This window comes from Actinia tenebrosa, unplaced genomic scaffold, assembly GCF_029948245.1.
Source record: "Actinia tenebrosa isolate PJP-AT-01 unplaced genomic scaffold, QUT_ActTen_1.0 PGA_scaffold4__44_contigs__length_22323623, whole genome shotgun sequence".
Taxonomy (NCBI): Eukaryota; Metazoa; Cnidaria; class Anthozoa; order Actiniaria; family Actiniidae; genus Actinia; species Actinia tenebrosa.
The window spans coordinates 10,929,730-11,000,636 of record NW_028292581.1 but is presented as its reverse complement, the minus strand read 5'-3'; the positions used below and the strand labels follow the sequence as shown (position 1 = coordinate 11,000,636).

The window sequence follows — 70,907 nt, the reverse complement described above, 5'->3', positions numbered from 1 at the left end:
AGATGTGATGAAGTTCTGAACAAATGTGTGTGTGACCTTGGACGCAGAGACTATAAGTTGTGTCTAGAAAGAAGAGGTGAGTCTTTGCTTCAGTTCTAGAACAAAATGAAAACAAGGAAGGAAACGATGAATTAAGAAATGGAAAGCCACATGCATGAACCAACCAAACAGCCAACTACACCACAAAGAAAGAGATATTTCAACCAACACAACCAAATCACACACTAATCCCCCCGGGCCCCGGCCGGGAGGGGGGTGGGGGGGTACTCCGCCAGAATTTGGGTAGGGGTGTTCCGCTGGGATTCTGAAAGGGGTACCCTGTTTATGACAACAACAAAAAAAACCTCTTCAGCGGATCATCCCCGTATAGTCCATATATTGAAGACCTCAAACCCCCCCCCCCCCCCCCCGAGCGCTATAAAACAACCACTAACCACAACCACTAACCATCCAGCCAACCCATTGAAACCAATTCTTAACAGGTTAACCAGCAAGACACCAATAGAACACCTACAATGCAAACAACAAACCAAAAAAAACATTACCAGACCTTGAATTTCCAGAGCCATCCCAGCAACTCAACCAACCATATAGCACCAACCAAGCAGCTATAACCAACGAATCCAATTATTCTCAAGCCAACTAACTAAATAAATCATCAACCATTCAACCAAGCAATATAACCAACCAAACAGACCACCGACAAACCTGCAAACCAACAACCCAAGGCACAAAACCAACCACCAACCAACCAACCAACCAACCAACCACCAACCAACCCACCAACCAACCCACCCACCAACCAACCCACCAACCAACCCACCAACCACCCACCAACCAACCCACCAACCAACCCACCAACCAACCCACCAACCAACCCACCAACCAACCCACCAACCAACCCACCAACCAACCCACCAACCAACCCACCAACCAACCCACCAACCAACCCACCAACCAACCCACCAACCAACCCACCAACCAACCCACCAACCAACCCACCAACCAACCCACCAACCAACCACCACCAACAAACCCACCAACCAACCCACCAACCAACCCACCAACCAACCCACCCAACCAACCCCACCCAACGCACCCAACCAACCCCCAACCAACCCTACCACCACCCACCAACCTAACCCCACCAACCAACCACACCAACCAATCCCGCCCACCAACCAACCCAGCCAACCAACCATCACCAACCAACCCACCAACCAACCCCACCAACAACCCCCAACCAAACTCACCAACCAACCCACCACCAAACCCACCAACCAACCAACAACCAAGGGCCCACCAAACACTACCCAACCAACCCACCAACCAACCAACCAAACCAACCAACCAACCAACATACCAACCAACCAACCCAACCAACCAACCCTACAACCAACCAACCGACCAACCAACCAACCAACCTACCAACCAACCCACCAACCACCCCCAACCAACCACCAACCCAACCACCAACCAACCCACCAACCAACCACCAACCAACCAACCAACCAACTACCAACCAACCCACCAACCAACCCACCAACCAACCAACCATATTGACTGCAACCAAGCGAGGTCAAGACTCTTATCGTTTCCGTTCAGTCATTTTTAATTAGGGAAGGTTATTTGAAAATGTCTAGGAAATAAGGCGGTTAATGATAATAAAATGTGTATAGTACATGAAATGGACTCAGGAGCAGCTCAGAAACAGAAAGAACATGAAATAAATGCTAGTTAATTTTAATTTAATGCTAGGAAATTATCTTGTACTTTCAGATCTCCAAGATAAGCGAGACAAATTCTGCAGGGTTCTGAAGAAGTCCGAATACTACGCACGGTATGATCTAAAAGAAAATATATCGGTTGGCAAACGATGGAGATGTTACGGAAAATATGCTTTGACAGACGATAGACTACGATACAATACCACTAAACTTTCCATGGATTACGAAACTAGACACGATGAACTCATGGCCATCGAAGCTGGTACGTTTGATCTTTTAATAAAGACGTAACATAAGAGATCGGTCGTTGTTTAGTGGTGGAAGAGGCTGGTGCAAAATTAGGTATTCCATTTACCTTTTTCCTGGCTCCTCCCCCCCTTTTGTGATGCGCGTTATCTTTTACCCCCCGCCCTCCTCCACCCTCCTCCACCCGCTGGATTAACAAGCCTACATACGCACACACTTCGAGTTGCATAAATATATATGGGCCCCTTATTCTTCTTGAAATTGTTGGCCCCTCCACTTACTCTCTCAATAATGACCGGTCCTTACGAAAGAGGTGAATTCCATGAGAATCTGCACATAAAAATCAATGAATAAATAATATTTGATTAACAAAGTGGCAAAATTAGATTGTTTTGTATGGATTTGCAATAAGATTGTTTTCATAGAGTGCAAACAATATAACCGTGAAACTTTAGTAATACTAAATAGCACAATTTCATGCAAATTCCATTGTTCTCTGTTGTTTAATTAGCACTATTTTGTACTATTTAGTAATAAATGTTTCACGGATTAATTGTTTGCACTCTATGTTCTCAAGTTATAAACGTCTTGTGATTCTTAATTAAGGGATACATCTTTCTTGTATTTTTTAAACAATCGCATTTTAAGCAAATTTTAACACGATAACATGTACAGAAGACCTTGTCGAAGGTGAATGGTGTCATAAAACTCCTTGTATAAATATAGAGATTTCATAAAGTTCTGCCCTGTGCAAAAAATTATTAGAAATTATAACCCAACTGATAAATTTTCGCGCGCCGTCATTGGTCAGACGATATCCCCCTGAATTTAAATTCATCCAGTTAAAAATAAATGACGTAAAAACGAAGAGAAAAAACATGAAAAACAAAAAAAAACCGAATTTTGTTTATACAAACGAGTGAGAGCAGAAACGTAAAAGGGGGTTGAACACGATTGATTTTTCAGTTTCGAAAATGTTAATTTTAGCTGTTTAAATAGCAAAACGTTAGATCTCACTCGCAATGCATTGTGGGATAGTAGTGGATCCTCCTCTGGACTGAGGTCGCTTTTTGAAAATAAACTTTTTTATCTATCTAAACACACAGAATTTCCCAAACTGATTTACGATAGAATAGTGGAGTATTTATCAATCATCTACTGGCCATTGGATCATCCGAACGACTTGAAAGACTTGAACAATGACCAGTGGAGTTCAAACGTATACAACGGACAACCTGTGAGAGGAGTTATAGATGGTGCATTATTGCTTAACGGAACGGGAGACGCCATAAAATTTCCTCTCAGTTCGACTATAAACGACAGCTGTTTTTTTCATCCCAGAGGGGAATGCCCCAACGGCCTCGCCATTTCGTTATGGATAAAATACTACTTTTCCCCTCGAAACGGTGGAAATCAAGTATTTTTCTCGACATCTGTCGACGGGCAAGACAGAGGTTTTGTGATTTACCAAATCAATTCGTCATTTCCTCATGTTGCGGTTAGTGTCATTCATTCCAAAAATCGCTGCACAAAAGTGGTAGAGGTTGCTAGAGGAATATGGACACACTTGGCCGTTGTTTACCACAACAGAAACAACGTTGACATCCCCGAAGTTTACATCAATAGTACGAAGAATGCGACTGTCATCTGGAAAGGGTGTGAGAAACAAAGCTACAAGAGTGTTTCGAATGATTACTTCACTATTGGTCAAAGTGATGTTGGTGCACCTTATGCCTCGATAGACGACATCGTTATTGTCTTGAATGCGGAAACTTACTTGAACAGCTTATCCAACGTGTACAACTACTATAAAGGTAATTTGGAATTTTTGTTATAAAGAGCGTTCATAATCTATTTGTGAGGGTGGGTTTTGGAGGGTTTGGAGAAGGGGGCAATCCATTGTCTCCGGTAACATTGAGGTGGTGGGGGGGGGGGGGGGGGGGGGTTGATTTCAAACTTTTTTTGTTATTTATGATATTATTAGCATCTAATGAAAGACTAAAGATTGGAGGCGAGGGAGTTACTGAAAAATATGTAATGTTTGAGTGGGGTCACCCCAAAATGAAAATATTTCAAAATAAATCCCCTTAGCCTCCCTTCCCATCATTTATTAATTTTGAATACTCCCTTGCTCGTTTGGCAGCAAAAAGCCTTCTATAGAAGTATGTATTTAAATGTAGTCAAACTTTACCGGGAATAAAGCGTGGCTATGATGATTTATTATAAGTTATCTATGCAACTACTCCCACTGCCTACCAGAACCCTTATCCACTTAGACTAGAGAATCCTATTAAAATGTAAAATGTAAAAGGAAAACAATACATTCCAAATTTGGATAGTGGAGCTAATCAGAAAGCAGCAGAAAGCACGAGAATTGTAATTTGACACTGATAACGTCTAGATATCTAGCCATCGTCATTTTCTCGTGCGAATAAAAAGATATGTTGAAGAGCTATTATTTTCTGCTGCTTTCTGATTGTCTCCACTACCCAAAGTTGTAATGTATTGTTTTTATTCTACAATTTGATTGGTTCTCGATGTGTAAGTGGCCCCGATTATAGTAGTCGCACTGTAAACAACATGTACATTTAATCGACAAAACTTCGTAACAAAACTTTTTTCGCGCCAAACTCAACTGAGAAAGGTATTAATCTTGTGAGTAAGATAACTGAACAAAAGAAAGTGTACTAGGGTTCTGGTAGCCAGTTGGAGTCAAATGACACAATCAAGCTAATTGATGCTGGTTGCAAGTGCATAAAGCTAATTTTGGTTTTGTGTTTCCAGGAGGTGAGAATCTTCATTTGAATGCAAGTTTCGTACTGACGAGTGAAAGCTGGAATGACAATCTACTAAACAGGGAAAGCGATATTTATCGAAGAATAACAACAAGCTTGTTGAAAAATGTAAGGAAAAATAATATAGCTTTAGAGTATGAAAACTATAAAGCGTGCAACCTGCAGAAACTTATAAGGGAGATGAAACGTATAAAACTACAATCATAGTCCAGAGTGTTCAGATATCCAAACTAGGAATTTTGCTACCACATTTGAAGATACAAGAATTTGGCCCTCCTCTCACATATCAAACTTCTCTTTTCTGACTTTTAGAGAAGATTTACTTCATCTTTTACTCAAACATTTGTGATATATTCCTTTAATTTAGTTTTGGGAAGTTTTGAAGCAAGAAGACAAGATTTAATGGGGAAAAATACGAAGAATAAAAATGTGAACATTCTGGTGCGTCGTACAAAAAAAAAATGTATGGCTGTTACACGTTTCTACCTACTTATGAGTTTCTGGTGCAGCATAAATAGTACTATCGTTTTCTATTGTTAAATCAGTGCTACATATCAGTGCTAAATGGTTCAAAGTATTACACGCTTTTGGGTAGTGTTTGTACTCTAATTTGTTGTGTGAAATGACGTAAACCAAGAGTGCATGAATGAGAGAGGTAAAATTCTTATTTGTGGTGCGCGCCATGTAAATTCCCGGTTGGGCTATTTTTAGTAACCGGTTGCAGCTTAAATTTCGCCTTACACTACTCCCGTGCATCATCAACTTGCGCGCCCGTGCTCTTTCCGTTTATTGTTTTGATTGTTTTGATTACTACAAACGAAACGGAAAGAGCGCGCGCGCTTGAGAGTTGATGACTCACAGGGGTAGGGTAAGGCGAAATTTAAACTGCATCCGGTTACTAAAAATAGCCCAACCGGGAATTTACATGCCACGCGCTACAATAAGAAGTTTCCCTCTCTTATTTATGCGCAAACGGGTGACGAAAAATATATCTTTAAATTGTTTTATAAAATAAAAAATATGAATAATACATATAAAATATCCTGCGCGTAGCCCGCGATTGGCACAGTTTACGGGCCATGATAATAAAACAGACATTAGTTTAGATGACCAGAAACAACATTTCAAGACAAATTGAATTTAAGCGGTGGGATTCGAACCCACGCCTCTGACGAAACTGGTGCCTTAAAACCAGTGCCTTAGACCGCTCGGCCACGCTAGTTTAGATAAGCAGGAACAGCACTTGAAGATAATAGAGATTGGCAGCGGTGGGATTCAAACCCACGCCTTAGACCACTCGGCCACGCTAACAGATGAAGGATAACTTATAAAGACAGTAATTTCAGTGCGCAGAAACAGCAATTGAATATGAAAAAAAAATTGCAGCGGTGGGATTCGAACCCACGCCTCTGAACAGACTAGTGCCTTAAACCAGTGCCTTAGACCGCTCGGCCAAGCTACCATATGGATTATATTTTTTGAAGACGATAGTTTAGATGACCAATCCAAGCACTTGAAGATAAAAGAGATTGGCAGCGGTGGGAATCGAACCCACGCCTCTGGCGACACTGGTGCCTTAAACCAGCGCCTTAGACCACTCGGCCACGCTACCAGATGAAGGATAACTTATAAAGACAATAATTTCAATGCGCAGAAACAGCAATTGAAGATAAAAAAGATTGGCAGCGGTGTGATTCGAACCCACGCCTCTGAACAGACTGCTGCCTTAAACCAGCGCCTTAGACCGCTCGGCCAAGCTACCATATGGATTATGTTTTTTGAAGACGGTAGTTTAGATGACCAAACCAAGCACTTGAAGATAAAAGAGATTGGCAGCGGTGGGATTCGAACCCACGCCTCTGACGAGACTGGTGCCTTAAACCAGCGCCTTAGAACACTTGGCAACGCTACCAGATGAAGAATAACTTTTAAAGACAGTACTTTAGGTGAAGAGGAAGAGCACTTGAAGATAAAAGAGATTGGCAGCGGTTGGATTCGAACCCACGCCTCTTACGAGACTAGTGCCTTAAACCAGCGCCTTAGACTGTTCGGCCACGCTACCAGATGAATGTTAACTTTTACAGAAATTATTTCGATGCGCAGATACAGCACGTGAAGATAAAAGAGATTGGCAGCGGTGGGATTCGAACACACGCCTCTTACGAGACTGGTGCCTAAAACCAGCGCCTTAGACCGCTCGGCCACGCTACCAGATGAAGGATAACTTTTACAGCAATTATTTCGATGAGGAGGAAGAGCACTTGAAGATAAAAAAGATTGGCAGCGGTGGGATTCGAACCCACGCCTCTGACGAGAGTAGTACCATAAACCAGCACCTTAGACCACTGGGCCACGCTACCAGATGAATAACATTTGTTGAAGACAGTAATTTCGATGCGCAGAAACAGAACTTGAAGATAAAAGAGATTGACGGCGGTGGGATTCGAACCCACGCCTTTTACGAGACTGGTGCCTAAAACCAGCGCCTTAGACCGCTCGGCCACGCTACCAGATGAATTATATTATTTTGAAGACGGTAGTTTAGATGAGCAGAAACAGCACTTGAAGATAAAAGAGATTAGCAGCGGTGGACTCGAACCCACGCCTTTTACGAGACTGGTGCCTAAAACCAGCGCCTTAGACCGCTCGGCCACGCTACCAGATGAATTATATTATTTTGAAGACGGTAGTTTAGATGAGCAGAAGCAGCACTTGGAAAATAAAAGAGATTCACAGCGGTGGGATTGGAACCCACGCCTCTGACGAGACTGATGCCTTATACCATCGCCTTAGATCGCTCGGCCACGCCACATATGAAATGGAAATCCGTGCTCATGCATATTCCCTATTGTTGTTTTTTCATTGCAGATTTCAGACGCTAACATAAAAAGAACAGCAAAGAGTCAGGAAATACGATTTTGGTAAGTCCAACTAATTGTTTACATTAATTAAACCAATAACAAGACGATGACCTAGTGTTGTTTTCCAAAGTACAACCCCCCTAGCCTATGTGTGTGTTTTAAACGGAATAGAGAAGTAAAATGGAGTTGATTTATAAAAATATAAGACCATTGATGTTAGGTATTTTCTTTTTTTCGCTAACCAAAAGTAACCACCGTTGCACTTGAAATCGGAAATGGTTTATATGACATGAAACAAAAACTACTTTTCTACTTTTTTTATAATTCCAATATGATATTGAGCCTGACTATACTCACAGTGACCATTAAAAAGTACTTGATTCAGCCCAGTTACTGTGTAGGGTGTTCCAAGTTTCCGGTTATGAAGGCCCTGTCTACACTAATGTGCTTTCGTGTGAAAACGCATTTATCGATACCTTTTGGCCCTGTGTTCATTGACTAAAAGTTTGATAACGCTTGCCAATTAAAAACGCTCTCCAGGGTCCATGCATTCTAAAAAGGAGGTCTACCGTATTATCGTGGACAGGTGAAAATGGAGGCGGCTCTGTTTTGGAAACGTTAACGTCAGTTACATGAGCACAGCTGTTTTTGCGCATGCACATATTGTGATATTGCATCATTTCCGATCGTATCTGTCTGTTTAATCCTTTTAGCGTGAAACGGAGTAAACTATGTCAAACGTGAAACTTTTAAAACTTTTTCTGTGAATCGAAAAAAAAAGCGTTTTCAAAAATGCATTAGAATGGACGGAGCCATTGTGCAAAGGGCAGGTAGAATTACAGGAGGCGATTTTCTATAGTCTTATTTGTGTTATGTAGGAAGAAGGAAGGCGAATCAATTGTGGGTTTTACCGGCTGTAACATTCTCATTGGATTTCATGGTCAAGGATATTCTCAGATGGATGATGTCGTATCATATTTGGAACAGGCTACAGATATCATTTCAGATCTGAATTCTTCTTCAAACGAAGGTACTATGTGCTTTAAAATAAGAGACTGATAGGGAAGCAAGCTAGACTAACGCTGAGCAACAGAGAACTCAAAACTGGGGTATTGCACCCAAACTTAGCTGTAACTATTTTGAATGTGACCAGACTACCAACAACATAAAATGAAGAAATCAATTGTTTGTTTTTACTGCACTTCATTTTTATAGCAACTGCGAAGAGTTTTTTTTTTTTTTTTTTTTTTTCACAAGGATGCTTTTCGGTTCAATTTATAAACAAATATCAATACATTAACTATATTTAGAGAGGGTGACACGTCACTGTCGTAAGTGATAAACTTATGGCCCTCTATGTCAACTCTTTGAATCAGACAGGACCGCCATTTTACGTAGTCATCCGAGCCACGGCCAAGGTCTACCTTTGCAGTTAAATTTTAGAGCAAAGAAAACACTTATACTCATCGATATTTTAAGAAGTTTAGTGCCCACCCAACTGAGCCAACACGACTTATCATATATCAACAGTTTACTTAAAAGGACCACAGCCAGTAGAAGTAAGCATATATGGCAACTCAATGAAGATAAACATCCAGTGGAATCCGGGAGACAAGAACCTTACTCACGGAATTCTACAAAAATACGTGTTGTTTTACGTCAACGGTGAGGATCCTTCAGACCAAGGTCATGTTGACGTGGTGCAGGACGAGCTAGGTGATTCTACCAATTATAATATGACAGTAACAAAATATTTCTCTCGGTATGTGGTGTCTGTGAGGGTTGATACACTCGAAGGAGAAGGCAAAGTGTCTAAAGGCGTCAACATCACCACTGGAATTCTCGGTGAGTTGGACTGACATGGTAAACGGCGCCATCATAACTTTTTGGGGTTTCGGGGAGGGGAGGGGGGCTATGGGAAATTAAGAGAGCAAGAGAAGGCTCTTCTTCCATATGCATTTAGATTTTGAGTTATCCTATTGTAATTCTAGCTCCTCTTGGTACTCCTCAAACTGTGCATAGTTGGAATCTCTCATCAGTGTCTATCGCAGTCAGCTGGACCGACATAAATAAGACCTACCTACGGGGACCTATTGCTGGATACAGCATTCGTATTAACTTAGCTGATTCATCAGAGAGAGCATGGGAGTCTTCTAAATTTCAGTCAATACTACGCAACAAATCTGTTATATTTGAAGGCCTTTATAAGTACACCAAGTACAATGTACATGTAGCTGGAGTAGCAAAAGAAAATCAATTTGGTCCTTACATTCAAGGTTCTGTTTGGACTGGAGAGGATGGTGAGTTTTGTTAGTAAATTGGTATTATAGACCTCTCTCTATTTTCCTTGCAAGCTAAAGCGCCAAACAATAGGCAGTTGCAGATATTAAAAAAAGAATGCTCAAAATTAATTAAACCTGAAAAGGATTAGTATAGATATAGTGGTGTATATTCGACTAGAACGTTTGTGAATAGTGAACTGACTAATATTTCTACCAAACATTTCTTATTCAGTATTGTCGAAAGATAAGAACATGGTATACGGTATAGATTACTTTATTCCTACCAAAAGATATATTTGGTGGTGCACGTGTTTTGCCATACATGATGTGCTATTCCACTAAAGCCTCGCGCACAATCAAGTCTGAATTTTAAGAAATCAAACGGACGAGGACTATAATTCCAGTCGAGTGTTTCGATAAAAGATAAAAGTAAATGAGCAAAAAAACATCAATTCCCATTTGATTCACCACTTCCCCATACCCGGTTTCACTTGTTAAACACGAAGTATTCAATCAAGGCTACAATGTTCGCATATTTGAATAATCTCTCTTGAAACTACCTTGAATTCTCGATTTAATAGTTTTTGTGTGACCAGTGAATTCCAAAGGTTTCGAATTCCAATTATCGAATACGTCTTTCAGTTTTGTCATTTCAGTTTCAGTTTCATTAAGTCATTAAGAAACGGCCAACAATCAGTATGCATCCATTGACTTATGGAAGCACTTAGTCGGCTTATAAAGGCTCTAAACGCTTTAATAAGCTTTATCCATTTAATTTATTATATTTCACCTTCTTATTTCAGCATATTTGGGAGAGGGTTGTTGACAAGCTGTAGCATGCCTGCGCTATGTCATCAAAATGCAAAATTGGTATCGAATTTTCCTTGACACGATCTCATCAGTCCAAAACTCTCCTTACCTAGTTGTTTTATGTTAACAATTCATTTCACGTACGTTGCAGCCCCAGAAATGGCTCCATCCCAACTATCTGCGGAAGCAGTCGACTCTACAAGTATCATCGTCAATTGGACAGAAATTCAAGCAAACAAGCGCAATGGGATCATTATTGGGTACAGTGTGAAATGGAAGGAAGTAAATTTTGACAGTGAAGCCGGGAATATCTCTGTTCCAGCGACGCCATTATCCTACACCGTAACAGGGCTAAAAATATTTACATACTACAAAGTATTTGTAGCAGGATTTACTGTTATCGGTATTGGACCCTACAAGGAAACTGTCGACGTCCGAACAGGAGAAGACAGTAAGTTATTTTGAATTAATATCACTATTGCCATATTGAAAAAAAAAAGATAAAACGACTTGGCTATTAGCCATTACAAGCCGGTTGAGCAAAAAAACTGGATCAAATGGGTATTGCAGCGCATTGTGGGGCCCTTTTAAGTGACAAAATAGATGATGTCAATATGTTCCCTAAAACAGTTCCAAAAAAATTGCAATAAAACTTGACCAAGTGTTTTCTTCCACCTCGGAAGTGCAAATAGGTTTTTAACAGTGAATTATATATTTAGAAAAGCAGGCACTAATTGATGCATGAATGACATTGTTCTTCAGTTCCCGATGCATCTCCGAATATAACTAAAGCGTACAATGCAAGCTCCACTAGCCTTTTCGTAATGTGGCAAGCAATTCCTGAGCAAAACAGAAATGGAATATTGCAAGGTTATGTTTTTGAAGTTTGCAAAGAAGACGGAACATTTGAGAAGTTGTTCTACCACAACAGCTCGTCCCTTGAAGCCCGCATCACCGGTTTGTCAAAGTACCAGACCTACCAGATAAAAATTGCTGGCTTTACCTCCAAAGGCAGAGGGAATTTCAGTTTGCCTGTTATTGCCACCACTGACGAAGATGGTAAGTAATAAAACCTGGAGCAGATGGTTATGGGCAGTCTTGGTTCTAGTACGTCGGGCTTTCTTTCTACTATGTTGTATTTCGAGTGCACGCTATATATCCGTCTAGTTGCAGCTTTTTTTGTACAACATAGAGAATACTCACAAGAGCAGGATTTTCGAACATTGGGAACAAAAACATATAATACCTCTACGCGTTTCATGCTTGAGTGAATTCGACAGCTAAATATGATGATACCTAAATTTTATTAACTTGTAGATTCTATCAGTCTTTGGATTCCCAAACATGATAATGAGCAGATAGCAACTTCTAGTCATATAACAAAGGAATTCAAATTGGTGGATACCATCCAGTTATTACATTATTTTCACCATCAAAAATGCCATTCACCTTAAAGCGCGGCTAAGTTTTGGACACACGAATTTTGCCAAGGTTGTAATCAAGCTGCAGTACTGAACTGTTATTCTGGGAGAAACGTCGCCGAAGGGGAGGTGGGTGGGGACAGAAATCTGTCTAGCGTCTAGTACAGTGTAACTTAGCAAATGAGGCCGAAACCATAATATTTTCCGGCCTTTCTCGCTTTTCCTGCGACCTGGGCCGGGATAGTATTGACAAACCTCCTTTCTTTGTTTGTAATAGTACCAGAAAGCCCACCTCGAAACATCTCTAAACAAAAGGAAGAGTCCAACGCAGTTACTCTAGCCTGGCAGCCACCATCAAGTAAACAGGCCAACGGTATAATACTTGGCTACAACATAACACTGAAAGATCTGTTGAGGGACAAGATCTCGTATAAGAGGGTTAACACGTCTACTCATCTACGCATCGATGGGTTGTATCCCTACACTGATTATGAGATCACCATTAGGGCATTCACGAGAAAAGGAGATGGAATCGTTAGTGAGAAAATAGCCATCAAAACTGAACCGAGTGGTAAGTATAACTCTAAGTAAATAGAGTAGATTATATATATTCGTGAAATGTCAGAGCATACGTTATAGTAGGAATGGACTACTTCAACCAAGGGGATGGTACTCCCCTATATTTGCTATACGGGTATGTGCCGCCCTATAAGGCATGGTTTTTCGGCTTTTGGGTCGGGGGTAGGGTATCATTTTTTGACATTTTATCTGGGATAGGGTGTCAATTTAGCCAGGGATAGGGTTAACGATTTGGTCGTTTTTGTCTGGCTAATAGGCTAAGCTTTCTGTCCACACAAAAACAATAAAAATGTTAGTAAATATTGATTGCAATCGATTGTAAAACCGTATTTTCCGTCTTTTAGTCTGGGATAGGGTGTACAATTCTTAGTTGTAGTTCGGGGTAGGGTATGTAAAATCAAAATTTTAGGTCTGTGATAGGGTCAGGGTTTTGAGGTCCTGGCGGCACACCCCTACCCAAGTTGGGGTGGTAGTACACCCCCCCCCCCCCCCGGGTACTTCAATGACAAGACAAGACAAGACAACATATCTTATTGGCTCCGTATAAACCTATTTACATTGAATTCAAACGTCCACAGATTTTCATGGTGTTTTTCTTGATTTTAAGCTCCTACTGGATCACCGACAAACGTGATAGTTCAACCAAATTTATCATCTTCATCGTCAATAACTGTTTCTTGGGGACCTGTAGATAGGTTCAAAGTCAATGGGCAAGTAACTAGCTATGTCTTAATCGCCTTCGAATTAGCAAACCCTGAGAGCACCCGACGAAATGTTACAATAAGGTGAGTGAATGAACTATACTTCGGAGATACGGCGGCCATCTTGCTGGGGGGGATGGGGGGGGGGGGGGGGGGAGTTTCGTGTGTTTGTCTTTCTTTTACGTTTGGTGGTGATCGATGTGTCGTCTTAATTCATCCCTTGTTAAATTCTCTTGTGAAGAGCTTTTTAAAATGTCATTACTGTAAGAAAACTTTATTCGCCCCTTCGCCCCCTGGATACCACATTTTGCCTTGTAATCCAAGATGGACGCCGTATCGTTTATTAAAGATTAAGAAAATTGTGATTCAAGAGCTTCAAATGAGACCGTCTCATAATGAAATGAATGATTTCCATTCGATTTCTATTCAAATTTCCATTCGATGCCCATTTTAAAACGGCATGTGAGTTTATTTGTTATAGCTAGTATTATTTAAAAATCCTGATGACCATTATGCGGCAACAAATTTCCGATAATCGTTTAACCACAAGCATGAGTAAACCTGGTTAGATGCACGAATGCTTGTTTGAATACGAAGTTAATTATTCCTCCACCTCCCCGGCCTCCAAACCCCTCTCCACCAAATCCCCCACCCCCATCCCCCAGCCGCCCACCCGTTCGCTCTTGCTCTTTCCTCAAACAAAACCACCCCACTCCTGTTCCCCAAACATTTAGATACAAAATATTCACTATGATATTCTTTTGTAGTGCACAAAGTAATCCCAGTCGAAAGAAGCGAGCGGTTCCTAGCGGGACAATGTCCACCCAACTGACAGGATTCCAACCCTTTACTCAGTATGGCATACAGATTTTAGCAGTAACTAACGTAAATGGAGTTCCAAGTCCCATCTACAATGTAACTACTGCCGAAGATGGTAAGTAGTCGCGCATTTTCTTTCAAACCTTTGATATTTTAAATAAATTCAAACCTCGTTAATACAGACGCCAAGGGGACGTCACTAGCAAAACCGCCTATATTAACAGGGGCGGTTTATTTTTAAAATAGAGAGTTTAAGATTTACGTTTACGGCGAACGTGAAACGTCAGTTGACCAGTGAAAATTTATTTTAAAATACTAAAAAGGAATCGTAAAAAATCAAAGTAGTAGGAAAACAAAAGAAATTTTGTGTGTGGTGAGAAAGATTGCAAAAGCTTAAGTAAAAAACACAGGAAAACGATTAAAAGTGGTCTCGTTTGTCGTTTGCGGGAAGGAAAAAAAGTCGATATAAAAGCTCTCTATTAATAAAAATGCACGTCACTAGGACAAAAACCTGTGCTCGTAATAATGGGGTGTTCGTATTAACACGGGTGACGAGTTTGCACATCGTAGCTTTTTAATTATTTTAATTATTTATTACATATTTATGCATGACGTACTTTTCCTGACTTTCATGCAGCTCATATGCGCGTAGGTACTAAGAAAGGACCATTCAAAGCGAACTTTTACAACATCGATCAAATGGTAATTTTTGTCATGTTTTATAAAAAAAATAAACGCATGAAAACCGTAAAGTTATGCATCTCCTTTTTGTATTGGTAATTAAAGTTGCAAGTGTTCGATTTGATAGGCCTTCCTTAATAACCACGCAGATAAGAGCTGCATGAAAGCAAGGCTAAGGACGTACATATTAGACCTATAATAGAACGACCTGTACACTGAATTAAGATATAGTAACCAATTCGTATAACCATTGTTCTGGACTGACTAGCCTCTCGTACATGAGAAAACGCTTTTATGTTTCCATGTCAACACGAGGCTAGTCAAGTACAGAACAATAGTTATCCAAATTGGTCGCCATATTTCGATTCGGGTGTGCCTATAATCTACTACCCCATTTACACCAAAGCTTAAACATGTTTTAAAGAGGTTTAACTAAACAGGTTTGAAAAACTATCTACGAACACTGCGCAATATTTGGTGAAATAATGCATTTAAACTATTCTTTGTCTTGCTCTGATAATATTTTAGAAAGTTTCATTATTTTGTAGGTTTCTAGTTTCTCAATTTTTTTTCTAATGAAAACATAGTTTAACTAAACAAGTTTAGGTGTGAATGGGGTATACGAAATTGTCAAACATTCTAAACCAACAAATACGCTCGTTTTTCTACTTGCCATCTGATTTCTTTCAGCTCCAAGTCATCCTCCCTTGAATCTCACAGCACATAATACGAGCTCCACACCTATTAAAGCAACATGGAATGAAATACCCCAAAAACACAAAAATGGCATTATCATAGGATACAAAATACACTATAAAGCCAGCCACACTGGTAACTTCATCAAGACTGTAATAAACGACACGGAACGACACACAGAGCTTACTGGACTTGAAAAATATGAACTTTATTCAATCCAAATACTGGGCTTTACCGTGAAGGGTGATGGTAATCTCTCTGAGCCTGTGATTGTCAGGACAGCAGAAGATGGTAAGTCATTACAATAACGAAAATCATGGTTAGTTTTCTAGTTTAATCTGGTTTTATACATCTGCCTTAGTTTCTATAATTTTACTACAACTTAACTCTAGTGTTAATGAAAAATGAAAAAGAAAAAGGTAAAGAAATACTATATATTTATGGTTAATCATATTAAGATCGATGTCAAAGAAGTATCATAGTTGAATTCAGCATTCATTAATGCTACTTGAAATTTGTTGTTTCTGACTCTAAATTTAACAGGGCTTCCTTTAAACTAGAATCTTGCTCTCAAGAGAATGACACGTGGTCTGAAATGGAAAACAAAAAACAAAAAAAAACAATATATTAAGGTAAAGAGGTCTATCAATGGCTAACTTCATTTATCTCTTTTATATAAATTCAGTTCCAGACGACGGACCCGCCAAAGTATCTTCAGTTAACCCAACACTAACCACCTTAACTATCCAGTGGGAAACAATGCCAGTACGTCTAGAAAATGGTATAATCAGAGGATACGAAGTGGTTCTCTTTGAAATGAATGGGACAACCAAAGCCAATGCCGTCCTCAATGAAGGCAACAATAAATTAAGCACCGTGATCTCAGGGCTGGACGTATGGACTAATTACACTGTCCAGGTTAAAGCTTTTACGAGTGTTGGTCCTGGTCCGTGGTCTCCTAGAGTCAGAGTAACAACAGACGAACAAGGTTTGTTTGTATGGGAAATCGCACGATCTCGAGTACAATTAGGAACTCTATAGTAGGCGAGTCCAATTACAGAACTTCAAACGTACCCTGCTATGGCACTATACACTAGAAATAACTCAAAAAGAAATCAAAATTATAAAATACTTGGTTTGTCATCTCATTCTCACAGCAGATCATTTTTGTTTGTTCTAGCTCCTCAAGATACACCGTTCAACGTGACAGCACATTTTTTGAGTTCCACGTCTATTCGAGTCTCCTGGCAACCGATAGACCCAAGGCTGACAAAGGGCGTGGCCCGAGGCTATCGAGTATATTATCGTGCTCTCGACACTCCTTTCACCAAGCAACTTTTGAACCATACTGTAGGACTAACGGAAACAAGCGCTGACCTAACAAATCTGTACAAGTACGTGGAATATTCTATTTACGTTGTCGCAGTCACTAACAAGGATGGTAACGCAAGTGCTGTGGTCGTAACCCGAACGAACGAAGACAGTAAGTATACTGGAAAATCATATTCTATCCAACCGATTTTAATGTTCTAGCCAAGATGTAAAGTGTGTCAAGGGATACAAAGAAAAGTTTATAAAACTTGAAAATAGCGCCGGTCATTGTTTTCAAAAGCAAATATAAACCAATCAATAATAAGCTTCCGTTCTAAGCTATGAGTAACAGATAAACAACAAACAATGAACAAACATATACTAGTACAAAGGATAGATTAGGACGGTACACCTGCACCACAGCGTTGCACTTCTGGCAGGCAAAAAAAGTTCAGCATCTGAACTTTCCTTTTTCGTAAACCCCTGAATTCATTTTAGGGACGGGGGAAGGGTCACGCGTATATTGTAAGGACAGCAGAGCTAATTAATATCCTACACTTTGCCTTTTCCAGAACCAGATCGTCCTCCACTCACTCTGATATATACTCTCCCAGACCCTACAAGCATTTGGTTAGGCTGGGATGAAGTACGCGAGGGATATAAGAATGGCATCATTCTCGGCTACAAAATGACTTACAGAGATACAACCAAATCAGATCCACCGACTTTGAAGTCCTTTCTACCAGACCAGTTCTCGACCACGCTGCGTGATCTTGATAGCTATATTCACTATGAGATCACTTTGTTGGCCTTTACAATTAAAGGGGATGGACCACCTTTCACACGCGTTATTAGGACTGATCAAAATAGTTAGTATAACGATCCTTGTATTGGCCTGGCGTTTTCTTGTATCACAATGATAAGCACCATTGACAGTTACATACACAGATTCAGTAGTTTGCCGCTCTTTAGCAAAAATATACTATTTCAAGGGTGGCGTAGTGGTAGAGAGCGCTCGCCTCTCAAAAATAAGATCCGGGTTCGAGTCCCGCCGTGCTCGATGTCGTATGTGAGTAGAGTTGTTTTTTGGTTCAATCCTGTGCTTAGAGGGTTTTCTCCCGGTTCTACGGTTTTCCTCCTTCCGCAAAAATCAACTTCTAAATTCGAATTGGAATTTCATTGGATGAAGAGCCATTCTGTGGAAATTCCACTTTAAATCCCATTTATTTATTTTATTTATACTATTGTGCTCGTTTTCCCATTTCAGACCACGTGTAATTCTCTTAAAAATAAGATTCTTTGTTTCAGTTATCCATATTCATATGTTTTCTCATGTGCAACCGCTAAACAAGGAAATGATACTCTAGAAAATGACACGTGGTATTTAATGGGAAAACTTTACACCTAAGTAAAAGGATCTATTGTCTCTCCTCGCAACAGTTAGAGAAACGCTGCACTGAGTCTGTGAATGTTGCTGATGCTTATACTTGTGTTGTAGACTCAGTTGTGCATTGCTCATCCACAGGAGTTGTCTTTTTTCGCACCTGTTAGAGAAGAGCTGCACTGAGTCTGTGAATGTTGCTGATGCTTATACTTGTGTTGTAGACTAAGTTATGCATTGCTCATTATAACAGCAGTTGTCTCTCCTCGCACCTGTTAGAGAAGAGCTGCACTGAGTTCTGCGTTTATTTATGATTATTCAATTGTGTTTGTTTATTGTATTTTAATATCGCATTTATTTTTAGCACCATATATGAGCCCAGGCAATTTCACTGCCGAAAATTACACGACCACAAGCTCCTTGCCAGTCCTTTGGCAGCCAATACCACCACATGGTCTACCGGGGATTTTATTAGGTTATCGATTATACTACACCCCAGTGTCTACCGGAGAATATGACATCGAAGAAGGCGAAACTAAAGAGATCAGAATACCTGCAGATAAAACCCAATTTGTGTTGAGTGGCCTTGATATCTATACGAAATACCGTGTGGAAATATCCGGTTTTACGGTAAAAGGAGACGGTCCTTTATCTATCACCTTTGGAGGTGAGTATATTTGTTATCTGTATATGATATATTAAAATGCCCTGTGGTATACGGCAAAAGAAGATGGTAGAAATATGATAACAGACCTTTTTACCGATACGGTGGCCACAATGCCGAGGGGGCGATCATTAGGAAATTTATAGACCGACTGTACAGCTGTCAGGGTGTCTCGTTATATTTCTTTATGCTTTACACTGACAATCACTTCTAAAAACACTGAATTTGCTTGTAGTTGACACGCAACCCCGCCACTCTATGTTTTATAAATTTTCTACGTTTGCCCCTCAGCATCCCATAGTTCAAAATGCCCGCCGTATTTGTAAAATGGTCTATTAGAATTTTTTTTTTTTCCTTGGACGTTTTATTCCAGACACATGTCGATGTCAAAAACGTTTGTCATCTAGTTGGTTACATTTCCCTCCCTACGTCATCGCCTCAGATAACGACTCAGTCCCCGCGGGTATCATTCCATCGATCGCTCAAGAAATGGTATTGCACTGTTGTCATCATTGTAAAGAATATGGAAAATCCTACCTAGACATGAAACTAAATGGATACAACATGCCTGCACAAGAAAAACATCTGGAAGCTTTAAAGATACACATTGATGGAATGACTGATATAATCTTCCCCGTTGCCGGCTACAGGACACAGGAAGTTTACAAGGTCCCATACGGATTCATAGGTTTGGTTGGAACACCTGGCGTAGCTTTTGTACTCTCCACAACGTCTACCGACGGGCTGATGGTGGGTGAGATAGCGGCTTCTATTTGGAAGAACTGGACTTTGGTGCTTTTGTCGCTGTTGTTTGCTTTCATTACAGGGTGTCTGATCTGGTTTTTGGTAAGTTCTTGAAGGTTGAAGGAAGGAGTAAAGAGAGCGGAAAGGAACGCAGGGAGAAACAGCTAGAATAAAGAGGAAGGAGAGAATTATTATTAACCTTTTTAATCAATATTAATTTTTTTTAGTTTGTTGCGGATGGAGAAATAGTCTCCCTCACAGCCGCTTTCAGTGTCGTCACGCAACGCTTTCTCCCCTGAGCTACTCAGGGGAGAAAGCGTTGCGTGACGACACTGAAAGCAGCTGTGAGGGAGACTATAATAGAGAAACGGATCGATAAAAAGATTAAGGAGGAGGGAGATAAATGGCACTACAAGGAGCTCTAAGTCCTGAATGATAAATTACACAGAAATTACAAAAAAGCTTTTAAATTGATATGGAAGGTTTGGGGAAATAATAAAGGAATTGTATTTGTATTAGAAATCATTCTGATGAAGTACCCCTGGATCAAGCGAAAATCCACAGAGAGGAATACTGGAGAGACAAAAATTCAATTTCCTTTGAATTTATTTTAACAGGAGAACAGAAAGAACGAAGAACATTTTCCGAAACCATTCTCAAAAGGTTCAATGGAAGGGTTTTGGTTCACTTTTATTTCTATGACAACCGTGGGGTAAGATATTTAAACTCCTTTTTTGTTGTTGTTGTTCTGTTGGTCTGTTGGTCTGTTGGTCTGTTGGTCTGTTGGTCTGTTGGTCTGTTGGTCTGTTGGTCTGTTGGTCTGTTGGTCTGTTGGTCTGTTGGTCTGTTGGTCTGTTGGTCTGTTGGTCTGTTGGTCTGTTGGTCTGTTGGTCTGTTGGGTTGTTGGGCTGTTGGGCTGTTGGGCTGTTGGGCTGTTGGGCTGTTGGGCTGTTGGGCTGTTGGCTGTTGGGCTGTTGGGCTGTTGGGCTGTTGGGCTGTTGGGCTGTTGGGCTGTTGGGCTGTTGGGCTGTTGGGCTGTTGGGCTGTTGGGCTGTTGGGCTGTTGGGCTGTTGGGCTGTTGGGCTGTTGGGCTGTTGGGCTGTTGGGCTGTTGGGCTGTTGGGCTGTTGGGCTGTTGGGCTGTTGGGCTGTTGGGCTGTTGGGCTGTTGGGCCGTTGGGCCGTTGGGCCGTTGGGCCGTTGGGCCGTTGGGCGGTTGGGCCGTTGGGCCGTTGGGCCGTTGGGCCGTTGGGCCGTGGGCCGTTGGGACGTTGGGCCGTTGGGCCGTTGGGCCGTTGGGCCGTTGGGCCGTTGGGCCGTTGGGCCGTTGGGCCGTTGGGCCGTTGGGCCGTTGGGCCGTTGGGCCGTTGGGCCGTTGGGCCGTTGGGCCGTTGGGCCGTTGGACCGTTGGGCTGTTGGGCTGTTGGGCTATTGGGTTTGTTGCGCTATTGGGTTTGTTGCGCTATTGGGTTTGTTGCGCTATTGGGTTTGTTGCGCTATTGGGTTTGTTGGGCTATTGGGGGGGAGCAAAATCAGGGGGGGGGTCACATAATTTTGAACTCCTTCAAAGGGGTGGGCTGTTGACAAAATTTGACAACTAAAAAGGGTGGGCCTGCAATTTTGCTTCTAAACTGGGGTTTGGTCATCACATTTTCAACATCATTTTATGATGCCCCCAACCCCCCCCCCCCCTTTCACCCCCCCCCCCCACCCCCCCCTCCCCCCTTACTTTATGACCAGTCCCTAACCTTCATGAGCTTGTCTGATGAATTTAATGAATTGTTCATCATAAATGCGAGCGGTCAATGTATAGTTATTAAACTCGCATTTTTAATGAGGGTTATAACAAAAATATAGCCTTGTGAATAATAAAGAAAACCGCGTCCATTGATAAATAAGAAGTGTTCAAAAAACCAACCACGTCCTATTTCTATTATTTGGTGTTTGAATTTCGATAGAAAACCTGTCCCGGGTTTTGAATCCAGTAAAGTAGGTACTGAGTCAAGGGTGATCACTACCTGCAGGGTATCTCATACGTCCTCCGTGGTTCTTTTACCTCCCTCCATATTGGTTAGTAATGGTGAAGTGTGGAGAGACGGGACTGCCATTTAAAGTGGTCATACAAGCCACCAAAAATCTAGCCATTTGCAAATCAGTGTAATTACAAAGGCAACACCTTCTCCTCAGTTATTTTAAGACGCTGAGTGCTTGAACCACGACCTCCCGCACAACAGACCGACGCTCTTACCAACTGAGCTAACGGAAATTATCGGCGAAAATCAGTGGAAGAACATGTATTGCGATATTAATAGTTATTGTTTAAGTGTTTTATGCGAATTCCATATAGATTTGCGAAGTTATTTTTTTCCTATTAACCAATAGTGGGGCTTTATCTTTAGATATGGTGATCGCTGCCCTTTGTCTGTTGCTGGTCGTATCGTCGCCATTACATGGACGCTGTTTGGTGTTGTTCTGATTAGCATGATTGTTGGGAATATCGCGGCTTCTTTGACCACTGTTGCTGTAAATGAAGGCGGAAGTCTTTACGGAATGAAGGTTTGAAGAAGAAAACTCTTGTCGTACGAAGTAATAAAAGACGCTTTGAGTTTTAATAAACATTCCATGTACCAAGTTGGATTCAATGACTTTGAAAATAGGATAAATGTACTCTCTCGCCTTAACCTATACCGGTCCCACTTGAATCCCAAAATTATCCAGAAAGCAGTACTAGACAGCTGAAAGCAAGTGTTTCCCAAGCAATATCTTTTAGTTTTAAACAAACCTCAGCTCGCAACCTCGTAAAATTCAAACCAGCTTGATTTTTCCGTGGTTGTGATGCTCTTTGGTACCATGTTCTTTAGAGTACATCTAGCATTATGTATTTGCATTTTTTCTCTCTGAATTAGTCGTTGTTTTCATTTCCCAGGCCGGAGCTTTGAAAAACTCTTTTGAATACCGATTTGGAATTCGAAGGAGTGCCAAGATGAATAAAGGTAAGGAGGACACTACGTATACTCGCACCATTTTTAAGCGGATGGTTATACATCAGTGTTGTTACCATGGCGGTAAAGCTGCACCAATCCGTCTAGATTTTGGATCCTTGTTGATCTCTGTGTCGACTCGATATCCCATTTTACCCTATAAGAAGAGGTTTGCTATCCCCTCATCCTTTCAAAATAAACTGATAAGAGGCCTCTTCTCTGGGTCTTCTAATATAGAACTTTCGTAAAGACCAACACACTAAGGACGAAGTTGAGTCGCGAATTACCATGTGTCAGCGGTTTATAACCAAAATGAACGCTGCTCCATAAAGTTTTTCGGTGGAAATCGGACCAACGTTACCATTGGCTACGGACCTGGCAAAGCTCATTCTTTACCTAATACTATTATACGGCCTACCTGAAAATCATATTAATGATTTTTGTAATATCTATGAATGTAGCTACCGTATTCAAATACAGATTGTTGTTGTTGTTCAACAGTGTTGCTGTTGTTGTTGTTGTTGTTGTTGTTGTTGTTGTTGAAACACGTAAACTAAAGAATTTTTGAAGCAAAAATATTTCATGTTATGTATGAAAAAATATATATTTATGTTTATGTTTATTGTTGTTATTCAGAGCGCGAATACGACTCCTATGATGAAATATACGACGACCTTGTAAACCAGCGCATCAAAGGAGCTCTGCTCGATTCTTTTGCTGTAGGAAGCAGGAGAGACCTGTTTGAGAAACCTTTTATCAGAATTAAAAGCATTTACGACTTAAACCTCGCTAGTGGGATCGTCACGGCTCGTAATTCAACCAAACTAAACAGGTGTTTGCGAAGGTTTACGAGAAGCAACGCCAAGGAGATATCAGACACAATCAAAGACAACGCTCGAGCAGTTGAGGTATGTATAGGTCGAAAATATTCAAGGTTCTTAATGCTGTAAAGCTCCTAGAGCTCCTAGAAAAAAAACTATTAAAAAATAAGGGGAACATAACGACTTTTAGGACCCTTTGGACATCTTTCTTTTGTCTAGTGGGCTTAAATCTGGGAGAGACCGCGCTCTTGGTCGAAAAGATCGGGCTGAAGTAGAATGACTTGGAATTGGAATCGACTGAAATTTCCAACCTTTAGATTATATAAAAAATCGCTAAAAACGCTTAAAATAGAAAACTTTAAATATGAAACGGTAAGTACACTTCTAGTTTTTATATAAGCTTTAGTTCCAAAACCTTAGCGAAACGTACGAAATTTTAGCACAATCTATTTACTATGGATAGCCTGTGGCTATTTGGAAAAGGGTATCGTGAATTTAGTTTTCTTGTTCTTTCTGTCTTTTTTTTTTTTTTTTTTTTTTTTTTTTTTGTAGGTCGAGAATGAGCCTTTAGCATCTGAGTTATCTTCTGGTGTCTTTGATGCCAATAACCCAGTCTTCACGAAAGTATTGACGGCTATTTGTGTTTTGCTGGGACTGTTTGGATCGATTGGAATTATTTGGGAAATAATTTATGTTAAGCGATTTTCTGTGTTTTGCAGTGTGGGTCCAGGTAAGAGTTTTGATTTCTAATAATGTCTGTGAGGATTTTTTGTTCATGTGATTGCAATCGTGTTACAGGCTTTATATTAATATATGTGTCTTGATATATACTTGCCTGTGGTCCGCAGATCAAAAAATAGCGATAATTTGCGGACTTCAAGAAGTGTTTTAATGGTTTTATTTTCATTTCTGCTACAGATGATTTAAGACCGCGGTTTTTAAAGGCTGCTAGAAAAGAACTAGGAAAAACAATCGAAAACTTCTTTATGCGTCTCTCTGTTGTCGTGAAACGCCTACAAGAGAAACACAGGCAGGAAAGACAGCAACTAATTGCAGCACAATCGTGCAAAGCAGATGAAACACTTGACCGAAGCTAATCAAGAGGTCTCCAGTTATAGCCCAGTGGCGGATTTAGCTATGGGGTGCAGGGGGTGCACTCCAGCCCCCCCCCCCCCCCCCCCCCCCCCCCCCCCCCCCCCACGAGACAAGCTGACATTTTAAGAATTGTTGCATATTAATCTTAATCGATCCTTTGCTCTACACTTATATTTTTTATATTTTTATTTGTAACTGCTATACAAAATACGCTGTATCTTATCGTGAATTATTTCGATTTAATATCACATATTAAAATGCTGCTTTATCACATATTAAAATCCTGGATCCGCCCAAAAATCATATTACATACAAAGGTTGTTTACCTCGATTATTATGATCATTCAGTTTGTGAGGGCCTCTATATAACATAGGGATAACCCAGAGGAGAATCCAGGGCTATCCCAATTGCCTTTGCGTCCTCATTGTTTTTCTTTGGTTTTAACCGGTCAGTTTATGTGCAGCTTTCATGCGTTTTTATAATTATACTTCTACGAGTAATAATACTGATACTGAGGTATTGCTTTAGCATTTCTTGAAGACATGTTTTCGATAAATTGGCAAATAGAAGCACCCAGTTATCTGTACCACGTACCTTCAATCTGAAAGAACTCCAAAGTACTCCAGTGTTTTGACACTGAGTATCTCTAAATGTCTTGAAAAATTTAGAAAATGATATAACGCTAAAGTAACCCTGGAACTTCCTCTGGGGATATGACCTATAGCCTTTACATTTTTCTCGTAGCGCACGGACCCGGGTTACCCTAGTGGTAGGGTCGGCCCTGTCTGTTTGATTTTGAATTAGTAAACCGTTATAAAATACAATTTAAGTCAAAATTCCTTTTTCAAAATCCTCTTTCTTCAATTTAAAACATTCTTCTCCATGCATAACACAAGAAAACTGGAAAATGAAGCAGCTAGTGATATGATATATTAATTATACATTGCAGGGACCGCGGATACGGGAGCTGGAGGCCGGGCTATAGACCCCCAGCTTTTTCCCTTTTCACATACTAGTTTCTTATATTTTCCAATCTTAGCTCCCTAATTTTGAGGGTGGCCAGCGTATCGATGATATAGTGCTATGGTTTTTCAACAATTAAATATATAATCTTCCTATGGTTTTTTTTTTTTTTTACTGAAAGACGTATAACCAAACACTATTTACTCTGATATTTATCCATTTTTTTCTTTACACACGTCTGAAGAGTATTCCTTTTGTTCTGACCAGTATATAATGTAAAACTGACTTTGTAAGATATATATATATATATATACCTGTCTAGCAAGTGCAGTAAGCAATGATCCTGGGAAAGAGCTCTGCAATGTTTATCACCAGTATATTTAAAACTAATTGAGGGTTTATAGTTAGATAAAGAGTTAATCTCTAACAATAGAGCAATGTATACAGTCAATTCAAAAAATGTTGTCGTCGACCAACTTAAGTCTACGCGACTGGACCGAAAGGAACTCTGGGTAGCAATCATTGAAGCCGAGTTGACTCCATAATTTTATCCGACTAGTTATGCCTTGTTTACAGCACGAACCTTCGTAGGCGAGCGGGAAGTGTTGAAGGAGACTTTTTTTAATGCCTTCATATTTTTCAAAATTGTAAACTGAATCATAACTACTTTGTTTTTCTTTCCCTAAACCCAAAGACATGCATTTGATGGATTGTTTCTCGCCAATATTATCCCTATTACTAGCGGGAACAATTAATTCAGAACGAATATTTAACCGCTTCAGTGATTTTTACCCATATTCCTTTCGGTCCAGTCGCGTAGGCTTGAGCCGGTCGACGACAACGTTTTTTGAATTGACTGTATTACTCCTTACACTTTCTCCGACCAAGGACTAACGTTCGAAACGTCAGTTTCACAAAGCTTTTTACGGTGATCCAATTTATCCACAAGTTTCTACTGTTTTATTCAGAAACACCGACGCAGTCCACGCTAGTTCTACTAGTTATCACCACTAGCAATGTACATGTATTAGCTGTTGAACATCTTAGAGTAATGATACTTTACATTATGACAAGAGAAAATGAACTAAGAGAAGGAATCCCCGTGCCCCATCATGTGCACACTTTGATGCTATTTTTAGAATCATTGATGCTATTTTTAGCTCGTTACCATGCCGCGCGATAATCATGCTTCCCTTTAATGCCTCGTTTTAGGACACGAAAAGCGACAAAAACACAGGCTTTTGTTTACTGCAAGACTAGAAGTTGCCTACCCTCAAGAAATCAACCAATCAGGTTCTTCGCTAAAAAATCTCCAAGCTAAAATTAAAATAGCATCAAACTGTGCACATGATGGTTACAAGGCTATATAGGTAGGATTCCTTCTCTTAGTTCATATTCTCTTGATTTTGATCCATGTAAATGCCTCTTTTGGTTTCAATAAAAAACATGCATGGCAGCTATCACTATTAGAATCCCTCATCAAGAGAGCGAGGGAAAAAATGTAATCAAGGATTTTAAAGTAATTTGGGGTGTAATTATTTTAGGTTACCGTTATATTCATAGTTGTAGATGTATTACCCTTAAATGTAATAACAGCCCATAAATGTAATACCCACCATAAATGTAATAAAAATCAACCATAAATGTAATAATAACCATAAATGTAATACCCACCATAAATGTAATAAAAATCTTCCATAAATGTAATAACACCCATAAATGTAATACCCACCATAAATGTAATAAAAATCTTCCATAAATGTAATAATCGACCCCACCATAAATGTAATAAAATTCAACCATAAATGTAATAATCAAAACCAACCATAAATTATGTAATAACCCTCCAACCATAAATGTAATAACCAAGTAAGTTCCGGAGAGTCAAACAAAGTGTTTAATGAACAAACAACTCTGAAAAGTATTGTTTGAGTGCTTTCACAATACCCTCAATGAAATGAGTCACCAAGTGTCATTTGTTATCATCTTACCAGAAATACCGCAACTGTAGAACCAATAGAGCGTTTTCACGTGACGTCACAGCGGCCATCATGGGTACCAAAACAATACATTTTCTATCCTCCGGGAATTGAACTCTATTTTTATGCAAATACTGTGCAGAAAGTTCCTATTGTTTATGGCTGCCTTCTCACGTGAGTGAAAACGATCTATAGCTACACAGTTGAGCCAGCAATGAGGTATTCATTTGTTTTAAAAATCATATCGGGCTATTGGGTCAGTATAATGCGGCTTGTTGTCTCATTTGCATGCATCCATAATAATTGCTACAGTACTCAGCGTGGGCCAACGAACAATATAAGGGGCAAATTAAAACCGAACATCGCACATGCCAGACCAGAACATCAATTAGCAACTAATCTACACAGCTTATCTAAATCTGAGTTTTGTACAAGTAGCAACGTTATGAGCTTCTATAGCTTTGGATTGAATCAGGGAGGTGTAAATCACACCTTTCTAACCGAATCATAAGGCAGGAATTTTTTACAATAGTTTTGATAATTTTATTTTTTATTAAAGTACTATATTAAAAAACTGAAAGACAAACAGACTGTCAAATGGTCTGAATGTCATTATCTCTATAATAAAAAGAACTTCATGGTTGGACCTTCGAATGGCAGATATCAGATTACACTCCATTGCCTTCAAGTCAAGAAATTTCGGTCAGTATGATGAAACGTATAAAAACCTACCTAAATGCAGCAACAATTGTTTGAACGCTATAAAGTGTAGCTCTGATACCTGGTATTCATTATATTCACGAACTAAAGTAAACATGAGCAATTATCACTCAAATGGAAGAAATTAATTTCACGAAGGAGAACGTATGTTCTAGCTCTTGATCATGCAATAAAAATATAAAACTTCATTTTAGTAAAGAAAACAAGAAAAACTAAAGTAAACAGACCAGATAACAACTGGTCCAAAGATAATACTAACTGTTGATTTTGCAATTTGAAAAAAAAATCATCTTTGTCAGATAAAAGTGCTTTTTTGCCATGATATTTTGTTGTGCTAATTTCTAAAGATCAAAAAATATTGTGTTCTATTAAGGTAGCCAGGGGGCCTCTTAATTCGCGAACTTTATTACTGTACTAAAAGCCTCATTGCACACTCATCTCGATGGCCTATAAAATTAGCATAAATATTCTTGGCGCTGAAGAAACACAGATTTCAACCATGTCGATCATTTTTATACATCTAACCACTTACAAAATCGGGTTTCATAATTTTCTAGTAAGAAATTCCTGGAATTCTGATTTTTTTGCTGAAAACTGCAGATATATATGTCGACCTATACAGTATTTCATCTCAAAAATTTTTGATATCTTCGCTCGTTTTATGATTATCCATTAATGTATGTGCATAATTAAGAGGTACAAATGATGTCAATCACCTTTGGGAACAAATATTTCCGCAACAAATGCGTTTATCGAAAATCTGAGCCATTGATTTGAAGATCAAATGGTGTCATTTACGATAACCTGGTTCCGGGAACTTTTTGAAAAAGAGTGATCAAAAATTATGAAACTCGCACCTTGAAAAGCTGATGGGGCATTAATCCAATGACTATCAACATGCTAAAAATCTGTGTTTATTCAGCGTCATTTAAATATATGCGTATTTACTAGATATACTAGATATAAGATGTTGCGATGGTGACTCAAGGAGTCAGTTGTCGGTAGGAGATAGTTAAAGGCGGAAGGAATTCAGCTCAAACCATGAACGGTTCGACCAACCTAACGCAAAGCACTTTTTCGTGTTTTAGTGTATCTGATCCAGTTCTTGCACGAACTGTAATGGTAATGGCCATCTTGTTAGTAGGTGGATTTGCTGTGTTTGGCAATACTATGATCATCTTCCTCGCTGCCCGATTCACCGTGAAAAAAAACATCCATCATTTGATTATCAACATGGCCGTTTCAGATATTCTCGTAGTCATTATGTTTTCATACGACAACATTCTTTCCCTGCTTAGTGGTCTTCCACATCTTTGGAATCTTTGGGATAATGAAATTTTTGGTAACGTCTTATGTAAGTCCTCTATACTTTTCATGGATGCTTCGAGGTTTGTGACTTTGACTACTCTTTTGATAATAAGTGTGGAAAGATTTAGATCCGCCAAGGTAACTGTACACAGAGTTCGTCCATACACGATGAAAAAACGTCTGGCACTAGTCTTTTGCTCTTGGCTGTTTCCTATGGGACTTTCGATCTACAATGTTTGGTATTACAAAATTTACCAGTGGGGCGATACATATGGATGCTTTCCCGCAAGCTACTCGATAAAATATACTGTTCTTTTTTCTTTTGCACAACTTTGTGTTCTTGTTATGATGTGTTTAGTTGTGTTATTTAATATCATGACTTCATTCAGGCTTTGGAAATCACGTCGAACCTTCCCGCAAGGACTAGGCAGTTTTTCAGACGAACAGAATAGAAGTAGAGGAAAACGAACAGCTAGGGCAGTGAAAATGGTGTTGTGCTCGCTTCTGCTTTACATCTTTTGTTATCTTCCAGTTTTTCTTTACGAGTTCTTACTCGCTTTCCATCTGGCCGGAGTTTTTGTAGTGTTTCAGGCGTCCTATTCCTGGTGCACTTTTGATAATATAACGCTGTTTTTTTCGCTTAGTTTTCCTTTTCTAATCAACTCTTGCTTCAGTCCTTGTATTTATATTTTTTTCCTAGATGAATTCAGGCAAGCAGCCAAAAGACTACTTTACTAGTTATTATTGGCAAAGACAAGAACTCGCGTAGTCCATATTGATCATAGAAACTTTTTTTTTTTTAGCCATATCAATACAATCTCAGCAAAGTGCATAAATAAAATAAAACTTGCTATCACAAATATGTATATGAAAGAAAAAAAAGAAAAGAAAAGAAAACAACAAGGCTGTACTCGATAATTATTCATCATTTTGATAATGTCTGATGTTACAATGTTTCTTTACCGTAATGCCAGGAACTAACCTTATGGGCTTTGCATCTTTATTTACCAACCCAGTTTCAACGAAAGAAAATATGGGAAGATCGCAGCAGCCATATATAAGATTAAAAAAATAAAGGTCGATCGAGGGAGGCCTAAAGGATTGAAAGATAGAGATCCGACAACTGAAAAATATATGTCGAAATATAAGAAATATAATAAATAGGCAGGCAGGCAGGCAGGCAGAAAAGAAAGAACGATCTATAACTATTCGGAAGGAACGAAAGAAACAAACAAAAAAGGAAGCCTAGAAAAAGTTATGTAAAAATTATGTAAGTTATTGAAAAAAAGTCAATTGATGTAGCTTCTCAATTCAAACTCATACGTCCAGTAAATGATACGTGAAGGTTACTTTTTTAATGGTTTATATCATCCGTGCCCCTTATTTACACAGCTGGGATTAGACCTTGTACCAAACCTGGAAAGTTAGGTAATCAAATTATATCAGATCATTCAACTGTCCTTCTGTGTAAAGAGACAATGATATGTCATCCAACATTTTTTATATCTCTTACTCCAAATTTGCAGCATGGCTATTCTCGTTCTGCTATTTCGAATGATCCGCGACTGAACAAGTATATCTCACTTTAGCTCAAATCCTTTTTTTCAGACCGCGAGCGAGGGGATCGGAAGGGGGACTTTACTGCAATAGATTTAAGTATAATTTTTTGTAGCATAATCTGGAAGTGCGCATGCGCTAAATTATTGCTCACATGCATGTATTTTTTACTGGGTTGCCTGTAGAGCCAAGTAATTAAAAAAGTGTCTTTTTTTTCCTGTCTCCTCCCACTGGTAGCCCAAGCTGGCTATTAGTGTTGATTTATTGTCAAGAAATATATATTTAGGCACTGTCTAAAAGCAGAGCTCTCGATACGCAAGTCACAGGGAGCCCAATTTGAATGAATCTGAAAGGTAAAAATAAGATCGGGAAAAAAATCTTCAATTAGTTTTTATTCGAGATATGAAGATAATGTCTTCCATAATAAAAACCATGCAGTAAGATCGAATCGAAATGCATTACATCGTTTTCTTTGCTCGAGTACACTCTCCCACAACTCACCATCAGCCACCCCAGGGACTAGTTTTGTTCTGGACGGGATTTCAAAGTCCACTCAATTAGCTCCAAATCCCGTCCAGTCCGATTTGGAGGCCTTTGAACCGACTTCTCAAACTCATTAATTATTCGGGAGAAATCTTGAAATGAAAGCAAAGAAACTTAAAGCCGGGGAGGGTTTTGAATGTGACAGGGAAAATTTGGGGGTGAAGTTAAAATCATTAGTTTCTGCAGTTAAGAAATGTCAAATATTTTTGTGTTGACAGGATTAATCGTCAAAACATTCCAAGGTATTTACTGAATATTTGCAAAAAGCTAGAGTGGAAGGATTAAAAGGCAGTTTGTTAATCCATTGAAGCTCAATTGTTGATAATAGTTGGAGTTTGGAGTTAAATGAGCTTTCATTGTGTATTGTCCTTTTATAATAATATTCATTGTTCGAGTGTCTCCAATTCTCAAAAGTTTTAGTTATTTTGCAAAAACCCTTGAGAGTAGAAACTTCGCATGACTGCAAACTATATATGAGAATATACTCGATGTTTAGAGTCTGTGCTGTACTCACCATGGCCCAATGCGAGATGGACAGCGAGGAGGACGTTTCCCGTCTATTAAAACACTTTCGCAAAGCTATTTCTTCAAGCGAGGAGGCTAATAAATCTGTTCCATTATCTACTCGCTGCAAAGAATAAATGGGCGGTCAAAATTTTTCAAGACTGGAAACGTGAACGCCTAAATAAAACAGCAAAATTCGAAGACACAAGCTTGGATGTAGACTTGGAGCAAGTCGAGAGTCTTGATTAGGATTAGGAGAAATTCAGCCCCATTTCCTTAAGTTTCTGGATTGGAAAATTCGTGCAGAAGGTTACAGATAAAAACGGCAAGCCCTATCCTGGAGCCACTTTAGATCACATCGTGGCTAGCTTAAAACGTTATTTGGAAGCAAATCATAGAGCGGTCTGTTATCCCCTACCTGCTTACCTACACTCGACGAAATAATGGATTTGGTCATCATATGTCCACTTGGCAAATGTTGGGCAAATATGGTGCTCTATATTTGCCCATACATTTGCCTATGCAGGCAAAGGTCGGGGTAAATTTCTAATAAATTTGCCATTGCTTTGCCATACATCTGAACACATGGGTAAATATGTTATATATTTGCCCTAGTTTAGACGCATTTACCCAGTGGGGATATATGATAACCGTTTTTGCCCTATATTTGCCCTATTGTCAAATGAAGGGCACATATGAAATCAACTTTGCACTAGGCTTTGCCCCATATTTACCTGGGGAGCAAATACGATACCCCGAACTGAGTATATCCGATGTGAGGTTTCCGTTTCAATGCATTGCAATCAAAACATTTCAAAACAAATCGATAATTTTTCAACTGAATTATAATGGATGTTGGCTTGTTTTTACGACTTACAAGGATGGGGGGGGGGGGGGGGGGGTGCATGCAGGTCCATCTCAGTCATATGTGTCAATTTTTTCTCCTAACGCATGACATCAATGTTGCGACCACATTAATTCAATCATTGTTTTGCTTTGATGTCATGAAAGTGAGGTTATATGCGTTGATACACACAGGAAAAAACGCGGACGATGTATTTATAATATGCGTAAGTCGTCCATGCGTTTTTTCCAGTGACAATAAGAAAACTCATTAACCCATTAACCTCAGCTGCATTTCAAACCGCTAACATCTGTAATATTATTTGAAGCATCAATTTTGTTTAGTCTAAACATATGAATTCATCATTTTTATTGGCAATATATGCAATTTCATTCATAATTATTTTAATTCATCTAATTTTAAACTCATCAAACAATTCATTCAATTTTCATTTTGACTATCTAGTTACTGATGCACAGTTCAAACAGTTTATTTTTGATAGCTTTGAATATTTTTCCTGGATGATACTTTACTGTCATCTCCATCATCCGTACAATTTACGTTGTAAAGGACAAACAATTAATACTCTTTCTTTGTCAATAACATCGTAAGCAGCAACAAACTGGCTGTGTATCCTTTGTATGGGAATGAATGTAGAGAGCCCTTCCATTTCAAACAAGTTTCTGCACCAAATTTCATGTGGTCTGCCAATCCTGTGTCTTTCTGGATGTCGCTGATACCATCGAACCTTTGCCATACACAATGATTCCTGCTTGCCATCAATTATAATGGTTTGTTTAAGAAAGAAATCGACAACACCGGGGCGCAAGTCAAATGAATCGGTCTCAGTACTGCCACTATATTGGTCACACCAACTTGCAAGAATGAAGCAAGAACGTTCCAGTCTAGAGTCAGAGGACCCTAGCTTTGTCCCCGAATATCCAATGGTACTAATTCTCTCAAACGTATCGGTAACACATTCAATGACCGAGTGTTGAGGTAAAATTGTTTCATAAGCTTTAAAGAGATATTCTGTATAGTCATCATCAAGAACATCAATGGATCGAGGTGAAAAACATGAGTATGCATTCATATTGCTCCACTCTAAGCAACGTAGTACTTGACCAACTGAAAGATTAAGTGTTGATGGTATTGATGGGATGCTTTCGCCAAGTGTTCCTACTTGTTGTGCCTCCTGAAGAAGTTGAAATACTGGTTGGAAAGTTTCTCGAAATCTCTCTGGTAAAGGGATATCTCTTAGTTCATGCTTTTGGAGAAATTTTCTCATGATTTGTATTTCAACAGATCTATTGTTAGTTCGAAACGCTCCTAAAATCCCATTGAAACGTTCGAAGCTGAAAAGCCAAAATGAATATACAGGCCCGTAATCTAAAATACATTGTTTGAGGTGCAGGTGTAGATGCATGTTTGGCGTAACACGTTCCTTTCCATATCTTTTTTCAAACGATTTACAAAATTCCACTAGGTAATCATGTCCTTCTTGTAGCTCTTCAGTTGTAATAAGTGGAGAGCAAAGGTGAAAGCAGGACAATACGAATAACCTCCACAGCTCCAAATCATCTGTTGGAACGATATTCCAAATGCAGAATACAGAATACAAGAGAGTCCATGTTTTCCACTGATCAGCAGTAAATCCTCCAAACGATGTTGATATCTTTTTCGGGAGACGCCCAATAAATGATGGTGCTTTGACGTCATCTACCTTTTCCTGGATTTTATTCAAATTTTCTTTAGAAATAATTGGCGTTTCAGCGTTTAGCCATACATTTTTCATTAAATGTTTTGCTGTCCCTAAAAACAAATTGTGCATAGGATCAACAACATGGTAACGAGTACAATCGAAGTAAGGCAACTGTAAGAGTTCAGAATATCTTGTTCCAGTGGAAGTTTCAATTTGGTTTCGTTCATCAGCGGTTGTTGCATTGAGTATTTTCTGAGCCTCTCTTCGATGCTCTTCATTTGTCCTTGGTGTATCGTCATCTTCGAAACCTGAAAAATCCATGCTACTAAAATCTCCGGGAAAAAATCTTGTGCACTTTGAGCACCCTCGGTGAGCAGTACATCCTAAGAAACCGCAAACTTTTCTTAGTGCAGGAATGTCACAAGCAATACAAAGGAGGGCAGCTCGAAAACATCTTGCTGTTCTACTCCCATGAGGCCGAACTTGGATGCCTTCGTGCCACAATAAGTTCAATTCGGCTACAAGTGGTTGTAAGTACGTATTGATATTCAATTTGGGCTCGTGTGGACCAGGTATTACCCCAACTATTATTACGTTTTCCTCTTTGTACCTTTCTTTTCTCGGAAGATTTAGGAGGACCATATATATGACTCCAACGCTATAGACACTGTGCTTAAAAGGCTGAAACCAGTCAACATTCAGCATAAAAGCATAATTATTAGGCTGGGCAAGGAAAGGAGTGCCGTTAAAATATTGCCAATCTTTCCACACTTGGCCATCGTAAATATCAACTAAAATATCGTCCGGTACATTTCGATTTCTCCAAATCTCACATTTTTGTACAAAGTCTGGTCGCTTAATAAAGTGAGTTAGAGTCTCTCTGATGCTTTTATAACAATAAACTTTATGTGGGTACAATTTCGTCTGTCCATTTTTCAAGCGAATTTCCTTAAGCAATTCCGCTCCACAAGGTGTGCGGCGAAACAATTGACGGTGATTCGGAAAAGCAATGTGAGAACATGGTTTAGCAATGACACGCCCGTATCTTGTTGTAATGCAGTCTTGAAAACGGTATAGGGTGTCGCATTTCGGACAAACAACATACTTTGAATGCTTATCTTTAAAAGAAAGATAATTTTTCAAGAGTTTGAAGGAGCTCGGAAAAACCAATACTGCGGTTGGGAAAATGATTGGCGAAAGCTCACACAAAACCTGAAAAATCGCTTTAAAAAAGGCGAGGAGAATATCAATGCCTCGATCTGGTACAGAAAAGTATGCAGACCAAAAGCACACAAACAATGCAATCCAGTTAATAAGGGTCACTCGGGAACTTGCTTCGAAGGCAACGCTTATTTCTGCACTAGATTGTTCAAAATCTCTTTCTAGGTCTTCGATATCAATATCCCAAGTTTCAACCAATCTCCTTCTTTCATTTCCTCTTATCTCTTCATGGTCAGATTCACTGTCCGACTTGTCATCCCAAAACACTTGATCTTCTTCCTCAAAGTTACTCATTCCGTCTCCTTTAAACATAAGCAAATACGATGTATTTTATTCATTCGGCATTGTATAACTGCAACATAGTATAAGATAAAGTCTGAAACCATTATAATACTAGAAAAAAAAAATGTCAGTAAAAAAAACCTCATGAGCTAAGGGACCGGTCATTATTTAAGTTGGGGGGGGGGGGGGAGAAATTGGGGGGGGGGGGGCTGAAATTTTTGCTAGTGAAAAATGGGGGGTCTTGAAATTTAAATATGACTTTTAGGGAAAATTTTTAAATTTTTTACTACAATCCATGGGGGGTTTTCGATAAACTTGGATGCCTTCAAAGGGGGGGGGGCCTTGAAATTTTTTTGCGTCACTGACAATTTCTCCTCCCCCCCCCCTCCCCCCCCTCCAACTTAAATAATGACCGGTCCCTAAATGTATAATTTTGACCCAAATTTTGCTCTGAAAATAAATGATTTCCATTGAAAATAAAATATAAATTTCTAAGTCAGCAAAACAACAATTTATAATTCGTGAAAGAAAAATGATAAATCGAAAATAAAAAACCCAAGAGACATATTAAATAAATTACTTATAATTGTACTTCTCGAACTTGACAAACATGTTTTGCCGGATACCATGCTATCTCAGGATGACCACAGTCATGAATTGATTTGGAGACGAAAATGTACAGCAATATCCATTTGAACATAGTAAATTCTTTTTGGCGTTTTAAATGAGTTATCTCTAGCTATGATTTTATAAACTCTTTGAATGAACCTTTCTGAATGAACACTGAGGTTTTAATGGCAACCATAAGCCGATTACTTAATAATGCACCCTTCTTAAAAGTAACGGTGAAAACGAGGCTAAGATAGAAATAGAAAAGAATCATTTGTACCTCTAACTTAATCTCGCTTCAATAACACTAATGCTTGGTAGTAAATCCAATAGGGGAGCTAGATCATGTGCAAATCAGCCGCTTGTTAAAGATTCAGTCTTTTATCTATGCAGTTTGACTTTAACATTTAAAGATTATATAATCTAATCATCAAATAAACGTATAACATCAATACCTTTTTGTGAAGTAGCTGGTAAGAATTCGTCACTTGATGGTTGGTTTGTATTTGGCACATCAGAGGAGTCTTGATCAGTTTGGTCCAAAACGTTTATCTCGCTGTAGTCATTAGAAGAAGTGTCGTTCTGGCCGTCAATCTCGTGAGTGAAAATACTATCATTTGAGTCTTCGTCGTCATTCCGCTGTAATTGCCATTGATTTGTTAAAGGATCATAAAATTCTTCTTTGTGACGGCAAAATACTCTGTAATGTAGATCTTCGTTACAATGAAAGCAATGATAACGCTTTGACATCGCAGAAGACATTTTGTTTTCCAGAACTATATAATTAAAAAGACGGTGTGTATCATTGGGATAATTACTCAAAATCCAAGCATTTTGAATGGCTAACAGCCATATTCCAGCGTAATAAAGTTCCACGTCCATCAACCACATGCCATTGGACAAAAGCACGCCGGATCTTTATTACCGCGCCCTTTTCCTTAGAGCTGTCACTGTTGGCGGCAGATAATGGTACGATGGTTTTAGAGCTAGAAGCTAATCAAGTTTATTGCAATGATATTTCGTGAATCTAGGCTTTAGAAAAAATTTCATAACTTTATAAAATGGAGCAAATAGCTTTAAGATAATAAATATATTACTTAACATGAATCCTGGATACAACTTCAGCATTTTTATAAGACAGTTATTCCTTTTTTTATTATTAGACTTCATTATATGAACGTATATGTCATCACAAGTCACGTGATACGCCGTGATAGATAGGGGGTAGATTTGTTCAGTGGATGTACTTATTCGTTCATTCGCCTTTTGGTCACAAACAGGTAACAAACTCTGTCGGTCATCTAGTTTCCCGCACATTCTATATCTTTGCTTATAAATTGCGTTCATTCGTCGCGATCAAAAAATGGGAAGAACATCTACACCTTTACCAGGACGCCCAATGCCAATCCATTCTGTTACTGCAACTACCAGTACAAGCAGTACGAGTAGACATACTGAAAATGGCGCCAATTCTCAAAGGCTTAATATACTTATTCCCTCTGTCCCTGGTGGTAACGAGGATGTGCTAAGAGAACACAGAAATCGCCTATTGCAAGCAACAAGCGAGAATGAGAACGTTGACCCCGACTGCGAAAAAGAAGAAATTTCTTCAAATTTCGAAACGATTGTAAAACAGTTTAAAGAACTGCAAGAACAAAACCGCCAAATACTAGCGGCCTTAAAAGAAAGCCAGCAGAACAAGGACAACAGCAAGACCAAGATTACTGTCTCAAAGGCTGTTGCAGTAAGTAAAGTGGCAATATTTAAAAAAGCAAGCTATTTTTATTGATAATTTTACTGGGAATTCTTGGCGCGAAGAGTAGTTGGTATAATTATGCAGCGGTATAATTTATGCAATGCTAAAATTGGCGGGAAACCATGGTAGTGGTTAATGCTACCAAACTTTACTATTGATTTCCAATAACAAGACACTGAATGATAATGATAATTTCCTTTTTTGTAAAGGAATTAATTTGATTTCGATTTTTCCCCCAATATTATACAATCACAGCCATAAAAATAATGAAATCATTATTACTATGTCTAAGAATAACTTAAGGTACATCTTATGATTTTAATGAATTATATTATGTTATTACAGTCTGAAGTACGCTTGGTAGCAAAGAAATTACGGGACAGGGAAGAAAACCCTCTTATATGGGATTTTACTAAAGCGTAAGTATGAAAATTTAATAAAAATGATCTTGTCTGAATCATCCATAGTTTCTCCACTTACCACTCAAATATGGCATTTCCTAATTAGTTTCAGAGATGACGTCAACGAACAGATTAATAACGCAATAAGGGATAGAGTTCTGAATGTTCATAAGGATGTCTCTGCCGTCGAGTTAGAAGGTATTTATGTATTTTATATTACGAAGTGCGAAAGGCCTTATGCACCTATCAAAGTTAACCCGGGGGGGAGGGGTGAGGACAAAGGGTGGTGGTGGTCGGGGGGGAGGGGAGGGGGTAACGAAATCCTTTTAGAAATATTCAAATGCCGAAGGAAGGGGAAGCAGTTTGAAATAAAATAACATGGGAAAAAAAAAAAAAAAAAAAAAAAAACGAAACAAAACAAAACAAAGCAAAAACAAATGGATGCTAAAGGAGTAATTGTCGGCCAAATGCCAAAATTTCTAACAAATTTTGTCTTAAGTTTTAATATATGGGTACCTGATATAATTTCAGCTGCCCTTAAAAGTCACTTTCTGACGAGAAGAAAGAGAAACAAAAGAGAGCGTTCAGGGGCCCTTGGAAGGCATCAAAAGATGCAGCGGAAAACGCAAAGAAAACAAAATGTGAGTAAACTGAATTTGCAACGATTATGACTTTGTTTAATAAGAAACTTTGACTGACGGTGTTTTTTTTTTCTTTTTTCTTTTAGCTCCTAAAATCCAGATCCAAGGCAGCGGACTTGTCAACCTCGCTATCACCAGGGGACAAAGAGAAAGTCAAGGCAATTATGAAACTGGAGTATATGTCATCAGAGGAGTCGATGTCAGAGGCGGATGACCAGGCTGATGACGATACAGCGGACAGTGGCTCTGATAACGAAGGGGGCCCTACTAAGCAGAGTAAAGTTTTAATAAAACACCCTCTGCCATGGAGAAGCCCCCTAGCTAACCAGTTCATGGAAAGCATGGACCGAAAGGCAAAAAGGAGGCTGTCAGAGCGCAGTCTCACCATGCTTTTGAAGCGGAAAATCGGGGAGCCGTCAAGACGCCCAAGGCCATCTGGAGGTCCCGAATGGGCATTGAGAGCCTAAAGGTTTTTATCAAATCAAGGGCACTGGGACACCGAACGTGGTTGGAGTTTCTACGAGTTTTATGAATTAAATCTTGTGTCACTTTTCCTCCGTTCCTTTGGCCTGATTTCTAGGGTTTTCGTTCTTCTTTCGATTACTTGAACGTTATACTCGTTTACTTGAAGAAATCCAAAGGTCAAACGGTATAGCAGCGGCTATTTAAGCCTATTGACCTTTGGATTTCTTCAAGTAAACAAGTATAATGTTCAAATAATCGAAAGAAGAAGGAAAACCCTAGAAATCAGGCCAAAGGAACGGAGGAACAGTGACACAAGATTTAATTCATAAAACTCGTAGAAACCCAACCACGTTCGGTGTCCTTAATTAAATTTTTGCAGTTATAAATGAAGTGTACTACTACAGAATATCTAAAAAGAATCGTACATAAGCCACAGATCGATTGACAACTAAATATTATGATCTTCTTTCACAAATTCTGTCACAAGATGAATCAAACACCTATAATTAATTTACAGAACTGAGCATTTTCAATTAGTTGTAGTTAACAAATTGTTCATAGTTAATCAGTCGTCAAGAAAAGGAAATTCACAATAAAAATGTTTCAGTATGATTTATGTCTTTTTTCCTGCTTCTTAGCATAGGTTAGCTATGTTTAAAGTATGAGGTGGTTGTCACGACATATATCGTTTCTATTTTTTTTGGCCTGCCATAAGTGACAATAGCTGAAGACTGATAACATAGTTAAATTTAGCAAATGTGATGAGCATAATTCAACTGAGCAAATATGGCTAAGACGCGCTGGTACATCTAAGGCATTAAGGGGGCATTAATCACATATACGGTCAGAACATATCGCATGGTATATGTAAGGCATTAATCACATATACGGCCTGGAAAAATACAGAGTATATGTAAGGCATTAATCATATATACGACCTGGGCAAAGACAGGGTATACGTAAGGCATTAATCACATATACGGCCTGGGCAAACACAGGTTATATGTAAGGCATAAATCACATATACGACCTTGGAAAATACAGGGTATATGTAAGGCATTAATCACATATACTGCCTGGGGAAACACAGGGTATATGTAAGGCATAAATCACATATACGGCCTGGGAAAATACAGGGTATATGTAAGGCATAAATCACATATACGGCCTGGGCAAACACAGGGTATATGTAAGGCATAAATCACATATACGGCCTGGGCAAAGACAGGGTATATGTAAGGCATAAATCACATATACGGCCTGGGAAAATACAGGGTATATGTAAGGCATTAATCACATATACGGCCTGGGCAAAGACAGGGTATATGTAAGGCATTAATCACATATACGGCCTGGGAAAATACAGGGTATATGTAAGGCATTAATCACATATACGGCCTGGGGAAACACAGGGTATACGTAAGGCATAAAACACATATACGGGCTGGGCAAATACGTGCACATATCAAATGAGCATTCACATTTACTACCGGGTAAATGTATGGATGATATGATATCTGCTATATATTTGCCGTTTGGGATTTTACTGGGCCATACGGACTTTGCCATCTGTGCCCATGGGATAAATGTGTAGGTACATATCATATACAGTCATTGGGTAAATATTGTCTACTATTAGTCAAATATGATATTTGCCCATATATTTGTCTATATGTTTGCCTACATGACAAATCCATTTTTTCGTCGAGTGCTACAGAAAAAAGTCCAAAGAGTACAGTCGACTTCAGCGGCAAGTTTCGTTATCAACCGCTATGCCAGAGAAGAAGATGTTGTGAAGCTTGGCTGGCTACCAGCAAGAGAGCGAACTCAATTTAATCTGATAACAACCGTCCACAATGCAATATACAACCAGCGTTGGCCAGTATACCTCCCATTAGAGCTACACGCACCGAAAATGCAATTACTTTCAAGCAAAGCCCCACAAGTTTGCATTCCACTAGAATCAGGGACGTTTCAAGACTCTGCGTTAAACATATTTAATGAACTACCACCATATGTCAGAACTTGTGCATATTTAAGGACTTTTAATTAACCGTGACGCCAAAAAAGATCCTGTGGGAAAGAGCGAAAAAACGACTTAACTATAGATAACTCTTATTGTACATAAATATGATATTTTATAGATTTATATAGCTTGGGGATTTCATTAGTAATTTAAGGTGGAACCAAACTAATTCAGAGCAAATTTTGGACAATTTTATTCTCGCTCCTATGGCAAAACTATTACGTCAATTTAACTGTATTTTTCATATAATGTGCTTGGATTTTCCTAGATTCTAACAGTGTATTTTATTTTACGTTTTTTTAAATGTTTAGCCTATTACGGGCGAAAATCAAACAGTGCTATATTTAGTTTTTGGCTTTTTTCTCCTTATCCTCAGGTACGATTTTTCTGAAATTTTCAGAATCTTATCATCTAGGACTATTGAAGCCTGTGTATGAATTTGGGTGGAAAGTCTTGGGCAGAAAAAAAGGTATGACGCCGCTTGAAAATTCGATCCAACATTTGAAGCATATGAAACATCGCGCTGCAGAAACATTACCATTGAATGGATTGCCTTGAAGTTTTCACATATCTATTTCCAAATATTGCGGATGAGCCTTACGAAAAATCAGCATCAAATCTTAAAAACTTATTGAATAAATGTTATTTTACTCATTGACCTAATTCACTATGACGTCACTGCTTGTTTATGTGGGGGATAGAATCGCCAAATCCAATAGAAAATTCAACTAAATTTGCTCCTAGCGAAACAGTTTAATCTAAAATGGCCTGGTTTTCAGATATAATATATGTATGATATGTACTAAAAAATATTCTGAGCGTTTGCTGGCTATTCTACTTCTCTTCGTGGAATGATACGGGATTTAGAACAATTTTCGGTTAGTTTGCGCTGATTTGACGCCGTCCGACGACCATGATCCTTTGCGTTTAAACAATAGATTGTTGAATATTGTTTTGATGTGACGTCATAGTGAAGTAGGGCAATTGTCGCTGTAAAACTCAAATATGAGAGTTTTGCTAAAAATCCCATTTTCGCCGTTTTCTTCAAAATGGCTCCAAGTTTTTTCTTCGAACTTCCTACATCAATAGACCAGAGCTTTATCTAGATGGCAGTGAAATTTCTACAGCTCGTCCTCTCCAAATTTTGGAGAAAACTTTTTTTAAAGTGAGGTGTACCTAAAGAGCTCACAGTTAAATTGACGCACTAGTTTTGCGAAGGGAGCGAGAATAAAATTGTCCAAAATTTGCTCTGAATTAGTTTGGTTCTACCTTAAGTCCCACTTATTATCAACTTTAATTCATAAGGTGGGAGAGGGTACATACATAAAGGAGGGACTTATGTCTGGAATTTCAATTGGTAATTCACAGTATACATTTCACTTTTAATTAGATTTATCAAATAGACAGGGGTGGGGCGAACATGTATATATGAAGGATGGAATTTTAATTAGTAATTCATTTATATTTCCCCCGCTTATTATCATGGTTTGGGGCTTGGCTATAGGTTTTATCTCAGTAGGGTTGGGCTTATAATAGTATTTAGGTATTATTAGTCTCTTAGTTTAGTATCCAGGGCCCGTTTATAAGAAGGGTGGATAGCGCTATTCGACGGATAAATCTTATCCAGTGGTATTTCAGCGCCAAGAAATTTCTTTAAACTTGGCCATGTTGTGTGTTAGGTTTATCTAAAAGGATCCCAAAATTTTCAAAATCGCAAAATCGAGTTTTTGTGAAAACAGTGCATTTGCTTAATCGCTTACATCTCACAAATTATTAACCTGAAATGCAATCAGAATATACCATATTATAAGTAAATGATTGTTTTAGATGATGGTAAAGTTTTATGGCAATTGATTAAAGGGCGCAAAAGGTATGAGTCCAAAATCGACATAAGCGATTCTGCCATTTGGAAACACCGAGCCACCTTAATATTATTTGAGGAACGTGATTGCATGACATGACCTTGGATTATTTTTAATTTTGGGGTTTGCCAATTATGCGAGAAATGTGATTGCATGACATGACGTGGGAATTTTTTTAATTTTTTAACATCCTGCGAGACGCTGAGAGCTAAACGTCAGAAGGTTATGGTCGATTTGAAAACTATACAAGATTACTTTACTTTTTAGATATTTTATTTTCGATATTCTTTGAAAGACAGGGAGTTTTCTCGGACCTCGATCTGGTGTGATGTAGAATGATCGAATGTAGAGTATACAGAGTACATGTTTATTGGTCAAAATACTCAAGTCTGGCCGTGGATTTCTAGGAAATAGAAATGGAAACTTTTAGAAGAAAAAAGAAAAACAACAAAAAGCAGGTTTTGTACAAGATAAAATTCTATCAAGAAGCTACATGGAAATCGGAGTAAGCACTGATGCAGATGCCAAAAATAGCGCTGACGTTCACGACGTCATGTCAGTCGTCTGTCACGCTGTCGCTCATGATATATATATGAGCTGTTTCAATAGTTATAGCTCAATCGTACAGTTCGAATTCAGCGAAGTAATTCATACTAAATTTATTCGACCAAAGATTTTATTTCTTTTTATTCCATACTTTTTACTGACATCTAATGACAATGGTGGCTGCGCTTGATTCTCGTAAACTCTATTTTCCCAAGTCCATCAGTTCTAGCTTAAAATGTGAGCTGTGTAAGAATCTTTTAAGAAAACCCAAGCAATCTACCTGTGGACACAGGTTCTGCCAGGACTGCTATGAACGACGGGTAAAGTAAGTATATGCAAAGTTCGTATGTGGTGGTATTCAAGGCGACTCAGATCTAGACCGGGTCACTAAACACGACTAGTTTGAATTAAGTTTACAATTGAAAAAATTGAAATCTCATCCAATTTAAAATGAATCGAACAGTTAAAAGATGGTTTCAAAATCTGCAAGATATATTTTTAAGAAGCTATGGTTGTAGTTAAATGAGTTGAACAAAGTTTCAATTAAAACTTCTAGCTAATTCTGGCATTTGGAAATCGTGACTGCGTTTTCGCAATCTGTTTGCTTCAATATTCTATCAGTCCAGGCGACCAATAAGCATTGAGTCCATACTGAATAATGATAATGCGTGAATGTACATGGGTTGTTTACCATCAGATTGGAAATTCCGGTTTTTCTGTAAATGGTACAAACTTCTCCCATCGGAAAAGTTCGTATGTGGTGGTATAAAAGGTGGCTCGACTGGGTTTTGTTTGTGGCGTACCTTCGAAGTTTGAAGGGGAAATGCGTCGCTGCCAATAAATTAATTTCAAATAAATTATTATGACATGTCTAGAGATAGATTCAAGTTTTAAATGATATACAATTTATCATGATCGGAGTTACCATAGCAATTATTTTCTCTTTTTCTTAATAATAAGGAGTATATTTAAAGACTACGTGACTTAGATTTGTTTTATATATTGCAATTATTAATTAGTTTTATCTTTTAAATATTTACATTTTATTCATAATCAATAGGTAAGCATTTTGTAACTATTGTAAATATTCTATTGTAATTTTTTGTGAAGCGCCTTGGACAATTTTCGAGATGAGCGCTATATAAATAAATTATATTATATTATTATATTAATACAGTGACGTCATGTCATTTTTTTATACATTCCATTTTTGGCGAAATGAGACGTTTGTTTTAAAAATTGTTTAACAGAACTTAAAGTTCATATGTTTGTCTTCAAGTTAACGAAGTTTCGAAGATTTGTATGGAAGCGTTTCGAAATAATTGCCGTCGGAACTTTTGGGCAACAGAAATGTAAACAATCCAAAGCAATTAGTTCATGTGACCGAAACCTTTCCTTTCTGGACTTGGGAAAAGCTTTTTTTGGGGTCATAGTGTTGTGTTACTATTTCAATAGTCCTTCTGAGAAATGGAAAGAAACGCGTCATTCGATTTCGAGAAGTATGAAATATGATTTCAAGCCTAGTTAGTAAAGTTGTGCATGAGCAACAGCGCGACAGACGACTGACATGACGTCATGAACGTCAGAGCTATTTTTGGCTATGATAATTTGTGATTATCTAATTTGTGAATATTCTAGCCAATAGAAAGGCGTAACGATATAAACAAAGTGCGAGTGAAGAAAGCGGTCGCATATTTAGAATTAGGATACAAATGTTTACGGAATTGAGAATATTATTTGACGGTTTTAAATTATTTCAATGAACTTGAAACTTTAGGGTATTTAAATGCGTTATCTAAAGTAACTGACTTGGAAGTTTAAAAAATTCATCATCGGATTATTGAGTTTGACCGTTTTTAGTAATGACAAGTGAAATCTTTGATAAGATATCAAAAGGATATATATATGAGTTGTTTCAGTGGTTATAGCACATTCGTACAGTTCAAATTCAGCGAAGTAATTCATACTAAATTTCTTCGACCAAACATTTTATTTCTTTTTATTTCATACTTTTTACTGACATCTAATGACAATGGTGCCTTCGCTTGATTCTCGTAAACTCTATTTTCCCAAGTCCATCAGTTCTAGCTTAAAATGTAAACTGTGCAAGAATCTTTTAAGAAAACCCAAGCAATCAACCTGTGGACACAGGTTCTGCCAGGACTGCTATGAACGACGGGTAAAGTAAGTATATGCAAAGTTCGTATAGTAATATTCAAGAGACCCAGATCTGGACTGGCCATGCTAAACACGACAGTTTGGATTAACACTTGAAAAAAATCTCATCCAATTTAAAATTGATCGAACAGTTACTGTCTGTAAAAATCAACCAAAATCGGCTTTTCGTGGCACAAGTCAAAAAATCGATTTCGTTCATATTTTGTCCATAGGTAGCCTATAGCGTGAAATGAAACGTGCTGTCGTTAGTTTTTTAAAATATTGCTTATTTTGGCGAGAATTTGAGAAAAACGATTTTTACCGGAAACAATACTGAAGTCGCCTTTCGCAAAGGTCAAAACTATCAGATTCTAATGAGCCTCGCGCTGGAAAACTACGGCTCTGAACATCGTTAAAACACTACATTTTCTTTGTTAGTATATCTCTTCTTAGTTTGCCAGTGAAATACTTCCATAATTTTATTTATTTTCGTCTGGAAAAAATTACAAATTTAAGCTATAATCGCCAAATTGCTCGTAAACAAATCATAGGGTCTGAAAATTTGCTTACGTTTCATATGTACTCTTCATTCAAATTGCTCTTGTAGACTTCATAAGACAATAATCTTCCAAAATATACAGAAAAATCGCTGGGCAAATTATTTTGACTGAGCTGCTGGGGAGCTTTCTGATGGCTATTTAGCAATTTTTTGGCTCATTATATATTGCGTGACATGATAGAAATTCGCTACGACATTTCAAAAATCTCTAAAGATCGTCTTAAAAAATAGTGAAATCGATGAACATTAAGTATTTCTTTCATTTACAGAACTTCGAGTTATTATTTGGAAGATTTCTGAACTGTTTGTTTACCTCCAAGATCATGAAGCTTGAATCTTGCGTTACACTAAATTGTCGTGAAGGCGGCACAGAGTCCCGGTAAACACTGAATTAATTACTCATGCCTAGGCTCCGCCGCACGAGTCTTAAAATGCAACGCGTATAGTTTTTTTTTTTGTTCTTCGTCCAAGTCAAGAGGCTTAGTCCCCCTCACCTTCTCAAAGACCCAGGCTGCACAGGCTAGAAGTTTTCCATCCGGCAAGTTGACAGTAATACTTACGGTCTGAAACTATAAATTACTGAAGAAATGAACCTCATGAGCAATAGCTTATTTTGGTTAACTGTTCAAGATTCATCAACTCCAGCAGTACTTTCTGGACGAACAAGCGAAGATCGACAAGGAGAACAGGGTTTCAAGATAAGCGATAGTAGACATAGTAAACAAATTCATTTAGCGTGACTCGTTGTATTCTATTGAACTTGACAATATAGATATTCTTATAGCCTATATTTATGTATTTATATCAACTGTTTTGGCTTCAAAGTCTACTCACAAAGGAGCACGAGGTACATAGCAATATTCATTTTAAGATTCTATTTGATTTAAGAAGCAAAATAAATAATTTGCTACGCAAATTCCAGGGTTTCATCTTTGCCGTTCGAAGCGTTTTGATCTCCCTTAATGTTTCTTCAAAAAAATGGTGATTCATTAAAAAATATCGATAAATTATAAAATGTAAAGCAATTATGAGAGAGGTTTTGAGCAAATATTAGCCTTTATTTACGTTTTAAATGAAGCATTTTGATCTTAAAGCGAATATGCATGCTTCTGAAATGTGGTTGTACAACAAGCTAATTACGTATGCAAAAATCCGGATTCCGGAACTGGAATTGGAGTTCCAGATAAACGCCTACAAACGGCTTTCCACACTGTCGTTCGAAATTGTGCAACTTATTTTTACTTCTCCTTTAGATTCTTAGAGACTATAATACTAGTAAACCGTCCCAACCAGGGTCTGGACATGTGAAATAGATGCCGACAAAGCCCGGATTGGGTACTGTTATTACTTCATTAGACGACAGGGTGAGCTTCTTCTCGCCAAAGGGCAATTCCTGGATGATATGCTGGCTCGTTATGAAGCAAATAAAATGGTCCAATTTTTCTTGAGGAACACGCATTCTCGTATGACACGGTCTTGGAACAGCCACTCCCTTACCATGAATTAGTGAGTGTTTTTTGGCGATTTGATAGCGATATCGACTCAGATCCGTTCCCGAGTTTGGTTTTCGTCATGACTGCCATTGATAGATGGTTAGCCTGGTTACCAAGCCTTCGAGTGATGTCGGTCGAGTGTCGAAGATCGACCGAAACTGGAAATCCCGAGAGTTCGCACTATTTTGAAATCAGGTGTAATCTTCATCGATTTCACTATTCTTGAAGTCGATTTTTAGAGATTTCTGAAATAGCTTGTCACGTCACGCAATATACCACAAATCAAAAAAAAAAAAAAAAAAAAAAAAAGCTAAATAGCTGATCAAAAAGCTCTCCAGCGGCTCAGTCAAAATTTTTTGCCCAGGGATTTCTCTTTATGTTGTGGAAGATTATTATCTTATAAAGCCTACAAGACAGTTTTTGAGCAATTTAGAGGAAGAGCACATATGAAACGTTAACGATTTTCAGACCCTATGATTTGTTTCCCGGGGGGGGGGGGGGGGGGGGGAGGTACTACCACCCAAACTTGGGTAGGGGTGTGCCGCCAGGACCTCAAAACCCTGACCCTATCCCAGACCTAAACTTTTGATTTTACATACCCTTTCCCAGACTTAAGCTAAGAATTGTACACCCTATCCCAGACTAAAAGACGAAAAATACGGTTTTACAATCGATTGCAATCAATATTTACTAACATTTTTATTGTTTTTGTGTCGGCAGAAAGCGTAGCCTATTCGCCAGACAAAAACGACCAAATCGTTAACCCTATCCCAGACTAAAATGATACCCTATCCCAGACAAAATGTCAAAAAATGATACCCTAACCCGGACCCAAGAGCCGAAAAACCATACCCTATAGGGCGGCACATACCCGTATAGCACATATAGGGGAGTACACCCCCCCCCCCCCCCCCCCCCCGGGATTTGTTTACAAGCAATTTGACGAATATAGCTTAAATTTGTAATTTTCTCCAGACGAAAGTAAATAAAATTATGGAAGTATTTCACTGGCAAACTAAGAGGAGATATACTAACAAAGAAAATAAAGTGTTTCAACGATGTTCAGAGCCGTAGTTTTCCAGCGCGAGGCTCATTAGAATCTGATAGTTTTGACCTTTGCGAAAGGCGACTTCAGTATTGTTTCCGGTAAAAATCGTTTTTCTCAAATTCTCGCCAAAATAAGCAATATTTTAAAAAACTAACGACAGCACGTTTCATTTCACGCTATAGGCTACCTATGGACAAAATATGAGCGAAATCGATTTTTTGACTTGTGCCGCCGTTTGGTGGATTTTTACAGAAAGTCGCTCTTAAAACATGGTTTCAAAATCATCAAGATATATTTTTAAGAAGCTTTTGTTGTTGCTTTAGTAACGAGTTGAACCATAGTCAATAGGGGGGGATGGTTTAAGGAAACCCTTTTGATATAGGTCTTATTAATTGTTCACTTTTTTCAAGCGTGACCCTGCAAAATCCTTTGTTTTACTATTGTTGGCAATGGCTGAGTGAACAGACCAAAATCTTACTTTTGGCTGCTAGTTCAAAATACTTAGAGATTTATAAGAGATATTTGAATACTCCTTACAACAATCCCATGGACAAAGTTTATGTTTACTTGTTTTGCAATTTCGGATGAGCATATCAAACATTGTGCACGGTCAAGACCGGTGCAATATCAAAAGCGAACAACTACCTGATAACAATAGGTTTCCTAACCCCTCTATCAAGGCAAGAGACAAGGTATTCTTCGAGTTACGATTTTCGAGTTACACATTGTTCGAGTTACGCGCTCGGACACACCCATGTTTTGGATGCCACGCCCACTTTGACATCTGTGCGTAACTCGATAACAAACGGCGTTGAAATCAAACTCGAGTCACGTAACTCGAACCCAACAGATTGAACCTTATTTTTCGAGTTACGCGCTATTTCCGTATCTCGATTCTAAAAGTGGAGCAATATTTTTTCGAGTTAATTTAAAAGAGAAAAAGGATTTACTTCTCAATAAATTAACGGAATTAAAATTAAAATTAACACATCAAATCAAATAAAAAAGTCCCTTGCGGGCGGACTAAAAAATGTTACAGGTAGGCCGAACGATCGTACTGTTTATTGACTAGAAATGACCGGACTGTCTTATAGTTTTAATGGTTTTATATTGCAACGGTTTTATTTTGCTCTCTTTTACTCCGACGAAGGACTAGCGTCCGAAACGTCAGAAACAGTTTTTTCATCCTTTTACGGTGTTTTATCTTTACTGTTTCATTAGAAACACCGACGCAGCCCACTCTAGTTTTTAGCTAGTTATATCTTCTGGTTTTATATTGCGGTAGCTATCATTCGAGCTATGTCGAGTAAGAGAAAATGAGAACTGAAATATATAATGATATTCGAGTAATATATATCTGTATGATATATACGGAAAGAACGTATTAAATGCGAGTAAATATAGACAATATAAAATGAAGAAACACGATTAAAAAATATGATATAGTCAAGTAAATCCGCGCGATCTGATTGGTTGAAAAGCATGAATCATTTGCCCATGGGTTACACGCTCACGTCAGCTTTTTTTGCTTCGGCGAAAAAAAACTTTTTGTGTCTTTTTGCAGACAATTTTTCTAGAAAAGACAACTGAAAATGACTAAAAAAACTAGCGAAAATACTCATCAATCTCCGACAATTAGTATAGAGTTGTCATTTGATCAGCCTAGTAATAAAACGTCAAGATTTGCATCACTTTCAAACACTAGTAAGTAAGCTGGACAAGATTGTGTCAGAGCGTCACTTCAAAAAGACAAAGCAAACCACAAATTGGTCGGTGTCTACATTCAAAGGCTTTTAGCAATGATTAAACATATACAAAAATATTGTTATCGTGTATTTATTCAACAAAAGTATTTCCAAAGTAATTAATTATATAAATATCACGTTCAACATCTACTCTTCGCAGCTTCACCGGCAGTGAAGTCCTTCCTGATCATGAAGCTCAACATGGGAGTGAAAGCCGACAAAAAATACCACCCAAAGAAAATTAATCCAGTCAGTTAGTTAGTTTTGATCCGTGTGCAAGATAGGGCTTTCCATTGCTAAGTCATTTTATGATAACTATCTTGAACATCGTCAACAACAACAAAGACAGCCACTGTGTTTTCCAATGATTTTCTTGGCATTACTGTACTAAGATTTGTCAACTTTGAAATGTACTTTTTACAGTTGAAAATCACTTTCTCCGTAGTTTTGAACTTTTTTGGTTTACATGTAAGCTAAATTTTCGCCATTATTTTAGCAGGCCCGTAGCGGGGGAGGGGCCATGGGGGTCTGGGCCCCCCCAATAATTTCACAACTTTTAAGTAAACGTCCAGCTAAATTTCAAACACTATTACCTTAAAATTGATAGAGGCGACTCATTTTTCCAAAAAAAGTTCACATAGTTGGCATTTTTGTAAATGTCGAAAAACTCAAAACAAGACATGCGGAAAAGCACATTCTGGCATTTGGAAATCGTGATTGTTTTGTAATCCGTTTGCGTTAATATTCTGTCAGTCAATGAGGAGTTTTCGACCAATAAGCGTTGAGTAGTTTCCTATCTGATAATGCATGAAGTACCACTATAAAATATTATTTTATAGGAGTTTCCCCCGTGTTCTGAGCTTCCCAAACAACTACAGGAATCCGTTTTACTCTCGAAGGGCTTCACACCTCGTCAATAATAGTTTATTTCAAGAAAGTTCATTTTCTCTTTTTAATTTTCGTTTTTTTCGTTAATTTCTTAAGTAAAAAAAGAGGGCCGGCAAACAACCGAGAGCCTCCGCAAGTCGCAGACAATTCTAAATATTTGTCTGTACTATTCATAATACTCGAAATAAAGCGCGAAATTAAATGACATATAATCCACTAAAATGCTAGTGCCAACGGATCACGGTTACATCAGAATGTCTCAAGGGATGTAGATTTATGATAAATTGACGACTCTCATCGCATTCATCCTTACAAACGTGATCAAGCGCCAGGGAAAGATTGTAACGGCCCTCCCACCCAATCCGATGGGTTGAAATTCGTGGGAGATGTCATCTAATGGTTTCACCATTAGTCCAATGGCGCTCGATCAATGTTCCCAATAAACAATGAGTGTGAATGACAGTGTCATGAAATAGGATACTGTTTGATTTTTAGCTTTTAAAATTAACATTTCATTCCATGTTTTCTCACAAAAAGTGTGTATTTTCCATTTTTAAGGGATTCATCAGAAGCTGTAAGTTGTCCAGTCGATGGGAATGAACTAACATCTGAAAATGTATTCCCCGATCGATGTTGTGAGAGAGATATTCTGAACCTAGATTGTTACTGCTATAACTATGAAAAAGGCTGCAGATGGCTTGGTCAACTACGCGATTTAGAGGTTTGTAATTCGCTTCTTTTTTGCTCGGTTTCAATTCTCGCTCGTTCCAAATTTCCAATAAAGTTCCTCCAAAACCCCGGTTTTTCCCCGAACCCACAAGAACGCCTGATTTGCAGGCTAGCCCTGCGACTTCCAGGTGATCTTACCTATAGATAGAATGACGCTGTATTATCTAAGGATATTAGTACCGGAAGTCGCTGAGACGGCATGAGGGAATAATTTTCAATAGAGATAATTCTTCCCGCGAAATTTAATGAAAAAATATTTACTTTGTAATAGCAAGGCGGGACTCGCTGTCTGGAAATGTCTTATTTTCCTGCTATAGGGACTGAGAGGGCAGTGTGTGGCCACTAGCATTTTTATTAGTAATGGAGTAATTCTTCCATAAATGTTGTTCTGGCCCTGACTGTGAAATGACTTCCTCTTCAAAACAATCATAAGGTATACACTATAAACTTGACAGTGCGTTGTACGGTGGGTAGATACATGACTGGTGTCTGATACATACACGTCTTTGCCTTAGACATAATTTTTTTTCAATATCAGATCATATGTTATTCTCTTGATCATATGATTACTCGTTTGAGTGCTATCCTCTCATCAGGCGCAATCCTTAAGCAAAGAAATGGTGAATGACACGTGGTCCGCATTAAATGGGAAAAACATTTGACAAACAAGCCGTAAAAAGTTTAATGTCATTAACAATAATAACTGCCTTGCGTCAATAATGATTTCACTTTCGATCCCTTTCCCCTCCCCTCCCCTCTCGTTAATGATATTAGTACTGATTCAAGTACATATTTGTTTTTATATTACAGAAGCACGAGAAGAAGTGCGAATATTCACTCGAGGAATGTCCCAATCCTGGCTGTAATGAAAAAATAGAAAGAAGACATCTGAATGATCACGTGGAAAAGACGTGCGACTTTAGACTGATCACGTGCGAGAACTGTGGTGCAAACGTGATTCATAACAATGAAAAGGTCAGATTTTCAAGTATTTGTTTATATTTTTTTAGTATTCTAAAGGAGGTGACTAGTCACACCACCTGGCCCCACCTTGACCTACCCCTTGCTCCCAGATCAGAGTTCTGGTGTCCATTATAATGTTGTTATTTTTATTTTTTCTTGACAGCTGCACAATGAAAAATGCCCAAAGGTCGAGGTCCAGTGTACCAATGGATGTGGAGCAATGATAGCACGAGAAGATCTTGAGGAACACATGACAAAACGATGTGTCAATGCACCGGTTGCCTGCGCATTTGAACAAGGTGGCTGTCATTTTAAAGTGAGTATAAAATGCCTCTCCTTCTGAAGATATTCCTGATACTAAGAAAGAAAGCATGCTCATTATTGAAAATAAAGATTAGAGATATAAAGATATTTTATGAGAAAGAAATTATGTTCAATGTAAAGATCATGAACCTGATACATACTAGTGCCAAAGAGAGTTCGACAAAAGGCAAAGGGTTTGTGATTCTACTTCTACTTAAAAAAAAAAAAGGTTTTCAGTCCGCGCGGGATTTTTTCCTTCCGCAATAGTAGCAAAGAAACGGTAGCAAAAGTATGGGGTGGGGAGTGGGGAGGGGGGGGGGGGGGGGGATGAAGAAATTTATCGATAAAAAACCTCTTCTGCTTCTCGAAATACTAAAATGTTTGATTCCCCAACGACATTAATACAGCTAATAATTGTATCATCACTCTATAATCCCATATAAGCAACTATTTTATTATTTTCAAATTCTCTTTCCTGTCCAATAGACCCGTTTCGAATTCCAAATTACCGCTGTGTTTCTTGATTACAGACTCATTTGCACAGGGTAAGCCTCGAGTTTGTGCAGAATATTCACGTGTTCCAGTCAAGTTCCGTCGAGTTGCAAAGTTTTTGTATTGTTGAAGTTGTGCATTCTTTACTTTACCGTTGGTATTTATGAATATTTAAACACTGATACGAGGCTAACCCTGTGCAAATGAGTCTGTAATCAAGGAACGCAGCGGTAATTTGGAATTCGAAACTGGTCTATTAAAGATTAATTTGGAGCGTTTCCATTCGCATTCTTTCGAGGGAAAACTATGAATCAGTCAAGCTTCGTTCTGCCAGTGGACACCGACCCAAACAATTGAATTCAAAAAATTCCTCTTACTGACTGCCAAATTGGACTCGGCCTATCGGCCTCTTCCTATTTTGTCTGTACTCGGAATTTTCATCCAATTATTTCCAAATTGGACAGCACGTAGTCCTATTACCTATTTATTGCCGGACAGAAAATGAAACTTAAAGTAATTGAGAGAAATTTAATTTTTGATGACATTACACTATATAGTTACAAATATCACTCGGTTCATCATTAGTTCATGTTCTCCATCTAAATTACTCTATCGTTTAGTTACTAACCTTTTGTTTGTTTGTTTGCTTTCCTAAAGGGATCGCGAGGAGATGTCGAAGAACACGAGTCTACAGCAATAACACAACACATTCAAATACTAGGCGACCAGAACAAGGAATATTCTGAAAATATGCAGCAATTGAAAGATAAAATCAAGAAGATGGAGTCTGAGAAAGAATATCTTGAATCACAAATGATGGAAAGCAGAGAAGCCTTAGCATATACCAAACAAGGCCTGCAGACCCTGGGGACAAAGATGGGGATCTTAGAAAAGAATATCACAAAACAAAAAGAAGAACTGGTAAAAATAAAAGAAATCCTAGTTAATATTCAACATGAAAGAGGCTCGGATACCGTAATAGAGTCTCAAATTGGGGAGATTATCTCGCTTTTAGAGAGTCAAGGAAAACGAATATCAGATCTTGAAGGACAATTGATTCAAGATCGAGAGACTTCTGGACTGGGTGTACTTGCTATCTTGCGAACTCGATGAGCAGCGACAGACGGCTTGAGAGGAATGAGCATATTTGCGCTCTGAGTGAAGCTAGGACCAATCAACATGACATTAGACTACAAATGCTTGAAGCAACGTTATATGATGGGACATACACTCCATGAAATAATGGATTCACAATAGGTGCAAATAGGAGGTGAAAATTGTGGGCTATATTTGCTTCAAATTCACGCTCTTTAAAAAATTGTGTTAATATGATATTTGCAAATGTAAAGCAAAATTGATGCAAATACATATATTCACATCATATTTTCATCATTCTTTTGAGTCTTTGCAAACATGATGTTTTTCACAGTTTGACTTCAAATTTGCGCTTTTAGAAAAAAGCTGGCGCGAATATGATTATTGACATAATTGCAATTGTAATAAATGCATAAATGTAAAGCAAAATTGATGCAAATAGGTATATTCGCAACTTGTTTTCGAGTCTTTCCAAATACCAATTACAATTTTTAGGAGTTTCGTAATTGAGTAACGAATTTTACAGTCGGAAAGAGAAATTGTAAATTCCACTATTTTTATCATTCTTACTTAGCCAATGTGAAGCGCTTGTAAAGGATCATGGTCCGGGTACGTTTGCCCACTGCCCAAGGTCCTTTGCGCGCGATATCCTGCCTTCCTCTGATTGGCCTATGCACATTTCGAATTTAAGCGCCATTTTGATTCAGTTACATGGATTGTTCTTGGATAAATGTGCTACCACTTCGCCTAAAATAGCTAAAGTGTGCAACATAAATAGTACTAAATACTGTGAAATCGTGCTAATTCTATTGTTTTCTATTATGTAATTAGTACTATTTAGTTCTAATAGTGCAAAGTATTGCACGCTTTTAATGGTTGTACTCTATGCAGTGTGCACTCTAATACAGCTGTAATATGTTTACAATGATGTTAGTCTAATATATTTGCATGTCCTTTATAACAATAAAGTTAATTATAAAATAATTCAGATAGTACGCGTGCTGTGATTGGCCGAGAGCCGTGTTTGCATTTGCCTGTGCAAACATAGTCTCCCCCACAGCCGCTTTCAGTGTCGTCACGCAACGCTTGCATTTGCCTGTGCAAACATAGTCTCCCCCACAGCCGCTTTCAGTGTCGTCACGCAACGCTTGCATTTGCCTGTGCAAACATAGTCTCCCCCACAGCCGCTTTTAGTGTTGTCACGCAACGCTTTCTTCCCTGAGTCTCAGGGGAGAAAGCGTTGCGTGACGACACTGAAAACGGCTGTGGGGGAGACTAGTGCAAACACGGTTGTGACGCGCGTCGACGCGACACCGGTTTTGTTTGGAAGTTGTACTCGTACACAAAACTCCAGTAAAATTAGAAGAATATGACTAATTTTCCAAGCTTTGACTTTGACTTTCCTGAGGAAGCTTCTGAAATAGTAGAACCACCAGAAGAGCCTCCAACAAAAAGGCAAAAATCCAGATTTGCCAGCCTGAACTCGGAGAATCTCGACGGACTCTTTCAACAGCACCGACGGAAGTAGTGTTTTCTTTTCAGTCTAGAATGACTAAAGCCATTGGTTAAGCTTTGGAATTATTATTTTATCAAGATTTGCTTGTAAAAGCCTCTTTCTCAAGGGAGAAAGTCGCTAAAGTTTGACTTCTTCTCGCTTTGAAATAAGAAATTTTCAACTTGAATTTCATGTTTGGATGCGTGTATCAAACTCGCAATTTGATTGCAAAGATGAGAATATGTGGACCGCGTGGCACTTATGAAATACATGAAGATATAGAAATATAGATAAGTTATAGTGCTTGGGAACGAGGTTATTCCGGGCGAAAGACCCTTGGAACTTAATTCGGAAAAATTAATATCTGACCTCGCTGGGAATCGAACCCACGACCTTCGGAATTGTACTACCGATGCTCTACCAGCTGAGCTAGAGGTCAGACTGAGAGCAGGCCAGGGTGAAATAGATGTTAGGTCGCGGTAAGGTTACCTCGCCTACGGCTCGTGTTTGCACTGATCTGCTCTCGAATTCTCCCATTCACATCTCGATTTGCATTAGCGTGTGCAAACACAGTAAATGTATTTTATTTGTTAAACAAAGTTGTTTTTTTTTTAGCTTTGTCTTTGAAGTAGAGTAAGTTATTTTCTAATGTTTAGTGATCTTTAAAGATTTCATTTCCATTCGCTTGCACTCTCCACCAACACTTACAATCCAGAGTGAAAACACAAAAATGTGAAATCCCTAATACTCAATATGTATTAATAGTCAAGTAGACTCGAAGAAAAGAATACAATAGTGTTTATCTACTGTATTACACATGTTAGTGATCTAGTGCCTTCACTCTATTCATTTCCTAATACTTCATTTCTATTCCTTGTTTCAGTGTTCACCCATTTTATATTTGAGTGATTTTTCTCTCAAACACTTCTAAGCCCCCAACACAAACCACACCCACAGGGCACGAGTGTATCCTTGGAACAAGGGTCTAGTCCCACACGCATCTGGTGGCCCCTTGGCCATAACTCGGGGACGAAGCAAGCAATGGTAACGAAACTTGGTAGCATTGGTAAGACTTGTGTTGTCAATCATCAGACCACGTGACATGGCGTGACGTCACACATCACATGACTTACAAACAAAACATTTTCGCCGATTTTTGCGAACACTCATTATAATGAATGCTATGGTAACGAAACTTGGTACGATGGGTGAGACGTGTGTTGTCAGTCATCTGACTGGCGTGACGTCAGATACCACGTGACTTACGAACAAAACATCGCCGATTTTCGCCAATAGTCATTACAATAAATGCTATGGTAACGAAACTTGGTAGCATTGATGAGACTTGTGCTGTCAATCATCTGATATCGCGACATGTCGTGACGTCACATGTCACGTGACTAACGAACCAAACATTTTCGCCGATTCAGTTGCGAATACTTATTACAATGAATCCTACGGTAACGCAACTTGTTGCATTTGGTGAAACTTGTATTGCCAGTTATCTGACCACGTGATATGATGTGACGTCACATATCACCTGAGTTGCGATTCATACATTTTCGCCGACCTTCCTCCCGCCAATAATCATTACATTGAATGCTATGGTAATGAAACATTGCAGAAAGGATAACTCGTGTTTTCAATCATCTGACTACGTCACATGACTGACGTCACACTTCACGTGACTTACAATACAATAAAATACAATAGCTTTATTAGGTTCCGGATATGGGATCTTCATACTTAATTTACAATTAAATTAATTACAAAAATATGTAAATAAAGAAAAATATATATAAATATAACAGGAGTGCAACTCAGCATCATTAAGGCATGGCTCTCAGATGAAAAACTGTTTAGCTATATCATAGCCAGTTTTCTACGAATCTTACCCAAACTTGGCAAGTTAATGTCTTTCGTGAAAAGAAGGAGACTTAAAGCCTTGCTTGCCATGGAAACTAAGTCACGTGACAACCAGATCGCCATCTTGGATTTTTAAACAAGCCGTTTGAAAACGTACCGAAACATCTTTAAAAGTCATGAAAATGCAGATTACTATTCATATTTACAATGCCTATATGGATCCAATTGGATATCTTGGAAAATATTTAAAATTTAATTTTTAGAATATTTTCTATTTTTTCCAAAAAATTGAAAATATTCTAAAAATTAAACTTAATATAATTTCCAAGATATCCAATTAGATCCATATAGGCTATGCAAATATAAATAGGAATATGGATTTTTCAGGACTTTTGAAGTAGTTTCAATAGGACTTCAAAAGGCTTGTTTAAAAAATCCAAGATGGCGGCCTTGTGGTCACGTGACATGGTTTCCTTGGTAACACATATGTGGTAATTGCTTGCCTTGAAGAATTACTACTACGAGCCAAAATTGGGAAAGATTCATTATAAACTGTCAAAGATATGAATAAATAACTGATTTTCCATCATTTCCTCAAAAGAGCCATGCCTTAATGGTGCTGAGAAGAAAATGATAAACACTCTGAAAAAGTAGACATAGATTTTGGCGTGCCCCAGAGATCTATACTTGGCCCTGTTTTATTCAATTTGTATGTCAATGGTCTACCAGACAATTTGACTTGCTCCTCCCTACAATACGCCGACGATACCACATTCTACTGTCACAGCCCGACCAACGATTTAACCACATACATAGATATGATGAAAAATACGTTTCAAGAACAAGAAAAATGGGCTGCTAAAACAAATTTGTCGTTAAACGAAAAGAAGACCAAACTAATGCTCATTTCAACAGATCAAATTTCACGTTCACGCGGTCTCATCTATTACGCAGTAGAAAGGGTTAAGTCATTTAAACTACTTGGCACTTGGCTAACGGAAAACCTCAAAAGGTCTGAACATGAAAAGCATGCGTTATCATCATGCTACGGCGCTTTGCCAACACTCCGTAAAATATAACACCTAGCACCACTTCATGTAAAGAAGCAACTCGCAAAGAGCCTGATACTCTCAAAGCTTCACTACAATGACATCGTCTGTTATCCCCTACCTGCCTACCTACAGAAAAAAGTCTAAAAGAGTTCAGACTTCAGCAGCAAGTTTCGTTATCAATTTTAATTGGTTATTCATTGGTTATGGGTTTTATTTCAGTAGGGTTGGGCTTATAGTAGTATTTAGGTATTATTAGTCTCTTAGTTTAGCCGATCCAGGGCTCGGTTGTACGAAGGTGGATAGCGCTATTCGACGGATAAATTTTATCCAGTGGATAAATTTATTGGATAACAGCATCGACTTATCCACTGGATAAGGATTTATCCGTCGGATAGCGCTATCCACCCTTCGTACAACCGGGCCCAGGCGTAAAGCTACTCTGTAGAAAAGCTGGAATAAACCATTATTATCATTATCATCATCATCATCATCATCACCATCATCATCATTATTATTATTATTATTATCATTATTATTATTATTATTATTATTATTATTACTATTACTATTATTATTATTATTATTATTATCTTCGTTTATTTAAACTTTCAGTATTGGTAATACTTTACAAGAATAAAGCGGAACTTTTATAGTTCTAGGCTATATCCTTAGTGTGTCACTAGCAAATGTCTATTAAAAGGTGTAGAATGCCTTAACTATTTCGCAGTTATTATTATTATCATTAAAATTATTATCATTATTATCATCATTATTATTTTAATATTATTATTATTATTATTATTATTATCATCATTATTATTATTATATGTTTATTTCGACTTCAGACATTTTTGCTCCATGAATACAGAATATTGCGGGCATGAATAGGCTAAGCAAACATCTGCATGTTTGGTTTTACAAAGATGTATACAAATTTAACATAGTATAGTAGTAATAAATTATGCGTTCGGTGTGTATATAATGAAGTAGAGAGAATAAGAGAAAAATATCAAATGCCCTTGGCAGGATTCGAACCCACGTCTTCGGTATTCTAGTCCGATGTGTTAACCACTACACTACAAGGACCAACCACGCTGGTAACGCAGCCAGAACATGAAATGTAGGGTATTCGTGAGGATCTCAGAGCGATATTTTTTCTCTATAGGTTAGTTGAACACCGTAAATAAGTACGCAAAGAATAGACATCAGGGGTGGATCCAGGGTTTGGACATGAGTAGTTTACTCTGAATTTATACCCAACCCACCATACCCCTATTAGTTATAAACTGCCTAAAAGGATACATCTACCATAGCATGCTGTCTGCAGTCAAGATCCTCGTACAGATTTATCTCAGTTGAAGAATCTAGCACATCAAAGGACATCATGTGAAAAAAATGACATCAAAAGTATTAGTATGTAAAAGTACAATGCAAAACATATGCTATTAAAGGAAAAGTGGCATGGCAGCAAATTGAATACTTTATGAAAGATAGAGAACATACAGTCACAATATCAGTGTACTAGAATTTACATGTACTAGCAAATTATACAAAATGAATACATTACCTTATTTAGATTGAGGTGTTCCACTATAGATGAATTCATTGCTGAGTTCAGTTGAGAATATGTAAAGACCATTCAAGCTTAATTAAAACCCAGTGAACAATATTATAGATTTCAGAAAAGAATAAGTTTTTAAAAATTCCACCTTGTTCCTGTACTGTTCCCCATCAGTTTAAGGATTAAAAATCAGATAATTATTAATCCAGATGGAACATAACTCACAAGTACTCTAAGAACACTGGAGTGGTGGTCCAAAAAATATTATATAAAATATTACTGTAAGATATTCTCCATTCTCATTCGTCTAGGATTTAAAGTAGCAAATAAATCTATTATTTCCTCAAGATCTAAGTCCATGTCTCTGTGGGAATGCATCAGTGCCAGTCCATTCATTCTGTCTTGAGCCATAGTCTTTCTTAAGTAGTTCTTAAGATTACGGAGGGTTGAAATGGACCTTTCACAAGAAGCAGATGACATAGGGATAGTTATAAGGATTTGAAGTATCGTATGTATATTAGCATAAGCAACATTGTCAATGTGCTCAAGTGTCCCTTCTAAACTATCAGGGATTTCCTCTCCTAGTTCATCTTTCCTCATCCACATTCTCTCCCACAGAATAAGTTCTGCTTGTAAACCTGCATAATTAGGTATATCCTGCCTATAATGTTCACAAAAGGCTAATACATTATCCTTCCAAACAATACCAGTGGCCAGCATAATTGATGGAATAACTGAAAGTGCTCTGTAGCAAACAAACACATCATCTTGAAATCTGTTGTTCAGTTGTTGGACTATATGGTCTAGAAAAACTACAGTTAAATTTGTCCTATAATATTCTTCAGGGTTTCGGGCTGCAGCATTGGCTCTGTGAACTTGTCTCTGAGCTACTCTAGGCATGGTTGGTTGAACTGAAACTTGACCTGCTAAAGTGACAGCTTCCTGGTAGAGTGCATTGTGCCTGGCATCAATGTCAGTTCTCATCTCTGTTAAGACTGACTTTAAAAGTGCAAGTTCATCCTTTGCCTTGAGAAGATCCATTACTTTCTTTTGTAATTTGACAGTGAGAGGTCGGGTTAAATCTAACATGTGTCTAACAATAACAATAGCAACAATAAATGAAAAAGTTATTACATTCAGTAAGGTCTGTGCATCATTTCTACTAGGTCGATTCCAGTCCCCAGTTCCAAGATCATTGTTGTTCATTGATATGTCTTCAAGCGTAGCAACAACAGGACGAAGAAGTTCTACAACTCTGTCCATTCCTTCTATTCTTTCGATCCATCTTGTTCGGCATACATTTATCAGAACAGTATGGTTAGCTTGAGGCATTATCTCTTTAACCTTCATGACCAAATACTGCTGTCTCTTTGGTGAATTGTTAAAAAAATCAGAAATTCTTTTAACAGTATCCATCATGTTTCTAACAAGTGGTTGTTGGCATGTGTCAGCAACACACAAATTCAGCCTGTGGTTCATACAGTGAACATAAATTGCTTTTTCAAATTCATTTCTTATAAGTGTTGAAACTCCATTCAAGCAACCTGCCATATTGCCTGCCCCATCATAACACTGGCCTCTGCAGTCGTCCATAGAAAGTCCTAATTCTGCTACTGCTGTAAGTATTTTATCTTTGATGGCAGCTCCAGTTGTTCCCTCATCACAAAGAGAAAACCCAATAAATTCTTCTCTAATTATATTTCTTGAATCAATAAATCTTATCACTAAAGAAAGATTTTCTTTGTTAGAAATGTCTGCAGCTTCATCTGCCATAACAGAGAAAAACTTACTGTCTCTGATTTCCTTTGACAAACTAGTTAAAATGTAAGAACCTACTGTTTCTATCATCTGATTCTGGATGGTTTTAGAAATGTAAGTTGCATTTCTGGGTGCAGTTTCCAGGTGATTCTGCAGTATTTGGTCACCACTCTGCACTCGAAATTCTAGCAGAGCCTGAAAGTTTCCTGATAGACTAGCATTTGTTGGGTCATCATCGCGTTGACCCCGGAGAGCTATGTTGTTTCGCCCACAGAAAATTATCGTTTCAAACAAAGACTTAAGGACCGTCCAATTTCTATCGATTTGCTGTTGAATAATATTATTCAACTGCTGATCTACTGGGACCGCTTGCTGCCTCATTGTTTTCAAAAAGTTATTCATGGCAATTACAGCAAAATTGTGCATCTCACATTTACCGCTGGCGTGTTTTGTAAGTCTCGAAGCCGCTGAAGTCCAACATGTGAGTGGGGACTTCAACAACTTGTCTAATTTATGAGCATTTCTACCAGATTCTACTCCAAACAAAACGCAGGGAAAACAAAATGCTCCATCGAGATATTTAGAGTATGCAAGCCAGGGATATCTTCTAAGCCATTCAAAGACAAACTTACGAGGCTTTCTATTTTCTATTGACAGTGGGAAATCAAAAATCTCACCTGGTTTCCACACATTCTCAATGAACCCCAGCTTATCTTGTGGTGATGAAGAGCCAATTTCTTTAAAATTCAAGCCAATGTCGAAAGGAGAACAGTCCTCCCTCCTGCAAATCGGGTCGCCACGCATTGTAGAATATTCCTTCGTTCAAACTACAGCAAGTCTATGACTCTAATCATAAGAACGAAAGAGACCCAACGGGGGTAGGTCTAGCTTTTTATAGTTTTGCTGGTAGTTTATGAGGTAGTTTGCAAAGTAGATAGCCAATCAGAAAAGGGTTTGAGTGGTTTCCAAAACAATCAATGTGTTTCCAGCCAATCAGAGAATTCTTTGAGTAGTAGCAGCAGTAAGGGGGACTCGCGATCGATGCCGTATATTTGCGGGTTTAACCCGCGGAATTCCGAACGCGGGTACAGCAGATTTACGGGATTTCCCGCGGTGTGTCCTTACTGCTGCTGTGTTGGGTACCGCAAACGGAGGTTAAAATATTTGTCGGATATACGATGCATGAATGTAAAAAGTTCGCCAATGACTTCTGTGTGATTTGCCTAAGATTCAAAGTTAACATTCCAAAACCCAAGGGTTTCTGGTGTTGTGGTAAAAAAATGCAAATAGAAGACGACACGTCAGCACAGTGTTACGAGTGTGGTAAGAATATTCGTAATGCCGTACCGAATGCTACCAAAGAGCAATATTACGCCAATGGAGGTCGTACGAAGACCCCATACAAAAGAATAAAATACTTCCGAGACTGGATGAGTCATATCCAAGGTTATCGACCGGTATATTTAGACGATGAAGTAAGGCAGAAAATCATAGACCACTTAGAAGAGCCAACCCCGCAAAGTCTACGGAAGACATTGAAAAAATTAAAGCTAGGGAAATATTACAAAGCTATTCCCTATCTTTTGTCTGAAATTACCGGTAGGCGTATTCCTCATGTCCCAGATATGCAAAGGGCCGAGTGGATGTTTTGTCGTCTGGATAAGGATATTCCTTATTACCCTGACGTAATCTACGAAATATTTCGCGAAATAGACCCCAATCACCCGCTGTTAGAATGGATTCCGAGAAGATGAAATGTGCAGCCGAAATCCACCTACGCTTTTTTCAAAGCAGATGTCTACTGAGCGAGCTTTCTTTGGAGCTCCTCTTTTGCCTCCTGGTAGATCTTTTTGCGAGATTCCTCGGAAAGATCTTTCACGATGGTTTTTTTATTACCCGACTTTAGCTCCCCGTATTTTTTTTCCTCCGCGAGGATCAAAGAGAACTCCACGTCGTCTATGCGGCGGTCCCGCAAAGCCTTGGAGACTAAGTCGGCGATGGTGTTAGCCTTTGCTCTTGCTAGGGCTATGTGTGTGTCGTGCTTGGATATCTTACCGGACAATTGCTTTATAATGCCTGTCGTAACAGCGGAAACGATGCCGCAAATGGCCCCAACGCTGGCCAAAGGAACGCCAACGACTATTCCAGGCCCGGTAAGTGAGGTGGCAACGCCGGTGCCTGTAAGAGCCACGGACATGGAGCCGGAAGTTATCGCGATTTTATGTAGTATGCTTCGGGCTCTAGCATACTTTTTCCTGACCTCCTCATAGTGCTTCGTTTGACCCTCTAAGTAAGCGAGGATTAAATTTGCTTTATTCAAGCGGAAGTTCTCGGCGTTTAATTCGTTAGGTCCCTCCTTAGGAAGTTCAGGATAAAGTGGAGGTGCTGATGGTATAACATCCATTATATACTAATGTACGACGCTTTTGGAAATAACATAGAGGAGCAGCCGCATAACAGCCACTGGAATTGGGAAGCATTTAAGAAATTGTATCCCAAAGCAGTAACCTCGAAGTTTGAAAGCAGATCTGACGGGATTTACTTCAAAGAGTATAATGACTTAGTTTACAGCAATAAGGATTTGGAGGAGGGATTGGAAAAGTTACACCCAAAAACACCCGTTCATAAGCCCGTTTATAAAGCACCTAATTTTCCAAGGAATCTATTAATGACCAAGGAAGATTACCCATTTTACGATGCCGAAGGTGGTGTAAACAACTTTGAAAAATTGGTAACGCATCTAGAGATTTTAGTGGGTAAACAATCATTTAACGTAATACTAAGAAATATCTATAAGAATACGATGTTGAAGCATACGTCAGGTAAAGAGGCCAGGGAATGGTTAGCAGGACCCAACATGCGGTATTGGCCGCAGCAGTTAAACTTTGCTATTTGGGCCGCCACTAAAGGTTGTGGTGTTGCCGCGGATATGTTTCATATTTCATTTATGCGGTTTCACGTCGCCTTTACGGTAAGGAGGTTGTTGAAGGAGCTTAACGTACCCCTACCGGGAGATAAGGCATTTGATCCAATGAATAACCGCTACGACTCCGCAGCCCTGGAAAGGTTAATTAATGAGTTCAAACCACAGCAAAAAGATTTTCGTTATAAGGAGGGTAAGACGCATGGGCTGGGTATAGTTTATGTTTGGGGTGCCAATGGTGAGAAGCCGGCCGACTACGGGCATCAGGAATATCCAAGTGATGAGTTAGAGTTCGGCGATATGGGTGGTGATAAGGGCAGTAATTCATTAATTACTAGAATTCAAACAAACTACCCCGGCACTTGGGATCCGTTCGTGTTAATGAAAGGAAAAGGTCTAAGAAACCTAGCCAGGATTAACCGTAGCATAGAAGCATTCGTGTACTGCATCCTGGGAGCGCAGGTAAATACCCGCAACCCCATTGTTGGATCCCAAGGCGCTTCACAGGAAACACAACAAGAATTCCTAACTTTATTTGAGTCTGCAATAATAGAAAATGACATATCTAAATCGGTGCAGAGATATCAATTAGCGGTGCAGCAGTCTAAAGTGCGACTGGATTACGCTTTGTCGCCTGGTTGTTGGTTAATGCCAAGTAATTTGGTTATTAACACCAATTCCGTTGTGGGTTATAACAACAAGCTGCAGCGAGCTACTAAGGATATGAAGTTTGGTGTAAACGACGTGAACTCTGACATGACCAAGGGCATTACTCACTTCGTAGAGAAACCAAAAAAGGAACACGCAGAAAAACCATTAAAAAAGGCGTACGTGCCGCCAAAGAAACCAGTAAAGAAGGTTACCGAGGAATATGACCATAACCTACTAAAGGCCGGCTTAGCAGCTGCGAGCATTGGTCTGAGCTATTATATATGGCGATGAACAACCCCTACGTAGCTGGAGTAGATTGCGTTTATACGACTTACACAGGCGAGAAAAAATATACCCAAGCATCTTGGGTTGATGTCACGGGGATGTCCGTGAATTTGAACTACTCGGGAAAGAAGTTGATCCTTTGCAGTATTTGCATTGGATCTGCCAGCCACGCCAACGTGGGCTTTAGGTTCCTGGATGACAACGGCATACTGCAGCCTATGCGCGTAAAAGATAATAACAGGGCGGCCACACATTTTTCAGTAGAGCCGCCAACGACGAGCGTTGAGAATCTATCGGTTTGGACTTTTCACATGGTTGCCGATTGTCATGGGTTAGTGAAGCTGCAAATGCGCGTAGATGACACCGGGAGCGTTTGCGTAAATAGTATGGAAAATCAAAGAAATGCGGCTTTTAATCACGCCACCATTAGCACTCTTACGGTGTTAAGTATATGAACCCACATGTGAAGGAAGATTGGTTTCTTCATTACTTAGAGTATAAAAAATATACGGGGGGTGATAGTTGGCGCGACACTGGGTTGTGGGTTGAGGTTGGAGGCTTGGGATTGATTATTTGCACTATTAGCATTAATACGGGAGATAGTTGTAATGTTGGGTTTAGAATCCTAGACGAGACTAATACCCCATTACCGCCTTATAGGATAAAAAACGATAATAGGAACCCAGCCCATTTTTCATTTGAGCCCAACACACTAAGCGGAGAAGATTTAACGCCCGCGACTTTTCATATGATAGCTAATTGTCAATATGCAAAGCTTCAAGTTCGCCCCAGCGATGCCCGCGGTGGTGGTAAATACCCCGGCATCCTCCGAATAAATGGACAATATGAATGGAAGGACGCTGTCTATGATCATAAGGCCATTAGCACTATGACTGCCATACCGCTAGTTCCGCATTATCAAGGCGGCGCGAATACTATCTTTAGATATCCCCAGTCGAGAACGCCTCGTGCGTCTGACGACGATAAGCCACCAGTAATACACGAGGATAAGATCAACCCTTCATCTTCTTCAAAAGGACCACCCCAATAGCTACGACTAATATCCAAATGTTATTCCCCACGAACTTCAACAGTTCTCCGCCGGTCCTAAGTGTCAGGCTAAGAACACTACCAAGCAGCCCAGGAAGACCGGCTGCCATCTTTTTTCCCAAGTCCGTCAAACCATTGCCTAATTTCTTTACGCCCGCGCCTGTAGCCTTAAGCGTGCTAAGGATAACTCCTACTACGCTCGAAATAGCAACCGCAAATGCCAGCGGCACGCCATACTTCAAAAGGGCTCTTTTTATCTTTTCCTTGGTGGTAAGCCCCAGCTCCCTTTCCTTACCTTCTATTTGCGTTTGTAATTCCGCCAGTCTTTCCTGAAGGGTTTCTACTTCCTTTTGGGCTGCCTCCCTTTCTTCTTCAGGGCGAGTTTGATCTTCGATTATTACTCGCTGTCGATCTATTTCGTACTCCAAGTCTTCGACGTCCTGTTGAAGTTGCCGTATTTGTTCCTCCGCCACTGCCTTGTCCAGCATTACTTGCCTTTCTCTGTCAACAGACTCCATCAATTCTTTTCCTAAGCGCTGTAGTTCTACGTCTTTCCCCGCCGCTTCGTTTACCGCAGTCTGTAACCTTTTTACCACACCGCTTTTTTCATCCATCAACTTAGTCAACCTAGCTCTAAAGTCTGCAATTTCAGCGGCATGACTCTCAGAGGTTAACCTACTTTGTTTCATGAAATCATCTTCCAATTCTTCTATTCTGCTTTGTAATGCTATGTTATCCTCCTTAAAATCGTCAAGTAGCTTAGTGATGCCACCCTCATCTTTGGTTAGCATATCGAGTTGTCGCGTAAGGTCATCGATGGTTATATTATTTTCCTGTATTTCATTCTTAAGTGCTTCCCTTTCAGTCCTTATTTTCTCTAAGTATCTCATTAAGCCTCCAGTCGCGTCGCTATCTTTTGGAAGTTCTTTAAGTTGTTTGCTTTTTTCCTCTTCGGCGGTCTCTAATTGGTCGAGTTTTTCCTGGCGCTCCTCTTGCAGTCTGATTGCGGATCTGAGGGCATCTTTAGTGGCAGGGTTCAAAATACCTCTACGGAAGGCCCTTTGAGCAGCTTCTGTTTCCTTTTGAGTCAAAGTGCTTAGCATCGTCAAGTTGGGCGTTCCAAGCGCATTTGTGACTCCTTTTGGAAGCTGGTTGTTAAGCAGGTGGGAATTCTTCCTTTGATACAGGTTGTGCCATTTTTCCCTACCCGATTCTCTAACTTGAACTTGCCCTTTGTCTCCTATTTGGATGTCCAAAAGAGCCAGGTTTAGGCTTGGGTATCGCTCCCTTAGGTCCTCGATGCTGTCCGCTATTAAGTCCGACCGCACGCCAAGGGATTCCATTTGTAAGTATTCTGGAATGGGCGTGTGGGGGTTCTTTGACCTAAATTTATCTCTCAAGGAACGCATAGCATCGCGGGCCCTGACGCCATACTTGTTCAGCAATTTCTCAAAGAGACTTCGTCCGTCTACGTTGTCATTAGGAAGCAGGGTTTCATATTCTTCGTCATTAATATCGACTTGGCCTTCTTCGGTAAGGGGGTCAAAATCCGTTCCTTCTACTTCCATTATATATGATAAGCTCAAAGTTAAATCCCAACGTATTACCTAAGCAGGTTGGCGGACTGAAAGCAGAACGCACCTTTCACCGGGTTACATTCACGCCTTCTAGCGCAAAGCCAGGAGAAACGCTGTACGTAGGCGTGCCCCGCCTAACGGATAACCTAGTATTGGTTCCTGGTACCTTGGCGCTAAGGTTTGACCTAGCGGTGCAGCCCAGCATTGTGGATGAAAGGTGTTGCGTCAATAACGTGGGCCGCAACCTTGTCTCTAAGATGAGAATTAAGTTTGCCGGGGAATCCCTTTTGGACTTAAATAGGTACGATCTGTATACCACCTATAAGGACCTATGGTTAACAGCCTTCGACCGTGCGCAAAGGATAGAACAAGGAATTGGTAGTCTCATCCTGCGTAAAGTCCGCACGCCTGTTAAGACGCAGCCCACGGACTCCAGCGGAGAAACCGCAGTAGCAGATGCGAAGCGAATAAAGACGGCCTATGGTAGCAAGTATATCATCCCGTTGGACTTCGAAGTGATTACGAGTCATGGCGTGTATTACCCAAGGCAGCTAAGTGAGTTACAGTTCGAAGTAACCTTGGCCGATACGACCAACATCCTTGGAGAGATGTCCACCGCAATTAGTGGAGCCGTTCACCCATACTCTATTACCAACTTAGAGCTACAGTACGAA

At 39.0% G+C, this 70,907-nt stretch overlaps 4 protein-coding genes and 5 non-coding genes across 12 annotated transcripts in view; 3 read left to right on the top strand and 6 right to left on the bottom strand.

Annotated features, from left to right (window-relative positions):
- Positions 1–24,678, top strand: part of LOC116294679 (uncharacterized) — a 41,073-nt gene extending 16,395 nt beyond the window's left edge. Inside the window, exons 17-41 of the mRNA XM_089036788.1 lie at positions 1–76; positions 1,780–1,989; positions 3,080–3,787; positions 4,758–4,876; positions 7,637–7,689; positions 8,508–8,659; positions 9,160–9,474; positions 9,621–9,929; positions 10,873–11,172; positions 11,484–11,780; positions 12,420–12,713; positions 13,329–13,506; positions 14,190–14,356; positions 15,613–15,909; positions 16,304–16,606; positions 16,799–17,101; positions 17,502–17,798; positions 18,675–18,977; positions 19,348–19,820; positions 20,336–20,430; positions 22,116–22,272; positions 22,643–22,709; positions 23,334–23,605; positions 24,071–24,248; positions 24,437–24,678. The exon at positions 1–76 is cut by the window's left edge and continues 35 nt beyond it. Of these exons, the coding sequence (XP_088892914.1) occupies positions 1–76; positions 1,780–1,989; positions 3,080–3,787; positions 4,758–4,876; positions 7,637–7,689; positions 8,508–8,659; positions 9,160–9,474; positions 9,621–9,929; positions 10,873–11,172; positions 11,484–11,780; positions 12,420–12,713; positions 13,329–13,506; positions 14,190–14,356; positions 15,613–15,909; positions 16,304–16,606; positions 16,799–17,101; positions 17,502–17,798; positions 18,675–18,977; positions 19,348–19,820; positions 20,336–20,430; positions 22,116–22,272; positions 22,643–22,709; positions 23,334–23,605; positions 24,071–24,248; positions 24,437–24,615 (6,102 nt within the window). The 3' untranslated portion in view covers positions 24,616–24,678. The remainder of the gene's footprint in view (positions 77–1,779; positions 1,990–3,079; positions 3,788–4,757; positions 4,877–7,636; positions 7,690–8,507; positions 8,660–9,159; positions 9,475–9,620; positions 9,930–10,872; positions 11,173–11,483; positions 11,781–12,419; positions 12,714–13,328; positions 13,507–14,189; positions 14,357–15,612; positions 15,910–16,303; positions 16,607–16,798; positions 17,102–17,501; positions 17,799–18,674; positions 18,978–19,347; positions 19,821–20,335; positions 20,431–22,115; positions 22,273–22,642; positions 22,710–23,333; positions 23,606–24,070; positions 24,249–24,436) is intronic.
- Positions 6,299–6,380, bottom strand: Trnal-aag (transfer RNA leucine (anticodon AAG)). Its single transcript has one exon. It is a non-coding gene; the product is annotated as a tRNA-Leu (tRNA).
- On the bottom strand, positions 6,898–6,979 carry Trnal-uag (transfer RNA leucine (anticodon UAG)). The gene has a single exon. It is a non-coding gene; the product is annotated as a tRNA-Leu (tRNA).
- Positions 7,047–7,128, bottom strand: Trnah-aug (transfer RNA histidin (anticodon AUG)). The gene is given in 2 exon segments: positions 7,047–7,081; positions 7,091–7,128. It is a non-coding gene; the product is annotated as a tRNA-His (tRNA).
- Trnal-uag (transfer RNA leucine (anticodon UAG)) lies at positions 7,197–7,278 on the bottom strand. The gene has a single exon. It is a non-coding gene; the product is annotated as a tRNA-Leu (tRNA).
- A 12,559-nt stretch (positions 24,679–37,237) lies between the features above and the next one.
- Positions 37,238–40,354, top strand: LOC148907069 (uncharacterized). The gene is made up of 5 exons (XM_089036658.1): positions 37,238–38,590; positions 38,948–39,021; positions 39,110–39,201; positions 39,535–39,644; positions 39,731–40,354. The coding sequence occupies exons 1-5, from the start codon at positions 38,210–38,212 to the stop codon at positions 40,109–40,111; spliced, it is 1,038 nt and encodes a 345-aa protein (XP_088892784.1). The 5' UTR covers positions 37,238–38,209; the 3' UTR covers positions 40,112–40,354.
- A 3,911-nt stretch (positions 40,355–44,265) lies between these two features.
- Positions 44,266–56,999, top strand: LOC116290594 (TNF receptor-associated factor 3-like). 3 transcript variants are annotated; one of them, XM_089036657.1, is made up of 5 exons: positions 44,266–44,502; positions 52,992–53,154; positions 53,973–54,137; positions 54,289–54,441; positions 55,578–56,999. In XM_089036657.1, exons 1-5 carry the CDS (start codon positions 44,414–44,416, stop codon positions 56,031–56,033), a joined length of 1,026 nt encoding a protein of 341 aa, XP_088892783.1. In that variant the 5' UTR covers positions 44,266–44,413; the 3' UTR covers positions 56,034–56,999. The 3 variants fall into 3 exon arrangements, with proteins under 3 accessions (XP_088892783.1, XP_088892782.1, XP_088892781.1); XM_089036656.1 differs by lacking the exon at positions 44,266–44,502 and adding an exon at positions 44,528–44,868; XM_089036655.1 differs by lacking the exon at positions 44,266–44,502 and adding an exon at positions 46,396–46,727.
- An 875-nt stretch (positions 57,000–57,874) lies between these two features.
- On the bottom strand, positions 57,875–57,949 carry Trnac-aca (transfer RNA cysteine (anticodon ACA)). The gene has a single exon. It is a non-coding gene; the product is annotated as a tRNA-Cys (tRNA).
- A 3,682-nt stretch (positions 57,950–61,631) lies between these two features.
- Positions 61,632–64,752, bottom strand: LOC148907067 (52 kDa repressor of the inhibitor of the protein kinase-like). Of its 2 annotated transcripts, none has more exons than XM_089037109.1 (2): positions 61,996–64,752; positions 61,632–61,792 (listed from the first exon to the last, which is right to left on the bottom strand). In XM_089037109.1, exon 1 carries the CDS (start codon positions 64,549–64,551, stop codon positions 62,266–62,268), a length of 2,286 nt encoding a protein of 761 aa, XP_088893235.1. In that variant the 5' UTR covers positions 64,552–64,752; the 3' UTR covers positions 61,632–61,792; positions 61,996–62,265. The 2 variants fall into 2 exon arrangements, with proteins under 2 accessions (XP_088893235.1, XP_088893236.1); XM_089037110.1 differs by having other exon boundaries at positions 61,632–63,645; positions 64,425–64,575.
- Positions 64,753–70,907: the final 6,155 nt, after the last annotated feature.

Coding starts and splice junctions, on each gene's coding strand:
- LOC148907069 (XM_089036658.1), top strand. CDS start 38,210: ATGGGAAGAACATCTACACCTTTACCAGGACGCCCAATGCCAATCCAT. Junction 39,022..39,109: donor ATATGGGATTTTACTAAAGC/GTAAGTATGAAA, acceptor TTTCCTAATTAG/TTTCAGAGATGACGTCAACG. Junction 39,645..39,730: donor AAACGCAAAGAAAACAAAAT/GTGAGTAAACTG, acceptor TTTTTCTTTTAG/CTCCTAAAATCCAGATCCAA.
- LOC116290594 (XM_089036656.1), top strand. CDS start 44,711: ATGACAATGGTGGCTGCGCTTGATTCTCGTAAACTCTATTTTCCCAAG. Junction 44,869..52,991: donor TGCTATGAACGACGGGTAAA/GTAAGTATATGC, acceptor TCCATTTTTAAG/GGATTCATCAGAAGCTGTAA. Junction 54,138..54,288: donor TGATTCATAACAATGAAAAG/GTCAGATTTTCA, acceptor TTTTCTTGACAG/CTGCACAATGAAAAATGCCC.
- LOC148907067 (XM_089037109.1), bottom strand. CDS start 64,551: ATGCGTGGCGACCCGATTTGCAGGAGGGAGGACTGTTCTCCTTTCGAC.